This window comes from Aotus nancymaae, unplaced genomic scaffold, assembly GCF_030222135.1.
Source record: "Aotus nancymaae isolate 86718 unplaced genomic scaffold, 86718_ANA_hifiasm-v0.15.2.pri h1tg000072l, whole genome shotgun sequence".
Lineage (NCBI taxonomy): Eukaryota > Metazoa > Chordata > Mammalia > Primates > Aotidae > Aotus > Aotus nancymaae.
Window position 1 is genome coordinate 2,676,187 of NW_026988487.1, and position 70,436 is coordinate 2,746,622.

The window sequence follows — 70,436 nt, forward strand, 5'->3', positions numbered from 1 at the left end:
AGTTGCCAGTGCAGTCATGGCCAAAAATGGCCAGGGAAGAAGATGCCTTGGGGCTCAGCCCAGGAGTCTGGTGTTGGATGGTGTGGAGAGTAGAAGTGAAGCCAAAAAGAAAAAGGTCTGTCTTTCTTCAGAGAGAGCCTCCTAAAGGCAGAGGACATGTCTTATGCATCTACACCCACAGCTCCAAGCAGAGCTCCTTGCATAGAGCAGCTGCTTAATAAATTGATACATGAATGCTTGGCTGCTTGGGTGGCTCTGGGAGGCATGGATAACGCCAGAGCTTGGGGAGGCCACTGAAGGGGGGTTACTGTCCTGTCTCCTCCAGCTTCCTCAGTCTACCCTTCTGTGTTGTCCCACATCTCCTTGAAGCCAGAAGATGTCCCCAAAGGTTGCTACTCTCCACATAGACAGCAGGTATTGAGGAAGGAAACTGGGTCTCCACCTGCAGCCTGCACCTCCCTTTTCCTAGGTGTATGCACTGTCTGACAGGACCATGCACTTTGTGGAATTCCACTCACTCGCACCCACTCCTCACACTGTCGTTCACATTCCCTTCTAGTCTCTCTGCCCATCTCATCTCAGCAGGCAGGGACGTGTCACTACTGGAAGCCTCGTGTTAGCAAATGCGCACACAGCACACACGTACACACCTTTCCCTGTCTCTGAGCCATTGTCTGGCCCTCTGCCCCTGGGCCTGGCCCATCTTTACGAGATCCAGAGATCCAGGCTTTTCCTATCCCGGGATGCTGAATCTGGCCTCTGACGGGAGGGAGCTGGGCTGCTTGCACGTCTGCATTGTTGCCTTCCCTCAGGGGGTTGGGGAAGATCCACCCATATGGCAGAACCTCCAGAGAGACGCGAAACCAGGAGCCTGACCTCATGGTGCCCGCAGCGCCTGGCACAGAGGGTACCAGTTCTGCTGTCCTGGCCACAGCCCAGTTCTCTCTTCTAGAATCCACACCTTCTCTGGCTCCCCTCCAGGCCAGTGAGATCTGCCCCAACTGAGGGAGGACAGGCATGGTCTAGTGAGTGGGAAGTGATGGGGGAGGGAAGGAATCTCTGCTACAAAAACTTGGTCAAATCATTCCCTGCCTCTGTGCCTCAGTTTCCCCTTGAAAAATTCTTCAGAGTTAGAAAGGAGTTCAGCACTGGGAGAGAAACCCATAGTCATGCTGCGTTCTCTTGCAGCCAGGAGACGCCTGCCCCGCCCCGCCTCTTGCTAGTTGGTGATGCTGGCCCAGCAAGGCAGAGTCCTGCAGGATGAAAGCTCAGAGAAGCCAAAACAGGAATAATAATGATAATAATCAGCTGTGGCGTCTCAACCATCCAGGAATGCAAGGCCCCACGCCCTGTATGCCTCATACCCCAGGACACCGCAAGGGCTCCTCTCCCTTCATTTTATTGAAGTGATCCCACACTCTGCCATTCCCAGCCCAACCCATCTGGGTGCCCAAGAACTGCAGTCCAGCCACCGGCTTGTCCACCACCCAGTTTCCATGGGAAGATTCAGCTCCAAGACCCAAGCTGGCAGCAGGGTAAGACACCCAGCTACTTGGAAACTCAGGCTCCAGTGCTTCTGGGAGAAGCAGTGTGCCCACCCCTGGCCTGGAGCACTTTCCCATAGACCCATCTGTGTCTCATCAATGTGAGAGCCAGGCGCCTTGCTTATGTCAATCCAAATCTGGATTCAAGTCCAGTCTGGGCCTTAAACTAACTCATCATAGGATCCTGGACAGGTTAGGTTTTGTTTTTTAACTTTTTTGGGTTAACTACCTCTCCTGCCCAAAAGCTTTTCAAGGCTCCCCATGGCTCAGTGAAGATAAACTCTGGATCTAGTGTTCCAGCACATGGCCATTTGAAAACTGGTTCTAATACACTTTTCCAAATCCACTCTTCCCTTTCACCCTCGGGATGCCAACCGGAAGGAAGTACTCACCGTTGGTCATGCACATGCCACGATTTTCCATTTGGGGATTTTGCTCCTTCTTTGGGAGTGTCATTCCCTCCACCTCTACCTCCACCTGGCAAGACCCTCATAGCCTTCAAGGCCCAGGCCAGAGGCCATCTCCTCCATGACTATGCCTGACCCTCATCCACCTTGGAACCCTGCTTCCTTTTCTTCAGACCCTTTCAAGCCCTGGTACTCACCTTGAGTTGTGTGTCTGTGTGTATCTTAATCATCAACATCCTGATATCTCGTTCATCTCTGTGTCTCCATGGTGCATAGTTCAGCACCTTATACACAGGGCATGGAATCAGTACTTAAGTACTGGACATAACTTGTGGAGAATAATCATCCCCACTCTATTAAATCCCCCCACAATTGTACTTCAAAATATAAAAATAATTATTTAAGGTCAGATGCGGTGGCTTACACCTGTAATCCCAGCACTTTGAGAGGCCGAGGCAGAAGGATTGCTTAAGCCCAAAAGTTTGAGACCAGCTTGGGCAACATAGTGGGACCCTAGCTCTACAAAAAGTAAAATTAGCCAGGCATGGTGGCATATGCCTGCTGTCCCAGCTACTTAGGAGGCTGAGGTGGGAGCATCAACTGAGCCGGGGAGGCAAAGGTTGCGGTGAGCCAAGATCATACCACTGCACTCCAGCCTGGGTAACAGAGCAAGACGCTGTCTCCCCTGGCTCCAAAATGTTTTTTTGGTTTTTTTTTTTTGAGACGGAGTTTCGCTCTTGTTACCCAGGCTGGAGTGCAATGGCGTGATCTCGGCTCACCACAACCTCCGCCTCCCAGGTTCAAGCAATTCTCCTGCCTCAGCCTCCTGAGTAGCTGGGACTACAGGCGTGCGCCACCATGCCCAGCTAATTTTTGTATTTTTAGTAGAGACGGGGTTTCATCATGTTGACCAGGATGGTCTCGATCTCTTGACCTCGTGATCCACCCGCCTTGGCCTCCCGAAGTGCTGCGATTATAGGCATGATCCACCATGCCCGGCCCCAAAATGTTTATTTAATGTAACATTTTATGAGTGTGTATTATTGGCTTGAGAGAGAAAGAGAGTACAAAAGCCAGGAAGGCCCCTTACCCCCACCTCAGCCTCCTCTGTAGGTTGGATGCAGGTACCCAAGTCTCCATGAAGACATCAGCTCCTAGCTTTGGCTCCTGGGCTGACACTTGGAACGCTTTCCTCGACCAGTGGCTGGTCCAGTTCCATCTCGGACTCTGCCTAGCAGGAGGTAGGCTCTTCCTTCTTTGAGAATGATAATCTCACTCTTTTGGGGCTTCATCTTTTCTGTTTCTTAAAATCTTTTATTGATTGATTGATCGATTGAGACAGAGGCTCGCTGTTAGCCCACGATGGAGTGCAGTGGTGTGATCTCGGCTCACTGCAACCTCCACCTCCCAGGTTCAAGCAATTCTCCTGCCTTAGCCTCCTGAGTAGCTGAGATTACAGGCACGTGCCACCATGCCCAGCTAATTTTTGTATTATTAGTAGAGACGGGTTTTCACCATGTTGGCCAAGCTGGGCTTGAACTCCTGACCTTGTGATCCACCTGCCTCCGCCTCCCAAAATGCTGGGATTACAGGCATGAGCCACCACGCCTGGCCCATCTTTTATTTACTTATTTAAATTCCCTGCAAGTGTTGCACATGGGCTTCATCTTTTCTAAGCCCCAGCAGCCTCCAGGCCCCATAGGACTCATGCCAGCAGGACCCCTGGATTCACATGGTGTTAAAAGGTTAGAACCCGTCCACTCCTGGATCCTAATTAGAACTCCCTGGAGCACCATACACCATTGCTGCCTCTTAGTGTTGCAGAAAATAGTAACAAAAACTTCAGCAACACTTTGTGTTTACTTAAGGCTTTTCTCTAGGGAGCTCAGCTATTCTTTCCCTCATCTCCAGAAGGAAGAGAGAACCAAGGTGATGAAGGACAAATGAGTCATTGCAGCCACGCTCTAGAATACAAGCATCCTTTGTTCTTAGAGGTAAGGGCAATACATAGGATTTCAGATGTGGGAACTGATAAGCAGGAGAACAGTTCATTCCCTAGGACCCAAGACCCATGACTTAAGAATTTTTGCCCAAATCAAATTCTGTGTGAGATGACAACTCCCCAACTGAGGTGTTACATCTCATTAGTCACAAAATTTGAGCATGCACCCTTAATATATGTTCAATTATGCACACATTGTATGCACAACCTACTATCATTAGGATCTCAACATACAATATATATTTGGGGTAAGGTTCATTTTTAACAGTGGTAGACATGAAAGTCCACATTTCAAATAGTCACCTTGATAATTACAAATTACAAAAAATATGTATAAATAGAAAGAATACGTTCTAGTGTTGGATAACACAATAGGGCAACTATAGTTAACAATCATTTATTGTATATTTCAAAATAGCTAGAAGAGAATATTTGGAATGTTCTCTACACAAAGAAATGATCAGTGTTTGAGGTGATGGCTATCCCAGTTAACCAGATTAGATCATTACACATTATATGCTTGTGTTACAATATCACTCATACCCCATACATGTGTACGACTCTTAGAGATCCATAAAAATTAAAAACAAAAAAATCTTTTGGCCACCTTCCTGTTAGCCCTGACGAGACTGTCACTGTTTTAGCCTCATAACGGAGCTGGCAGAGTTCCTGTGAGGAGCAGAGCTGGCTTTGCCATTTTCTTGTGTGCCAGTGCTTGCTAAATTAGGATGATCTTTAATCTGCAGAGTTTTTGCTGGAATCTTTTTAAAGCCCTTGTCCATTTGGTAAAGGTTAATTTAGTTCACGTTAGATCATATAATCCATTATGTAATTTAACCAGGCAATGTAAGCGGTGATCCTTTGCGATTTTCTGGCCGTGAACTGGAGTGAGGGAGCCCTCTCAGCCCCTGCAACATGCCTCCCACGCCTCCTGCAGGAGCTGCCACATGCCACACTCTGCCTGTGACTCAGTGTCCATCCACGTGTTAGCATCATGGTCAAGCTTGCTCTACTCAGTGTGATAGGCATCTCCTGCTGGACCTTCTTCTCATGGTGGCACCCACCATTTCTGTCTTCTCCAGTGCCCTCCTGGCAGTCTCAGCCACCTCAAGCCTACCTTTCTGAAACAGGGCACAGTGGCTTGCCCCTGTAATCCCAGCTCTTTGGGAGACTGAGATGGGCAGATAGCTTGAGCCCAGGAGTTTGAGACCAGACTGGGCAACATGGTGAAACCCCATCTCTACTAAACATACAAAAATTAGGTGGGTATGGTGGTGCATGCCTGTACTCCCAGCTTCTCAGGAGGCTGGGGTGGGAGGATCACCTGAGCTTGTGAAATCGAAGCAACAGCCGCTGCATTCCAGCCTGAGTGATGGGAGTGAGACCCCCACTCCCCTCTCTTTATTCTCGACCTCCATTAAGGACATCACTAAATGCACAGATGCCGATCTCCACCCCTTCCTCTTTGTCATCCTTCCAGATTAATCCACTTTCTAAGAGTCCTCCCCTCTGTTCTCTAAGACCCCTCCCTCATTGTCTCTTGCCCTGACTGCTGCTGGGATCACTTAGTGGACCTCCCTGCCATTGCTCTCTTCCCATCTTATTTACCCTCCACGCTTCTGCCAAAGAAATCTTTCTCTTTTTTTTTGTTTTGAGATGGAGTCTTACTCTGTTGCCCAGGTTGAAGTGCAGTGGCACGCTCTTAGCTCACTGCAACCTCCACCTCCTGGGTTCAAGCGATTCTCCTGCCTCAGCCTCCCAAGCAGCTGGGATTGCAGGCACCCGCCACCATACCCGGCTAATTTTTGTATTTTTAGGAGAGATGGGGTTTTGCCATGTTGCTCAGGCTGGTCTCGAACTCCTGACCTCAAGCGATCTACCCACCTCGGCCTCCCAAAGTGCTGGATTACAGGCGTGAGCCACACCACGCCTGGCTGAGAAATCTTTCAAGTGCACAACTATGGTTGGTTTCCCTACTTCCTAGTCTCTTCACCTCCTCCTACCACAGGATAAAGTGCAAACTCTTGGCAGAACATTGCAAGACCGGTCCCTGCTGACCACTCCAAACTGGTCAGCCCCAGTCACACCACTCACTTCCAAGCCCCAGCCAACCACCCAGGAGCTGCCACCTTGTATCCCATGTTCCCTGTTACTCAGAGCATCTTTTCACATCCCTTCTTGGCCGGCGTAACCTCCAAGACCGGCCGGCCTGCCTGGCCTCTTCCAAACACTGAAGGCAGACCAAGTCACTCTGTGTCTCGGCACCCTAGCATTTGTCTGAAACTCTTGTGTTATTCTCAAATGGGGTGGCTTAGTTGTTTGTGTCCTCCATAAGATATCAGTTCCTGAGCACTCGGGCCCGGATTCTATTGATCTCTACAGCCTCCTGTCCCCAGCTCCCTCCTGGCCTGCTGTGGTGTCAGGCTCTCTGTGAAGGGCTGTTCCACTGATAGGTGGTGTTAGGAACATCTTTCCAACCACCACTGCACTTCCCTCTACCCCAACTCCAATAGCTAACACTTAAAACGCAATTACTAGGGCCCAGACACCGTTCTAGCAGTCATGGGGGTATTAGCTCACTTACCCTCATGACAATGTCATGAGGTCACCTATCGTTAGCGCCATTTTACAGATAAGAAACTGAAGCACAGCAAAATTACCTGTTAGTCCCAGGTCATGCAGCTAGTAGGTGACAGAGTCAGGAGTCAAACACAGGCTCCCTAGATCCAGAGCCCTGTGTTAGCCTCTGTGGCACACAGACAACGCTGTGCCACCTCACTCAGCCTTCTTACTGTCCCCACTTCCTCTGACAAGAGTGGCTACTGTTCCCAAGGCCAGCTAAACGCTCTTTCCACCCTGCCCAGTGCTGAGGGTCTGGTGGCTCAGCTGGCGCCTTCCCCTGAGAGAGAATGACAGATATGACAGGCTCCCCTCCTGTCTGTCACTCATGCCCCACCGTCCTCGGAGGAGGCCCTCTGCTCATCCACTCATCTCCTGGCCCAAGACTCTTTGAGGGGATCTGAATCCTGGTGTTAGTGGGTCAGAACCATTTCTCTGGGAGGACCTGCCTGAACTGTGCCCAAGAAGGCAAAGCCCATCCCGACCCCATGCTCTGCCTACCAACCAGGCAGGCACCTGGAGGGTGTCCACACCTGCTTCACCTGATCAGCTTCTGGCCATTCAGAACATCTGCTCCTTCTCTGGGGCTTTTTCTCTATTCCGCCTTGCCTCCCCACACTTCCTTCCTGTTCTTATTTCTCTTTACAAGACTGGGTATTTTTGACCTGAGGTTTCCACTCTTCTTGTCTGGTTGGGGCTGGGCTGGGCAGGGGTGCCAGTGTGCTGGAAGGGCTAGGAGTGTTTTGCCAGCCTCAGAGGCTACAGTTTGCATCCGTCACTCTAGGCCCAGCCTTCGTCCCAACTCTATCCATCTCAGTGGAGCTATGGTGCTCCCCTTCCTCTACTTCTGGAGTACAACCCTAAACTGGCCCTGGGTTGAAGCTCTGGAAACTGCAGGGCATGGAAGGAGCTGAACTTCCCTCCCTCCCCTCCACCCCCAGCACCACCTCCACGCCCACTCCTACTCCAAGGATGCTGCCACCAGGTGAAGATGAGGAAGCACTTTGAGGCCAGGTGCAGTGGCGCATCCTGTAATCCCGGCACTTAGGAGGCTGAGGTGGGAGGATCGCTTGAGCCCAGGAGTTGGAGAATGGCCTGGGCAACACAGTGAGACACTCATCTCTTAAAAAAAAATAAAAATAGCTGGCATGATTGAGCCACTGCATTTCAGTCTGGGTGATAGAGAAGATCCTGTCTCAAAAAAAAAAAAAAAAAAAGGCCTATTGAGGTGGCTCACACCTGTAATCCCAGCACTTTGGGAGGCCAAGGTGGGCAGATCACTTGAGGTCAGGAGTTCCAAACCAGCCTGGCCAACACGGTGAAACCCCATCTCTACTAGAAATACAATTTTTTTTTTTTTGATATGGAGTCTCGATCTGTCACCAGGCTGGAGTACGGTGGCGTGATCTTGGCTCACTGCAATCTCCACCTCCTAGGTTTAAGTGATTTTCCTGCCTCAGCCTCCTGAGTAGCTGGCACTACAGGCATGTGCCACCATGTCCAGCTAAATTTTTTTTGTATTTTTAGTAGAGAGGGGGTTTCACCGTGCTGCCCAGGATGGTCTCAATCTCTTGACCTAGTGATCCACCCGCCTCAGCCTCCCAAAAAAGTGTTGGGATTATAGGCATAAGCCATTACGCCCGGCCTAAAAATACAAAAATTAGCTGGGTGTGGTGGCACGTGCCTGTAATCCCAGCTACTCGGGAGGGAGGCTGAGGCAGGAGAATCTCTTGAACTCGGGAGGCTGAGGTTGCAGTGAGCCGAGATTGTGCCACTGTGCTCCAGCCCGGCAACAGAGTGAGACTCTGTCCCCCCCACCCCAAAAAAAGCAACTGACAGTGACTCACTCGCTCCAGGCTGGCAGGCCTAAGTTTAATGTTCTGTAAAGTAACTGATAGTCATAATGATTGCCTGAGGCACGGTGGTATCCTGATGTACGCTTTGAGTCTCGCTGCAAAAGATTAAACATGTTCCTCAGTGTGTTGATATTTGACTATATTTTTAAAATTCTAATTTCTTTAAAATGGGCACCCCCAGTATAATGTATATAGCGACTCTTTAATTAGGGAACTGATTTTCCATGTGGTCTAGTGGGTTTCGGGACTTGTTGACTAGACAGAATATCTGCAGCTCTCATTGTCAGCCAGCCTCACCCAGCCACACCTCAGCTTCACACTCTGGTAACTGTCCTCACCACTCCCTCCTGTTCAGCTCCCAATGGTCCCAAGTAGCAACGCTTTGCGGCCCCATTGTGAACTGAGGCTGTGGCGCTGTCTGGCACCGCTTTTATAATTAGTCATTCAGTCTTCAAACCTCTGTGGAGCATCCCCCACGAATAGAGAGTCCTGCTGGGTGGGCACTGGGAAGAAGCAGAAGAAAATGTGTCTGTGCTGCCTTCAGGAAGAAAACGCACCACAAACGCCTAGGGAGCTGCTTCCTACAAGCTCAAAGGAACTTGACCTCAGAACCAAAGAAATGAGAGGGCAGGGTTTATCAGAAAAATCTTCCCAAAGGGGAGAATTTGAGCCTAACTTTGATTGTTAGTAAGCCTGTCTGTGCTGGGTAGATGGGTGCACGGAGATGGGGAGGCTATCCTGGCAGTGAGGCCAGAATCTCCCATCACCTCTACCAGGAAGTAGCCTTCTGAATGCTGGACTGCTCTTTTCCCTCTGGGCTAACTGGCTGATAAGGCCTGGGACCAACCCCAGCGAGGAGGAAGTGGACTGGCTTCCTGTTTGTTTATGAATCTCAGAGCAGCACAGTGCAGCCGTAACATCAACCAAGCAAAGCAATCCCAGCCAGAGCCAAGAGCCCCAGGGAGCCCGTCTGCCAACCCAGCAAGCCCTTACCCAGCTGGGAGATGAAAGGACTCCATTCCAGGGCAGCCCATGGTCCGGAGGGCCAGCCTGGTAACAGCCATGCCAGATTGTCAGGAACAGGAGGTAGAAGAGTGACAACTTCCCCAAAGAGGTCAAAGTCACACATTCATAATATGAAGCCACTGGGCAGCTCCAGGAGCCCAAGCATTGCCTTCCCCCTCACCCCAAAGGTTATTTTCTAGGACCCTGGGCACAACTGTGGGGCTTGTGGGAAAATCGTCTGCAGAAATAGCTGGGCGCTTTTCAGAACCAGGCAGCATGCATTACAGTTTTGTTTGCAACAGCAAACGCTGACTGGTGACAACACATCACAGATCCACATGAGGGAAAACAATGTAGCCATTTAAAAGAATAAGGTGGATTAGTCTGCGCTACAGGGCGAGATGTCCAAGATACTTCAATAAATGAAAATAAGGTGCAGAACAGTACATACAGTGCGATCTTTTGTGCAAATAATTACAATAGCAGAGGATAAGTATGTACAGGCTTAGAGATACATGTGCTGCTGCATGCATGACTTTTTTTTTTCTGGAAGGAAATTTAAACAATCTAACATTGTTTTGGAAATATTTTGGGAGAAAAGTGGTGGGAGGGCTTTCTCTTCATTATTCATCTTTCTTACATTGCATAGTGAGGCATATATATTTAGAAAATATTACCTGTGGACAATGAAATTATGGTTCATTCTGTTTTATTTTTTACTTTTTCACACTTTTACATATATATATATATATATATATATATATACATTTTTTTTTTTTTTTTTGCAACAGGGTCTTGCTGTGTCCCCCAGGCTGGAGTGCAGTGGTGTGATCCTGGCTTACTGCTGGGCTCAAGCGATCCTCCTACCTCAGCCTTCCAAGCAGCTGGTACTACAGGTGTGTGCCACCATGGCCGGCTACTTTTTAAATTTTTTGTAGAGATGAAGGCCTCACTTTGTTGCCCAGATTAGTTTGTATTTTTTTTTTTTTTTTTTTGAGACGGAGTTTCGCTCTTGTTACCCAGGCTGGAGTGTAATGGCGCGATCTCGGCTCACCGCAACCTCCGCCTCCTGGATTCAGGCAATTCTCCTGCCTCAGCCTCCTGAGTAGCTGGGATTACAGGCACATGCCACCATGCCCAGCTAATTTTTTGTATTTTTAGTAGAGACGGGGTTTCACCATGTTGTCCAGGATGGTCTCGATCTCTTGACCTTGTGATCCACCCGCCTTGGCCTCCCAAAGTGCTGGGATTACAGGCGTGAGCCACCGCACCCGGCCTAGTTTGTATCTTTTTTTTTTTTTTGAGACAGAGTCTCACTCTACTGCCCAGGCTGCAGTGCAGTGGTGCAATTTAGGCTCACTGCAACCTCCGTCTCCCGAGTTCAAGTGATTCTCATGCCTCAGCCTCCTAAGTAGGTGGGATTACAGGTGCCCACCACTATGCCCAGCTAATTTTTGTATTTTTAGTAGAGATGGGGTTTCACCATGTTGGCCAGGCTGATCTCAAACTTCTGATCTCAGGTGATCCACCCACCTCAGCCTCCCTAAGTGCTGGGATTACAAGCGTGAGCCACTGTGCCAGGCAACGTCTGTATCTTCTTTTTTTTTTTTTTTTTTTAAGGAGCAGAGAGTTGAATAGGCAAGAAAGAAGGGAGAGGAGGGCCGGGTGCGGTGGCTCACGCCTGTAATCCCAACACTTTGGGAGGCCGAGGTGGGTGGATCACAAGGTCAAGAGATCGAGACCATCCTGGTCAACATGGTGAAACCCCGTCTCTACTAAAAATACAAAAAATTAGCTGGGCATGGTGGCGCGTGTCTGTAATCCCAGCCACTCAGGAGGCTGAGGCAGGAGAATTGCCTGAACCCAGGAGGCGGAGGCTGCGGTGAGCCGAGATCGCACCATTGCACTCCAGCCTGGGTAACAAGAGCGAAACTCCGTTTCAAAAAAAAAAAAAAGAAGGGAAAGGAAACAAGGAGGAAGCTCTGCTGTACAGAGACAGAGGGAGGGGGGCTTCAAAGCGGAGAGAAGAGACCTCAAGGTCTGTATCTTTTAAATGAAAAAGTATTAAACCAATAAGTATTCTTTTTAAGACAATTTAAAGAATCAGGCAGTCTGCATTATTTGCAAGATCAGACAGGTCAGAGCTAGGATCACTAATTCTCCAGGAAAATCAATGGGAGATGATGGGAGAAATGCTTTGCTTTAAGACCTGTACACATCAATAACAGTGTCCCTGATTCTACACTTCACTTTGAGGGAGGAGGCAGGACTCAACTCAGGTGGCAGGACTTGACTCCGGAGGTGGAGCTCAGATTACAGGCCTGATTGAAGACTAGCTAAAACAGGGACGGGGCGAAAGCACCCCCATAAGGCATGCCCACTAGCATGCCATGTCAGTTTACTGATGCCATGGCAACACCTGGAAGTTACTGCCCCTTTCCATGGCAATGACCCAATAACCTGGAAGTTACTACCCCTTTTCTAGAAATGTGTGCAGAATCTGCCTATTAACCTGCATATAATTAAGAGTGATGGCTGGGCACAGTAGCTCACAGTTGTAATCCTAGCACTTTGGGAGGCTGAGGTGGGCAATTGCCTGAGCTAGGAGTTCAAGACCAGCCTGGGCAACATGGTGAAATCTCGTCTCTACTAAAACACAAAAAATCAGCCGGTGTGGTGGGGTGCTCCTGTAGTTTCAGCTACTCAGGAGGCTGAGGCAGGAGAATTGCTTCAACCTGGGAGGCAGCGGTTGCAGTGAGCCCAGATTGTGCCATTGCACACCAGCCTGGGTGACCCAGGGAGACTCTTGTCACCAAAAAACATAAAGGCTGGGCGTGGTGGCTCACACCTGTAATCCCAGCACTTTGAGGTGGGCAGATCACGAGGTCAGGAGATCGAGACCACCCTGGCCAACATAGTGAAACCCCGTCTCTACTAAAAATACAAAAATTAGCTGGGTGTGGTGGTGCGTGCCTGTAATCCCAGCTACTCGGGAGGCTGAGGCACGAGAATCACTTGAACCCAGGAGGCAGAGGTTGCAGTGAGCCAAGATCACACCACTGCACTCCAGCCTGAGCGAGACTCCGTCTCAAAATAAAATAAAATAAAAATTAGAAAAAAAATTAAGGGTGAGTATAACTATGACTGCAGGCCTGTCTCTGAGCTGCTACTCTGGACACACTAACTATGGGGAAGTCCTACTCTGCCAGGAGTGGTACCTTTGCTGCTGCTGGACACCGTCACTTCAATCAAAGTTAGTGTCTACCACCACCAGCTCGCCCTTGAATTCTTTCCTGGGCAAAGTCAAGAACCCTCCTGGGTTAAGCCTGCAGGGCTTGCTTATCCTCCACCAACTTCATGGAGTCCTGTGGCAAATGTTTGAGCCTTCTTCCTTCCAACCACTTCCTTTCCCTGTTTCTTCCCCATTTCATAGCCTTGCCATTTCATTTTTGGCCTAAGCCAAAATTTAAACAATAAGGAACAGAAATCTGGAGGAAGAAAAAGAAGAAACAAAAACTCAACATACAGCACTTCAACACCCATGACCCCGATCACCTGCCATTTGGACTAAGTTATATTAATCTCTTTAAAAAATGACCTAAATCAAATTCACCTTTGAATCTCCTAGAGCATGTAGCCCAGGACTGCACACAGTAGGTACTCGATAATCTCTGTTGGATGAGTGAATGTACACAACTGTGTACACAGCACTTGTCCTTTTTCAGGTCTGTTCTTTGATAAAAGCACCTACAAGATAGAAGGTCAAGCCTCCCTAAGCACTTAGCCTATCAGATTTAATGTTGTTTCCCACCTCATGAGTGTTTTGGGAAGTTAGAAAGAAACTCCTGGGCCTCTGAAAGAGAGTAAAGAGAATCTGATATCTCCTCTGTGTCAGTTTTTTTTATTATTATTTTTTTAGACAGAGTCTTGCTCTGTCACCCAGGCTGGACTGCAGCGGCACAATCTCAGCTCACTGCAACCTCCGCCACCTGGGTTCAAGGGATTCTCCTGCCTCAGACTCCCAAATAGCTGGGACTACAGGCATCCGTCACCATGCCTGGCTAATTTTTGTATTTCTAGGAGAGACAGGGTTTCACCAGGTTGGCCAGGCTGTTCTCGAAATCTAGACCTCAAATGATCCACCTGCCTCGGCCTCCCAACGTGCTGGGTTTACAGGTGTGAGCCATCGCCCCGGCCCTGCTCTGTGTCATATTTAATTAATTAACAACTGGGTTAGCTGCCCAAATTGACCGTAGGCTGCTAAAGGCTGTGTATCCAGTGCCCTGAGTGCCTTCTTGGTTTAAGAAGGAGTTAAAGCAGAATGGGGTGGTGGGTCTCCCACCTGGCGGAGAGATAGGTAGCACCGGTTTGGTTGGTGGCTGGGGCAGGACAGTTGGTATATTTACAGCCACAGATGCCCAGGGGGTTCTGTATCAGGAAGTCGTCTGCAGAGGGTCACTTTGACCCGTTTACTTGTCTTCAGTACTGGCGCTAACATCCTCCTCGTCTTTCCCCAGGATATTTTTCTGAACATCTTGTGCTGGTCAACACAGCCTAGCACGGGAGTTGTAGGCAGGTTGCTGCCATCTGGTGGAGAAGACGGGCCACAGCCTTGCCTGGCTCAGACTGAGACTTGAGATGAATTTTTGAGGAAAGCTTCTAGGAGAGCGGATTTCAAACTTCCACAGCCATGGAGCCCTTCCTTCTGTTAAAATTTATTTTATGTATTTATTTTTTAGAGACAAGGTTTCGCCATGTTGGCCAGGTTGGTCTTGAACTCCTGACCTCAAGTGATCTACCTGCCTTGGCCTCCCAAAGTGCTGGGATTACATGCATGAGCCACAGCACCTAGCCATGGAACCCTTTGTTTCTTTTTCTTTTTTTTGAGACGTAGTCTCGCTCTGTCGGCCAGGCTGGAGTGCAGTGGTTCAATCTTGGCTCACTGCAACCTCCACCTCCCAGGTTCAAGCGATTCTCCTGCCTCAGCCTCCCAAGTAGCTGGGACTACAGACACGCGCCACCATGCCCAGCTAACTTTTGTATTTTTAGCAGAGACGGGGTTTCACCATATTGGTCAGGCTGGTCTCGAACTTCTGACGTCAGGTGATTGACCCACCTCAGCCTCCCAAAGTGCTGGGATTACAGGCATGAGCCACTGTGCCTGGCAGAACCCTTCCTTCTAACAACAGCAGTACCTAAAGCCCTCATGTAAAACTGATAAACGCATTGTGCCTTTGGCTGAAAGCATTTGACATCAATCACCTCACATACTCTTCAATGACACTATGATGTGAATATTCATATCTTTAGTTTCTTGAGGAAAAAAATAAGGCTGTTTGAAGTATTTAAGTAACTTACCCAAGGTTTCCCAAGCTATTCAGTGGCAGAGTCAGAATACAAACCCAGATTTTTTTTTTTTTTTTTAACACAGGGTCTCTCTCTGTTGCCCAGGCTGAAGTGCAGTGGTGCAATCACAGCTCACTGCAGCCTCAACCTCCCAGGCTCAAGTGATTCTCCCACCTCAGCCTCCTGAGTAACTGGAACCACAGGCATGTGCCACCATACCTGGCTATTTTTAAAATTTTTTGTAGAGACAGGGTCTCACTATGTTGCCCAGGCTGGTCTTGAACTCTTGGGCTCAAGTGATCCACCCACCTCACCTTCCCGAAGTGCTGAGATGACAGGCATGAGCCACCAAGCCTGGCTTTTTTTTTTTTTTTTTGGCAGAACTTCACGCTATTGCCCAGGCTGGAGTGCAGTGTTGCAATCGTAGCTCACTGAAGACTCGAACTCCGGGGCTTAAGCAATCCTCCCTGCTCAGTCTTCCAAGTAGCTGGGACTACAGGTGTGCATAACCACACCTGGCGTATTTTTATTTTTTCAAATTTTTTGTAGAGATGGGGCTGGTCTCAAATTCGTGGCCTCAAATGTCCCTCCTGCTTTGGCCTCCCAAAGTGTTAGGATTACAGGCATGAGCCATCATACCTGGCCCAAACCCACATCTTTCTAGTTCTAAAACTCGCACTATTTCCACTAAACTGAGTTGCCTCCTAGAGTGAGAAACCTGGGAATTCCAGCCCCGCACAGTTTCATAGTGTCAGCAAGCATTGCTATAGTTTGCTGGCATGAAGGGACTTCCAGAAGAGAAGACACGGTTTCTGTCTCTCCACTCTTCCAGTCTAGCTGGGGATGAAAGTGTGTGCATGAAGGGAATAGAGAGGACACATGTAGGCACCCATCTGTGGGTGCAAAGGAAGGATTTACATGCCAAGGTGCCCCAAATATTAGAGCATTTGAAACCGAGAGACGGGATAGGGACAGGGCTAGATGGAGAATTTGGGGACCTACATCCCACCCCTGGCTTTGCCACTCATACCCTGTGGGACATCGTGCAAACCTCTTCACCCTCTGTGCCCAAAGAAAGAGGTGCTCCTGAGGAGCTGAAAGCCTCCTCTTCAGTTCTGTGCTGTTGTGATTTTGATGGGGGTGGAGTTAGACAAGAGAGGTGTCATAAAGGAAGTAAGTGCCGAAGAGAACCTTGAGCAGGGGAAAGGTAGGTCATGGAAGAGGGAAGCGGCATTGAGCATAAGAGCTTGGCGGAGGCAATGCGGGAAAGAAGCCACTGCCAGCCAGAGACAGAAAGCTCATTCTTGAATGCCTCCTTTTTTTTTTTTTTTGAGACGGAGTTTCGCTCTTGTTACCTAGGCTGGAGTGCAATGGCGTGATCTCGGCTCACCGCAACCTCTGCCTCCTGGGTTCAGGCAATTCTCCTGCCTCAGCCTCCTGAGTAGCTGGGATTACAGGCATGCGCCACCACGCCCAGCTAATTTTTTGTATTTTTAGTAGAGACAGGGTTTCACCATGTTGACCAGGATGGTCTCGATCTCTTGACCTCATGATCCGATACCCGCCTCGGCCTCCCAAAGTGCTGGGATTACAGGCGTGAGCCACTGCGTCTGGCCCCTGGAATGTCTCTTAAAGATTAGTTCTGGCACTGTTCACAATAAAGAGCACCCATAGGTTCTTTTTCAGTCTCTAGTTGTCCAGGACAAACATGGGCTTAGTCGAGACACTCCTCCACCCAGAGACTAAAGCTCCCAGAGGCCCCAGTGGGAGTTATCACTGCCCTGGGCTTTCCTCCTTGGCGGTGGCCTCTTCTTGCTTTGGAAAGACAGTCCCGCAATAAACATTTCCTGAAGAGCAGAGGAATGGAAAAGAAGTGGTTTTCAACCTCAGACCGCCAGGACCTTCCTTCCTAATTCCTCCCTGTTTGCCACCCTCGTTCTCATCTACTGCCATTTCAGAAACATGTGTAAGCCACAGAGAACAGCAGGTGTTATAAATCTGTGTGCCAAGCTGGGCACGGTGGCTCACGCCTGTAATCCCAGCACTTTGGGAGGCTGAGGTGGGTGGATCACCTGAGGTCAGGAGTTCGAGACCAACCTGACCAATATGGTGAAACGCACATCTTTAAAAAAAAAAAAGAAAAAAAAAAATCTGTGTGCCAAGGCCCCAGTGTGACTTTGCTTCTTAGATCACCATGGCCTTGGACACAATCAAAGACTGGTGACAATTACATTGGTATCTTAAAGCCCTGAGCTCCTCCAGGTGCCTGAGACTCCAAATTCCGGGGTTCTTTCCTTTCTTCTCCAAGGCTATCAAATTCCCTAAGTTAGGGGTCAGCAGACTTCTTTTTTTTTTTTTGAGACAGTCTCGCTCTGTTGCCCAGGCTGGAGAGCAGTGGCGTGATCTTGGCTCACTGAACCTCTGCTTCCCGCTTCAGCCTCCTAAGTAGCTGGGATTACAGGTGCCTGCCACCATGCCCAGCTAAGTTTTTATTTTATTTTTAGTAGAGACAGAGTCTCACCATGTTGGCCAGGCTGGTCTCAAACTCCTAACCTCAAATGATCCATCTGCCTCGGCCTCTCAAAGTGCTGAGATTACAGACATAGCCACCATGCCCGGCCAGGGAGTCAGCAAATTTCTTCTGTTAAGGGACAGATAGCAAACATTTTAGGCTGTACTAGCCATATGGTTTCTGTTGCAACTATTCAGCTCTGCGGTTGTCATGCAGAGGCGCATAGCTAAGTTCCAAAAAATTTTTACTTATGGACTGAAGTTTGAATTTCACATTTTCTTATGTTATACAACATTCATTTTTTTTAAATTTGTTTTTTAAATGAGACAAGGCTTCGCCATGTCCAGGCTGGTCTTGAACTCCTGGACTCAAATCATTCATCTGCCTCTGCCTCCCAAAGTGCTAGGATTACAGGCCTGAGCCTGACCCCTATTATTTTTTTAGAGACAGGGTCTCCTCTGTCACCCAGACTGGAGTACAGTGTCTCAATCATAGCTCATTAAAACCTTAAACTCCTAGATTCAAGTGATCCTCCTGCCTCAGCCACCTGAGTAGCTTGGACTACAGGCACACACTCCTACGCCTAGCTAATTTTTTTTATCTTTTTTTTTTTTTTTAAGAGAGAGATAGGGGTCTCCCAGGCTAGTCTCAGACTCTTGGCCTCAAGCAATCCTCCCATCTCAGCCTCCCAAAGTGTTGGGATTACAGGCGTGAGTGACCATGCCTGGCTTTCATGTGTCACAAAATGTTCTTCTTTTGACTTTTTTCTTTTCTTTTTTTTTTTTTTTTGAGACGGAGTTTTGCTCTTGTTACCCAGGCTGGAGTGCAATGGCGTGATCTCGGCTCACCACAACCTCCACCTCCTGGGTTCAAGCAATTCTCCTGCCTCAGCCTCCCGAGTAGCTGGGACTACAGGCATGCGCCACCGTGCCCAGCTAATTTTTTTGTATTTTTTAGTAGAGACGTGGTTTCACCTTGTTGACCAGGATGGTCTCGATCTCTTGACTTCGTGATCCACCCGCCTTGGCCTCCCAAAGTGCTGGGATTATAGGTGTGAGCCACCGCGCCCGGCCCCGCTTTTGACTTTTTTCTAAGCACTTAAAAGTGTAAAAATTCAGGCCAGGTGTGGTGGCTCACACCTGTAATCCCAGTACTTTGGGAGGCCGAGGTGGGCAGATCACGAGGTCAGGAGATAGAAAGCATCCTGGCTAACATGGTGAAACCCCGTCTCAAAAAATTAGCCAGGTGTTGTGGCATGCACCTTTAGTCACAGCTCCTCGGGAGGCTGAGGCCGGGGAATGGCTTGAACCCAGGAGGCGGAGGTTGTAGTGAGCCGAGATCGCGCCACTGCACTCCAGCCTGGGTGACAGAGCAAGACTCCATCTCAAAAAAAAAAAAAGTGTAAAAAAAGGAAGAAAGGTGTAAAAATCATTCTTAGCTCATGAGCTATACAGAAACAAGTAAAAAAGCTGTATTTGTCGGGCAGGTTATAGTTTGCCAACTCCTGACCGAAGGGTTTGTAGCTCTTTCAGCCAAACTTAGATGGTCAAAGCCTTTCACTGATCATAGCTTTTCTGGCTAATCCAAGTGCGATGTCCCAGCCTTCAAGGGTGGCAAGAGCTTTAAGTTCCCTAAAAGTAGCCTTACCCTTTCAGCTTTCTTTTCTCTTCTGAAGTGGCTTGATTAGAGGGTGTTGGAGAGCCACCCCTCCTTCCCATGCCCCTCACTATAAACTGGTCTCCCTAGTTCATTTCCACCCATTCACTCAACTCTGTGCATCTGGGCCTTACTGAGGCACCTTAGTCCCTACTGGCCAGGGTCGGCCTCATCAGTCCTTTTTTGTTAAATTCTCTATCTTGTTATTGCCAGAACTCCTCTCTTAATAACGGAGATTTTATATACAAGGAAAGCTTGGGAGAGGTCAGCCAGAGGTGAATTCCTGGAGCAGGTGGATTTTAAGGTGTGCTTCACAGGGACCAGGACAGGAATTAGAGGAGAGAAGAGAGAGAAGCATGGTGTTCCAGACAGAAGCAGGAGAGAGTGGGCTGTGAGTGGGCGACAGGGAGGGGGAGTCTGCACGTGGACGCCGTAGGAAGCCAGATAGATATTATTCTGAGGAATTGGTCTTGGGGAGGGAGGTGGCCTTGGTGGCTGGGTTAGCCAGTTCGACCCAGAAAACCCTGACTTGGAGCAGCTAGAGGTAACTTGACCTATGGCATGAGAGGAGAACTCAGAGTGTCAGCTTCCAGCTGTTTTTTTTCTTTTTGATTTTTAACTGTCCAGAAGTCATTTATTTATTTGTTTTGCACCTATTGTGCCATGATTTCATAGGGAACAGTTTCCAGCAGCAAAGACATCTTTCCATTGGTTTTCACAAAGTGTGCTTCTCTGGGCAGAGCAGGCTGGCACTTCAGTTAAACCCAGATACTTTTCTCTTTGGTGTCTTTCTCTTTCTGATTGTTTACTTTCACGTGCCTCGGAAGCGATTCCAGCTCTTAGAGTGCTTAATGTGCTCAGTAAATACATTAATTCTTTTGGCAAGAGTCCTGCCCTTGTTTCCAACATGCCAACAGCTTGCTGGGTAACACTGCAGACTCTGAGTTTTGTCATGGAAATGTTTGTGGGGAATTTCTTTTTGAACAGCACCCATTCCCTTGATGTCTACAATATCAGCTTTCTTGTAGATTCGGATGTATGTAGTCAAAGGAACAACTCCATGTTTTCTTTTCTTTTTTCTTTTTTTGTTTGAGACCAAGTCTCACTCTGTGGCCAGGCTGGAGTGCAGTGGTGCAATCTCAGCTCACTGCAAACTCCGTCTCCTGGGTTCAAGTGATTCTCCTGCCTCAGCCTTCTGAGTAGCTGGGATTACAGGCACCAGCTGCCATGCCCAGCTAAAATTTTGTATTTTTAGTAGAGATGGGTTTCGCCATGTTGCCCAGGCTGGTCTTGAACTCCTGACCTCAGGTGATCCATCTGCCTTGGCCTCCCAAAGTGCTGAAATTACAGGGATGAGCCACTGTGCCCGGCCCACTTGCATTTTCAAACAGCACTCCCCACCCTGTGAGAACCACTAGGTAGGTTTGTGAGGTAAGCAGTAAAATATTGTTAGGCTAGAAAGGGGTAGCCAATCCACGGAGAACCTTGAATGTCAGGACAAGACACTGCACTAGACTGAAGGTTCTTCAGTGTGGAGGGGACGAGATCTGCTTTAGAAAAATGAAGTTTGGGCAGGTGTGGCGGCTCATGCCTGTAATCCCAGCACTTTGGGAGGCTGAGGCAGGTAGATTGCTTGAGGTCAGGAGTTCAAGACCAGCCTGGCCAACATGATGAAACCCCGTCTCTACTAAAAATACAAAAATTAGCTGGGTGTGGTTGTGCATGCCTCTAATCCCAGCTACTTGGGAGGCTGAGGCAGGAGAATCGCTTCAACCTGGGAGGCAGAGTCTACAGTGAGCTGAGATTGCACCACTGCATTCCAGCCTTGGTGACAGAGTTTCACTCTGTCAAAAAAAAAAAAAAAAAAGAAAGGAAAGAAAGAGAAAGAAAAAGACAAATGAAGTTTGGATCACTGTACGGAATGAATGGAAGATCCAGGAGAGACAGACAAATCAGTACAGCTTCCTGCAGCCTTCTCACCCAGGTTATTTTCAATCTGGGTAGGCTGCTTTGGCACAATTCTCAGTGGATTGCAGAGGTCAAGGGGAGGTCCTAACTGCACATTCCGGAGCTGATTGCTGGAAAGTGACTGGAAGATTATTTGCTAAGGCAGGATTTTACTAATATTCCACTGTCTTCCCCTTTATTTCAAATAAACCTATTGAGATGAACACAATGCTCCCCCTCCCCATCAGTCCACACTGGCAGAAGTTGTGTAAAACTAGCAGAAGCCAGGAAAATGACAACCCTTTGAGGGTTTTTCTCTCCTTTCCCTGCCCAGGGTGCAGTGCCTTCTTCGCCCTTCACAGCCTGAACAAAGGAACTATTTAGCCTGACCAAAGGATAGGGAGGAAGACACTTCCTGCTCTCCCTTTCCTGGCCAGGACAGGACATGGCTTTTTGATCCACAGCCCCAAGAATCCTGAGCTGATAAAGGCCCATTGTGGCAGCTTCTGGAGAAACCCAGAGGCCATCAGGGGCTAAGAAGCTGGTTAACAGCCCTTGAACATTTGTAAAAAGAATTACTTGGCGGAAGTCAAGGCAAAATGAGGCCCCAGGGCTGCCACTGGGATATGCCTTTGCCATCCCTGGCAGGGAGGCTAATGGCAAAGCCAGCAGGAAACCTGGCCTGCCTGTGGTTGAAAGGGCTGACCCGATGGCACGAGCAACCCCGAAGCGGGTCAGGGCAGCTTTGCAGCTCAGGGCTCCCCTGCAGACACCTGGAGGATGAAACCCAATCTCCCGCCAAATGCAGGAAACACAACTGCTCTTTTAAAAAGGGCCTGGGGAACAGAGAGGAGCCTCCTGCCCTCCCACCCCACAAAAGGGTGTCCAAAGCAATAAACAGCAGGAAAAGGAGGAAGGGCGCAGAGTGGAAGCCAGTCTGGAACTTATTTAGGAATTAGGCTCTTTCTGAAGTCTTTAATGCGCTTTGAGTCCAGGCACCTCATCATTCGAAGGCCTCACTATTCTTACAGCAAAAGAGCAAAAGTGGAATGAGATAATCTTAAAGCCTGAGATAAATGATGCTGGGGAGGTGGCAGGGAGATGGGCTGGATGGGAGGCTCATGGGAGGGAGGTCTGAGGTTCAGCGGAGGGTCAGGAGCCCATCACACACTATTGTCTGCTCCTGGGAGGGCTGCTGGGAGGCCCCGGAGAACTCAATCCCTGGCTCCACCCCAAATCTGCGCATTGGGTCTCCCTCTTCCCCAGCTGACAGGTGGTGGCCCGATCACTCCGGAGGAGGAAATGTGGAATCCAGGTCAGAGACCAGCCTGTGGAGTCTTAAAGACCCCTCTCTGTGGCCAGGTGGTGAGCCTGGGGAATAAATGAAGAGCAGAGGTTAAAGCACAGTCAGTGCTGTGTGCTCACTGCACGTTGTTTCCACTTTGTTCCTGAAAGGATTTGGGGTGGGTGATTGGCACAGTTCATTTCACAACCTGAGGTCGGCTTTCCCTCCTCACCATCCAAATGCACAAACTCAGCTCCTCGCAAATGCCAAGGCATTTCCAGTTTCCCTACCAGTCAAAGCAAAGCAGAATAAGCAGTATAAACCCACTGGCTGGGTGCGGTGGCTCGCTAATCCTAGCACTTTAGGAGGCCAAGGCAAGTGGATCACTTGAACCCAGGAGTTCGAAACCAGCCTGGGAAACATGGTGAAACCTGGTCTCTATAAAAAATACAAAAATTAGCCGGGTATAGTGGCACCTGCCTGTAGTCCCAAATACTTAGGGAGCTAGGGCAGGAGGATCACTTGAGCCCGGGAGGTCATGGTTGCAGTGAGCCACGTTCACACCACTGCACTCCAGCCTGGGCAACAAAGTAGGACCCTGTCTTGGAAAAAAAAAAAAGCCCCCCCCAAAAAAAAAACCACCACCACCACAAAAAACCCACTGCAGAGCGCCCCAAGCCATCTAACTGAGGGCTACTCTACTGGACCTGTAATTTACGACAACCACTTACTTCCCTGGCACCAGGGGAAGGTGTTGCTGGCAGTTGGCGGGAAGGCCCGTAACTCTCCGTGAGTAGCGGCACCAAAACACACAGAATAGTGAACTGCCCTCCACGTACCCTCACCGCCTACAAGCCCACCCCGTGACAAACCTCACCTGCTACCACGGAGACTCCCTTCGGGTTGGGGATGGATCTGGAACACAGCACAAAGTGTTTTCTGAAAACAAAGCATTTTCTGCCTTACTGGAGATTCTGTCTCAGCTGGCAATGTGAACATGTGCACACAAAAACTGCTACAACGCTCTGTTCTGATCCCACGGCTCCCACAAACAAAAAAACCAACCCATGGCTGAGCCAGAAGGTCTGGGTGTCATTTATTGACAGCAATTTACACACATTTGTTTCCTTCCCATGGTTGTTTCCTTCCCAGCACAGGCACAGAGCCCTTGAGAAGGGCAGTCTCTGAATGGGGGAGCCAGGAACGCAGGTCGGACACGTCTTTGGCAGGCATGTTCAGCCCCAGCAGGATGCAATCCTTCAAGTTGGAATTCCACTGGGTATTTGAGAGGGACCAAGGTGGGGGGTAGAGAGGAAGTCTTCGACAGGACTCATCTCGGTCCAGGCCTCCTCTCTCACTATCCAAGTCCATCCAAGTTTCAGGACCCTAGGGGGCAACAATCAGGCCCACCCACCTCGAGAGGGGCAGATTCTTCAATCTGTGCCCAGTTCACACACACCTGCTTCCGCTGGTCGCAGAGTTAAAGAGAATCAGCCTTACGGTAAGAGACAGATCGCTTCCTCTCTGCCCCTCCCCAGCACCTCTCTTCAGCGGCATCTGCTCAGGAACTGCTGGAAAGACGGAGGCCTGCCTTCTCAGTTCAGCCACGAGCCCTCATCCGCAAATCTTGCAGCATCAGTGACAGGATGGAGGCCACCCGTGGATCCAGGCGGACACCTGTGCTCCCCAGTCCATCACACACTGCCCTACCTGCGTGCTGTCAAATGCTGGTGCCCAGGCCGGAGCTCTAGCAGGCCCTGAATTGGGACCTAAAGCCAGTTTGCATAGGCACTTGGCAATTTTTGGTAGGGAGGTGGATAAAAAAGTAGATGGACGTGAGAAGAATGCAAGTGTTTCATTTGATAGACTGATTAGAGATCTGAAGTGATTTTACCTTTATTTCCTTCACTTTAAGCCAATCATGAAATTTCACAGTGATTTCTGGGGTGGGGGGCAGAAGGAAGGCGGTGTTAAGAATCACTGGGGCTGTGGCCCAGTCGGCCCGTGGAGGTGCAGGTAGGGTGGGCCCTCACTGGGGAAGCTGGAGGAGCACGGACTGCCCCGCTGGCAGGTAGGTGATGTTCCGAGAGCGTGACAGCTGGTACGCGATGTCCTCCGCAGCTTCCAGCTTGCGCAGCTCAATCAGGCCGTCCCCTGCGGTGGCCAGTGAGTTGGCAATCAGCTCAGCTGCCTTGGAGTCGCCCTCAGCAGAGATGATAGCCGCCTTTTTCTGCTGCTCAGCCTAAAAGAATGGAGATGGAGAGAGACTAAGATCAACCCTCAGGAAACTGCATATCAGGCTACCACCCAGAAAGGACCTTCACCAGAAAGCTGCCTTCCCAGGCTCCTGAACTAGGGGAGTTTACTTCCTCCTGATGGCGGGCGGGGGGAGCACACTTCCCACCCAGTCCTCCCCTCTCCTTTCATGTTTACTCCTCATCACAGGAGGGCAGAGTTACATTTCTGTTGGCTGCATGAATATTTATTTATTTATTCATTTATTTCTTTTGAGACAGAGTCTCACTCTGTTGCCCAGGCTGGAGTACAATGGCGCAATCTCGGCTCACTGCAACCTCTACCTCCTGGGTTCAAGCCATTCTCCTGCCTCAGCTTCTGGAGTTGCTGAGATTAGAGGCGTGCACCACCATGCCCGGCTAATTTTTGTATTTTTAATAGACGGGGTTTCACCATGTTGGCCAGGATGGTCTTGATCTCTTGACCTTGTGATCCGCCCGCCTTGGCCTCCCAAAGTGCTGGGATTACAGATGTGAGCCACCACGCCCTGCATGAATAGTTGTCTAATTTCAAAGTCCTCATTAATATTAATTGTAATCTAGTTTAACCACCCTACTCTGGGCCAGGAGGATCCAAGAACAAGGAAAACAGAAGAAAAAGAAAGGTGGAATCAATTCTCAAGGCTCATCTTTCCCTCAAGTCCCAAGTCTAAAGGGCTTTATCAAAGCCAGGACTGGGCCAGGTGTGGTGGCTCATGCCTGTAATCCCGGCACTTTGAGAGGCAGAGGCAAGAGGATCACTTGAGCCCAGGAGGTCAAGGCTGAAGTGAGCTATGATTATGCCATTGCACTCCAGCCTGGCCACAGAGGGAGATGCTGTCTCAAACCAACCAACCAACCAACTTCAGGATGGCGAAGAGCAGCATGCACTTGTGACTTCCTAGAGCTGCTTGTGAGCTAGGCTGGCTCCTGGCCAGAACCCAGGCATCCAGAGTGAGATCTCCTGGGCTTGCCCTATCAATATCGCTAGGAAGACAGCTCTCTGCAATGCAGGACCTTCAGGAGTGTGAGGAGAAGCCAGTATTGAGCCTCTCTGAAATTACGTATGATTTTGAAATGGCTGGGCCCCACGTCTGTTTGCTCAACACATTTACTGCATACCTCCCGTCGCCAAGCACTGTGCTAGACTTACTAAAATCTCTGCAGTTTTGGGAGATACAAAGCAACACAAGTCCCTGCCCACACAGAGTCTTCATTCTCCAAAATTAAATCTATCCCTCCTTTCCCCTTTTATTTCTTGCTGAACCCATCTTCCCCCGAATTAGGGACACTGGTGGTGGGAAGAGGGGGACAACAAGAAATAAACATGTCTTTGCAAATACCAGAGAGACCAGGCTGCTAAGCAAATACACTGTGTCCCATCACATTCTTTGATACATCTGGATGGATTTAGCACCAGAAAAAAATCCAGTGACGAAAGCACATCTGGTGCAACGTTTGATCTTTTTTGCTGTCAGCTTTCACTATGTAACTATGGTTAAAAATGACTTCTCAGTGAAGCTGAAAATACTCCAGGAGAAACATTTTTATGTGTAAGAGAGTGTTTTTGATCTCAGAGAAGTGGAAGAAAAATTACCTTTCAGTGATTTAGGAACAGAACTCCACATATCCTGGACTAGCCCCTGAAGACTCTGGAACCAATTGCAAAAGTACAATCCCTTCAAGCCCCTTCCGATGATCCCGGAAGAAGGGATGACAGATGATGAATTTCCAGGCCACCCAGCAGATGGGGAAGCTGAGTGCAGGAGAAAGGGGAAGGAGAGGCTCCTGCCATCTGGTTGAATGCTCACCTTTTCCACCACAAATCTGGCCCTCTCTGCTTCCTGCTGAGCCACCTGTTTGGCTTCCACCGCTTCTGTGAACTCCTTCCCGAAGGTCAGATGTGTCTAAGGGGAGAGAGTGAGCACAAGATGAGGCAGTGTGATTGCTTAGACAGCGCTGCTGGGAGGCCTCCACGGCCGCTGGAACGAAGAGGCCAGCAATGGCTCTAGCAGCTGGAGGCATCCATGAGGCCAGAATGCTCTTCCACCTCCGTATCTGTATCCAAACTGAGTTTACACCCAGAGTCTCTGGCTGCTTAAACTGCTCCTGTACCTTACTCTGTCACTCGCAGTACAGCGACCTCATATAGCAAATGGCACCTGGGGCTTCTGATGGTGCCCACAGGCACCAGAAGGTATCCACTCCAACGACCACCTCCCCAGAGGAGAACTGTGGGTTCTAAGAGCCCCGCCACTGACTAGTGCTCTTCCAAGGGCCTTTGATGCCTGGTTCAAAGCCCAAGGAAGGCCAGATGGAAAACGGGGCCCCTGAGAGTGAGGGAGGTAGCTGATTCCCAGGGATCCAAGAGCCTGATGCTCTCTGCTTATGGGTTAACCAGTCCACTTCTTCCCATAGCAGCTCCACCACTGAACAGGAAGAGGACGAGGGACGGTGGAACGCAAATCATGTTATTCTCAATGTGTGAGTGGTTCTGTTAAAGGGTTTAAAGGAAAGAGAAAGCAGGTAAAGTCATTGGTCGGGTGAGGGTTTAGAATTCTGATGATCCCTAGACCTTTCCTACTCACGTCAGGTCTGACGGGACTGTCTCTAAAGATAGCACAAACAATGGGAACAGACCCCAGCATTCCTAATGCCTAGAGTAGAGCAATTTACTTATTCACCCTAATTTTTATGAAAAAGAATGAGGAGGAGAGGCTTGGTTCTGCCATCAGCTTCTAGTTGTTTCATTTCCTCCACTCTCCCAACCTCTGCTTTTTTGAAAAGCAGCCCCAAAACTTCTCCTAAAGAGTAAATCCTGGTCTCACTATCTTCCAGAATTTTTAACCTCCTAACTCTAACTGCAGCTGTTGTCTGTCGCCTGATCCATTTCTAGTCTCTTATTCAAAGTTTGGGTAAGAAAATCTGATCCTGAGAAATGAAAAATGTAATGTATAAATAAGGAATAAAATTTATTTCTGAAAGGGCCAGCTGAGGGCAGCAAATTCCCCGTGAAACCTAATTTTCTTCTCACACCTCTTAGATAGGGTTTCCTGTGGTCAGCCCACATTTCCCCAGAATGGAGTATGTGGTTGAAGTCTAGTAAAATGCCAACTTTTCCCTTAGGTTTTTACTCAGTGTTTTCTCACAGCCAAGGTGTTCAGGTTAAGTGGGGAGGGCCTGCAGAATGGCTGCAGCCTGGCATCTTGCCAGCAGAGGGAGCCCCAAGGCCCTGGGACTTCCAGCAGCCGGAGCAAGGTGGAGCAGTGCCCCGGGGTTAGCACCGGGTGTTGTGGAGTGGCTGTTTAAACAGCTGCGCAGATGCTGGGGGAAGCGGTGCCTTTCCCTAGCGATGCACAGGAGAACCGAACAGGAAACACTTTACCTCACTGCCCGAACAAATCACTCCAAATGATTTTTCCCAGAGAATCTAGAAACACGACCCCTTCCCCTCACCCTCCTCAACCTGAAACGCTATCCTGCCTGTATCGCTTGCCGTCTGAGTTATGATATTCAATGTCATATAAACGCACAAGCTATGGTGTCTCCAGAGGATAGATTACGCCTCAGAGATGTCCCCTGCCCCCCATTACCAGGCCTGGGGGAATCGAACCTTTCGTTTACACTCTATCACCTTTCATTGAGGTTCCCAGAACTTACTTCACTGAGCTTCAGACCTTAGGTGTTAGGAGATTCCCAGGGGTCAGGCTGGGAGGTCCGTGCTGGGGAGAAAGATGACCCGAGCTGTTCTCTGGTCTCTACTAGGCAGTTTCTGCCTGTGCCAAACAGGGTTAACAAGGCATCACTTTCTGGGTAACACAGTTTGGAGAAGGTAAAACATTTAGTGGTTAGGGACTATCTGGATACAACCAGAGGTCATAAGGAAGATGTGTGTGGCCGGGGGAAGGTAAAAGAACCCTCAACCGAGAAACCTACGGAGCCTGCCTTACCTCAACATGTTTCTGTGTTTTCAAGTCTCACATCTGGGAGAGGGGAAGGGGGACCTAATAGCATCTACCCAGAAATGGAGCCGGGCACCTATACGAGAACTGCTGCCACCTCCCCTCAGTCTCCCGAAGGATCTTACCAAGGACACATCATCCAGGATGAGCCCAAAGGTGGCTGCTCGCTCTGTAAGGTCGTCGCTCACCTGCCTGGAGACCAGCTCTCTCTGGGTGATTAGTTCTCCAGCATCAAAGCGAGCCTGGTTTCAAAGGGAGGAGCAGTAGGGCAGGTGAGGTTAATGAGGAAGCAGAAAAGGAACCAGGAAACTAGCAGCCACATCCCAACCAACTCACTGCCAAGCGCTTCCTGCCACCTGGCAACCTCGTAGGGCACTGCCCTGGGCTGCAGGCTGAGGGCTCAGTTCACTCACCACCACTGACTTGAGGATCTCGGTCGTGATGGACGGCAGCACACGCTCATCATAGTCCTCTCCGATGCTGGTGAAGATGCGAGGCAGCTGGCTAGCAACGGGCCGGAAGAGGATGCGCAGTGTGATGTTGACATTCTGTAAATCTGAAGGCAGGGGACAAACATTGGAGGTAAAAATAAAAACCACTGTGGGAATATAAGTGGGATTTTTTTTTTTTTGAGACGGAGTTTTGCTCTTGTTGCCCAGGCTGGAGTGTAATGGCATAATCTCAGCTCACTGCAACCTCCGCCTCCCAGGTTCAAGTGATTCTCCTGCCTCAGCCTCCCGAGTAGCTGGGATTACAGACGCCCACCACCATGCCCAGCTAATTTTGTATTTTTAGTAGAGATGCGGTGTCATGTTAGGTTGGTCTCGAACTCCTGACCTCAGGTGATCCGCCTGCTTTGGCCTCCCAAAGTGCTGGGATCACAGGTGTGAGCCACCACTGTGCCCAGCTACAATTTTTATTTAATGTATTTTGAGACAGGGTCACATGTTACCCAGGTTGATGTGCAGTGGTGAGATCATGGCTCACTGTAGCTACCTTGACCTCCTGGGCTCAATCGATTCTCCCACCTACACCTTCCAAGTAGCTGGGACTACACAGGACATGCCACCACGCCCAGCTAATCTTTGTTGTTTTTGTAGAGACATGGTTTCACTATGTTTCCCAGGCTGGTCTCAAACTTTTGGGCTCAAGTGATCCACTTGCTTTGGCCTCCCAGAATGCTAGAATTACAGGTGTGAGTCATCATACCTGGCAATTTTTATTTTTTATTTTTAGAGAGAACGTCTTGCTATGTGGCCCAGGCTAGATTCAAGCTCCTGGGCTTAAACATTTCTCCTGCCTCAGCCTCTTGAGTAGCTGACACGCACCACTGTGCCTGGCTGTAAATTTGCTACAATTTATAAGCACATTTGCTGATTATAAGATCCTAGAGGACAAGGAGCAGGTATGCCTGGTTTCCTTGGCAGAAAGCCCAGTAAAGCATCACAAACAGATTATAACTTCTTAGAGGCTTCAGTGATACCAGCTTTTTGGTATACCCTGAACGCTCTCAGATACACGTAATTCAGATTATGTGTCTAATAGGCGCCATGCAATGTTTGCAACCCTGAACATTTTAAAACAACAGACAGGCCAACGCTAAGAATTGCAGGGTGAGGCCTTTCCAAGGTCTGCTGATTGTGCCCAAGTCAGGAGTCAGCCTTGGAGAGGTTGGTTTGGGTCTGGTGGAAATGGTGTTAGACTAGCAGTCCAAAGATCTGGGGCTATTTACTAATGATGTGGCCCCTCTAAGCCTTGGCCAACCTGAGCTTATTTCCTTGTCTATGAGAATAGGGACAATTTCATCTTCTTTCTGGGCCTTGCGGAAATGCTGGGGAAAACTGAAGGAGGAAACAGACATAAAAGCACGCTGTCAACTGTGTAACACATAAAAGGGTTAAAAGACCCATCGATGGTTTGCCTCTCAATTCCTGGGCCGGTTAAAGGACTCAAGGAGAGAATTACACCTTCCCCTGGACAAGTCAGGCCTGCTCGGGGCTAAAGCACTCTCACAGCTTGCTTACAGACATCAACAATGAGGACCAAGCACTCATGAGATAGAGTCCTGAACTGAGCACCAGGAGAGGTGGGAAACGTATTAACACCTACAACTCCCTGATCTCCAGACGCTCCTATCAATAGTTTTAGAAATAGGGACATAATGTATCCTGAAAACCACTGCAGAACAGTACGGAAAGAACTCCCGAAGAGGTGGGAGTTTAGAAGTAGGCTTTTAAGTTAGATTTCATGTTTCTTCATTTCCCCCCACCCACCTTTTATTTCCTCTTTTGTAGCAGGCAAGCCGTTTAGGCTGCTGCTTCTCCCTGGCCAGGACCTACAGATTTCGGAATTTCTCCTTCCCCCTCTTCTCTGGCTGACACGCTTTTCACTCTGCAAGTCCCAGCTCAGATGTTAGTCCCTCCCAGGAGCCTGCCCAGTACCTGGGGGAGCTGGCTGCTCTCTTCTGTGCTTCTCTACACCCTGGTTGACCTTGGCTCGGGTTCTCCCGCCTCTCCACTGTAATTGCTTGTTCACAAGTCTATCTTTCTAGCAGACTGAGCTCCTCAAAAATTCCTTCTCATCTACCTTTGAAGCACCACCACCCTCCAGCCCAGCACCAAGCCTGGCACCATCACAGTAAGTCAACATCTGCTGAAAAGCAGCACTGAGGGTGAGCGTTAAAGTCAACTAACCAAGATCCACGTGCCTCTCTGCTGTGTGTGAGGAAATACTGCTGAACCGCATCTGCGATTCTGTTCTGCCTGTGCACTTCTATGGGTAGGACGAGGGAGAACGGTGATGGCGAATCATCTCAGGATCCTACTGGAAATGCAGTGGAGTGTTACAGACACCGGGAGACTGCTCCTGGGGGTGTGGGCCTCCACCTGAGATGACAGCACGAGCCCCGCACTGCTGGACTGCAGGCCACAGAAGGCAAGGCAAAGGGCGAATCAGCCACAAAGGCAAACATAAGGCTAGAGATTGGTTTCTGTAGTCATTCTGGGGAACTGTAGCTACTTGGCAGGGGGGTTAGGGGATGAGGTCAGCTGAGGGAGCAAAACACGTTTAGATTTCTTAAAAATTAAATCATGATGTAACTGTTTGTTTATTTTTGAGACAGGGTCGCACTCTATGACCCAGGCTAGAGTGCAGTGGCATGAACTTGGCTCACTGCAGCCTTGACCTCCTGTGCTCAAGCAATTTTCCCATCGCAGCCTCCTGAGTAGCTGGGACTATAGGCACATGCCACTATGCCTGGTATTTTTTTTTTTTTTTTTGAGACAGGGTCTTGCTGTTGCCCAGGCTAGAGAGCAGTGGCGTGATCTTGGCTCACTGCAACCTCTGCCTCCTGCATTTAAGCGATTCTCCTGCCTCAGCCTCCCAAGTAGTTGGGATTCTAGGCGCCTGTCACCACACCCAGCTAATTTTTTTATTTTTAATAGAGAGACAGGGTTTCACCGTGTTGGCCAGGCTGGTCTCAAACTCCTGACCTCATGATCCACCTGCCTCGGCCTCCCAAAGTGCTGGGATTATAGGCGTGAGCCACTGCACCCAGCTTTTTTTTTTTTTTTTTTTTTTTGTAGAGGCTGGGTCTCACTATGTTGCCCAGGCTGGTCTCAAACTTCTGGGCTCAAGCTATCTTTTTGCCCTGGCCTCCCAAAGTGCTGGGATTATAGGCCTGCACCTGACCTAGATGACCACACAATTCTTTTTTAATTTTTTTGAGATGGTCTTGCTCTGTTACCCAGCCTGAAGAGGAGTGGCATGATCCAGGCTCACTGCAAACTCCACCTCCTGGGCTCAAGTGATCCTCCCACCTCAGCCTTCCTAGTAGCTGGGAGCAGAGGCACAAGACACCACACCTGGCGTTTTTTGTTTTTGTTTTTTTTTAGATAGTCTTACTTTGACACCCAGGCTAGAGTGCAGTGGTGCAGTCTCGGCTCACTGTAACCTCTGCCTCAGCCTCCCAAGCAGCTGGGATTACAGACACATGCTATCACGCCTGGCTAACTTTTTGTATTTTTAGTAGAGAGGGGGTTTCACCATATTGACCAGGCTGATCTCGAACTCCTGGCCTCAAATGATCTGCCTGTCTCGGCCTCCCAAAGTGCCGGGATTACAGATGCGAGCCACTGCACCCGGCCTAGTTTTTGTATTTTTTATAGAGATGGGGTCTCACTACGTTGACCAGGCTGGTCTCGACTCCTGAGCTCAAGCGATCCTCCCACCTCAGCCTCCCAAAGTGCTGGAATTATCAAGTGTGAGATGCCACGCCCAGCCTCTATGTAACTCTATTTATTTATTTGACTCTCACTCTTTCACCCAGGCTGGAGTGCAGCGGTGTGATCTTGGCTCACTGCAACTTCTGCCTCCTGGATTCAAGTAATTCTCCTGCTTCCACCTTGAGTAACTGGGATTACAGGCGTGCGCTACCACGCCCGGCTAATTTTTGTATTTTTAGCAGAGACAGGGTTTCACCATGAATGCCAGGCTGGTCTCGAACTCCTGATCTCAAGTAATCAACCCGCCCTGACCTCCCAAAGTGCTGGGATTACAGGTGTGAGCCACCGCGCCCGGCCAGCCTCCATGTAACTCTTAAGATACACTTTTGTATATTTCTCTAAATTTGTACTGCTGTGTGTGGACCTTAAGTGAGTTGTTGTTTTTTTTTTTTTTTGAGACGGAGTCTTACTCTTTCACCCAGGCTGGAGTGAAGTGACATGATCTCAGCTCACTGCAACCTTCGCCCCCAAGGTTCAAACAATTCTCCTGCCTCAGCGTCCTGAGTAGCTGGGATTACAGGTGCCCACTACCATGCCCAGCTAATTTTTGTATTTTTAGGAGAGATGGGATTTCACCATGTTGGCCAGGCTGGTCTCGAGCTTCTGACCTCAGGCGATCCCCAGCCTCCCAAAGTGCTAGGATTACAGGCATGAGCCACCGTGCCCGGCCTTAAGTGGATATTTCTAAGAATCCATATCAAGCTCTCCAGGGCAAATAGTCTAGTCATTCCTATGATGTGCAGTCCAAAGCCTTTTGGATCCTGGTATCCCACAGATGCTCCTGGGACACAAAAGAGCAGAGCACCTCTTCCACACTCCCTATTTTACCTGAACCACAGGCAAGACTCACCTTTGCTACCAGTGATGACTGGCACATTACGTGGCCGAGAACGGCAGTCAAAGATAATTGGTTTCTGTACCCATGGGATGAGAAAGTGAGTCCCTTCCCCTACCACAATGTCCTGTACTCCACGGAATCGGTCAAAGATGACAGCTCTGTGCCCAGCATCCACTAGGAAGAAAGGAAAATGACATGTCAGAAAAATCCTCGCATCCTTTAAACAAAAGGATCATGTCTTTGAAAGAGCCCTGGTGCTTTCTGTTCACTTAAGTCTCCCCTCTTCTCTCTGTCTTCCCCATCTCCTGGTCTCTAGACATTTCTAAATAGCTACAAAACTAACAGTCACTTTCTGTTCCACATCTCCCCAAGAATTGGTAATAGGATCTGTTCCCTAGCATCCTTTCTCCTCGAGGGAACTGGCTGTTGATTTTCTGAATGACCATTCTATCCCTGAACACCCACCAACATATTTCCAGGAATCATCTACCAAAACTTCTAAGACTCAGTGAGGTCTTCCCAGTTACCACGTCCATCAGGCTCCAATTTAACATACTGCTCGCAGAAGCAGCACCCTCATTATGGGAATTCTACATTTAGAAGGTCCTCTTTCTTCCTAATAGCAGTTTCTCTATAGTTTTAAGGGGTTATAGAACTATCTTGGTACAGAGAGAAATTTAGTGATAGCAATTACTGTCTAGTTGCAGGTGTGGCCAAAAGGATCATAGTACTGCTAAGATGTGTCAAATAAGCCAAGCGGGCTTTTCTAATCAGCTGCCTCTCTGAACTTTATCATTGGTCCGAATATCTTCACTCTGAAAGTAAAGCTCCTCACACACCAGACGGGTCAATCTACTGCTGCTTTGTGGCATGTGAAAGTGGCAGATTGTCAGAGTTAAGGGAGTCCTATAGATAAAGTCAGGTCAAATCCATTGCTTGACCAATGAGGAAGCTTCCACAATAAAGTGGAAGAAAAGCCAGCTTAACCCCTCTCCTATACTGTTAAAAGCTGGGCAGTGCATCCCAAAGATATTTTCTCTGAAACTACTCAAATTCAGCAGAGCAAAAGCCCCTCTCAGGACAAGGTCACCCAACCCAAACAGATCTACAACCTTTGCTGTTATTCCACATGCAAGCAGAGGAGAACAAATGAGATCTCCATTTCAGATAGCCAGGGAAATCCAGACACTATGCAGCGGCATTTGGGTGGTGCGGCATCACTTCACGTTGACAGGAGCCGCTGGACACATCCAACAAGGAAGTGGGCTGGGAGGCTCTTTTTGAATAAAGGCTCTGAGAGGACCTATGACTGCAAGGTCAGGGGCTTGATAACAATGCAGTCCTATGGTATGGGATGGCAGGAGGTGAGCCCTCATGGCCATAAACACATTCACAGACAGCAGCTACCATCAAGGGTGTCACATGCACTATGCAGACCAACAGAAATCTCCCAGAAAAGTGCAGTCACCGAGTGCCCCTCCATGCCTCACCATTATATAAGGCCGAGTTCACCACGCCTCCTGCAACAGCTAAGGCCAGGCCAAACTTGCCAATGGACTCAAACACTTTGGCAGCCATGTTTTCTTCTGCTGGACCCTCTCACACCTAAGGGGATAAAAACAAAATCAAACTTGATGCCAAATCCTCAGAGAAAGCCCTCTCTGACACAAACAGTCACTTTTCAACCTAGCTATTTCCCCATTCCTGAAAGTGCTAAATCATCCATTGAAGGATACCTAATAAATAATGTTCTCGAGCTTGGAAAGTGTACTATCAATTCTTCTGCTTTTTTCCTTTTCAGTTTCTTTTCTTTTTTTTTGAGACAGGGTCTTGCTCTGTCACCCAGGCTGGAGTGCAGTGACGCCATCTCAGCTCACTGAAGCCTCAACCTCCCTGACTCAATCAATCTTCTCACCTCAGCCCCCCAAGGAGCTGGGACCACAGAAGTGTGCCACCATGCCTGGCTAATTCTGTTCATTTTTTGCAGAGATGGGGTCTTGCTATGTTGCCCCAGCTGGTCTCAAACTCCTGGGCTCAAGTGATCTTCCTGCCTCGGCCTCCTAAGTGTAGGGATTACAAGCGTGAGCCACCATGCCTGGCTGATTTCTTTTTTTCTTTCTCAATCATTTAAAGTAAGGTGTCTGGGACACTTGGTTCAATAATGAAAACAAGGCAAGGGCTTGAAATCCATAGAGAACTTAGCACCATACTAAACCACCCTCTCATTTCCTGGACAAGTGGGCCCCCAAAAAGGGGCTCTGTGGTTGGATTGGTGCAATTATGGTTTGAAAAAATAACTAAAAAAATGTGCTACATGTTGATGTCAACAAAAAAAGTAACAGTAACAGCTAACACTTACACCAGGTCGTCTAATAAAAGCAATTTATTTACTTCTCACAATTACCTTATGAAGAATATAATTACAGAGGAAATAGAGGTACACAGAGAGGTTACATGAGAAGCCAAGATCGCATAGTTATTAAGTGGTCGAACCAGAATTAGAACCCAGAGGTCTAATGCTAGCAAACACAGCTTAACTCCTCATGATACTGCTTCTCAACATCGTGTATTAAGAACGACCTGCTTCTTATGAAAGCAGGAGCTGGATGACATCCTGAGGCCAATATAATTGAAGAAACCATTTGGGAAACAGGTTCTAACCAGCTGTACAGTGACAGTGAGCTCTGGAAGAACTGGGAGGGTGAGGCTGAGGCGGGATGAGCCTGAGCACAGTTGACCTAACTAGAAATCACTCCAGCATCTAACTTTCTAATGCTCCGCCCCGCCGTCGTTGCCCGCTCCAGTTTCAAATCCTCCCTCCCTATTTCCCAGACCTCAACTCCTGAGACTACCTTGATCTCGCCCCATTCATTAAAATTTTCATTCTCCGAGGCTGGGACACCCGGCCCTTTCCATTTCTAATAGCTTCTGGATTATTCCTCACCCTGCCCCCATGCACACCTCCCTTACTCTGAGCAATCCCTGGCTCGTCCCGGGCTCAGCTCCTTCTCACTTCCCTCACAAGGAGGACTCACGCACGCACTCTCCTCGCCCAAAGTGCACATCACGGAGCAGAGGAGGACTGCAGAGATGCCCACAGACGGGCCTTTACCGACCCTTCCCTCCTCACCTGCTTCCACTCTGACCTCCACATGAATTCCCCAACCACGCATACTGCGCGTGCGCCGCACAGCTCCTCTTCTGCCCCGCCCTCTTTCCAAGATCCACGCTTTCTATTGGTTAGGAAGGGCGCTGTGAGTTCTGGGAAGGGTGGCTTGGCACCTTACCCCGGCTCGGCGGCTCTTCGCAGCTGAACGACAACTCCCAAAAGGCTATGCAGCGGCTGGCCCGCGGAGGAAAGCGTTTTCTCTTTGGTAATCACCGCGAGTATGTTGCCGCAAAGCCTTTAGGGGGCTGTAGTTTCCTGGAGATAAATACACGTGCCTGTCCTGCACGGAGGTTAAAACTGCCGGAAGGTGAGCCTTAGGGCTCCGGGTAAGAGGAGGTGGGCGTCCAGCTGGTGCCAACAGTTAGCAGGCTCAAGTTTATAGCTGATGAAAGAAGACAGGTGAAACTCTGGAGGAAGTCGTAGTGAAAAAACGAAGGGCCATCTTCCTTCCGAAGCCCTGTCTGGAAGCGTCCTCAGAGTTACGAGACATGGATTACCAGACCCAGAGAGAACCATCTGAGCTGGAAAACTGAGGCCAACAGAGAGGAACGAATTCGTTTGGGGTCATGCACCGAGTGAGAAAAGGGGCTCTGCTTGGACTCCAGATCCCCTGGACGTGATTTTAAAGAAACGTTTTATTTGGAAAAGTTGTAAGAATGGTGCAAAAGAACGCACGTTTATCTTTGGCTCAGGTTTATCTATTAACAATTTGCTTCATTTGCTGTATCATTTGTTTTTTTTTTTTTTTTTTTGAGACGGAGTTTCGCTCTTGTTACCCAGGCTGGAGTGCAATGGCGCGATCTCGGCTCACCGCAACCTCTGCCTCCTGGGTTCAGGCAATTCTCCTGCCTCAGCCTCCTGAGTAGCTGGGATTACAGGCACGTGCCACCATGCCCAGCTAATTTTTTGTATTTTTAGTAGAGACGGGGTTTCATCATGTTGACCAGGATGGTCTCGATCTCTTAACCTCGTGATCCACCCGCCTCGGCCTCCCGTATCATTTGTTTCTTACCTCTCCCTTCCACCTCTCTGCTGCCACCCTGCTGCCCCACCGCAGTGTGCGTGTGTAGTTTTTTTCAATTTTATTTATTTATTTATTTATTTGAGATAGAGTTTTGCTCTCGTTGCCCAGGCTGGAGTGCAGTCGCACAATCTCAGCTCACTGCAACCTCCGCCTCCCGAGTTCAAGCGATTCTCCTGCCTCTGCCTCCCAAGTAGCTGGAATTACAGGCATGCACCACCATGCCTGGCTAATTTTTGGTAATTTGAGAGGGCTCACATGATCCTTCCACCTCAGCCTCCCTGCATCTGGCTGCACAGTGATTCTTAAACTTAAAAAATTATCTTAGGCCAGGTTGCAGTGGCTCATGCCTGTAATCCCAGCACTTTGGGAGGCCGAAGCGGGTGGATCGTTTTAGGTCAGGAGTTCCAGACCAGCCTGGCCAACATAGTGAAATCCTGTCTCTACTAAAAATACAAAAATTAGACTGGCATGGTGCCTTGCGCCTGTAATTCCAGCTATTCTGAAGGCTGATGCAAGAGAATCACTTGAACCTGGGAGGTGGAGGTTGCAGTGAGCTAAGACTGTACCACTGCACTCTAGCCTGGGTGACATAGCAAGACTCCGTTTCAAAAAAACCAAAAAACTGCCAGGTATGGTGGCTTGTACGTGTGCTCCCAGCTACTGGGGAGGCTGAGGTGGGAGGATCGCTTGACCCAGCAGGGGGAAGTTGCAGTGAGCTGAGGTTGCACCACCACACTCCAGCCTGGGCAACAAGCAAGACTCCGTCTAAAAATATGTATATATTGACTGGGTGTGGTGGCTCACGCCTGTCATCTCAGCACTTTGGGAGGCCAAGGCCAGCGGATCACCTGAGGTCGGGAGTTTGAGACCAGCCTGACTAACATGGAGAAACCCCATCTCTATTAAAACAAATACAAAATTATCTGGGCGTGGTGGCGCATGCCTGTAATCCCAGTTACTCGGGAGGCTGAGGCAGGAGAATCACTTGAACTCGGGAGGCGGTGGTTGCAGTGAGCTGAGATGGTGCCATTGCACTCCAGCCTGGGCAACAAGAGTGAAACTCTGTCTCAAAAAATATATATATATATGGCTGGGCACGGTGGCTCACGCCTGTAATCCAAGCACTTTGGAGGCCAAGGCGAGTGGATCACCTGAGGTCGGGAGTTCAAGACCAGCCTGACCAACATGGTGAAACCCCGTCTTTATTTATTTATTTATTTTTATTTTTTTTGAGATGGAGTTTCACTCTTGTTACCCAGGCTGGAGTGCAATGGCGAAATCTCGGCTCACCGCAACCTCTGCCTCCTGGGTTCAGGCAATTCTCCTGCCTCAGCCTCCCGAGCAGCTGGGATCACAGGCACGCACCACCATGCCAAGCTAATTTTTTGTATTTTTAGTAAAGACGGGGTTTCACCATGTTGACCAGGATGGTCTCGATCTCTTGACCTCGTGATCCACCTGCCTCCGCCTCCCAAAGTGCTGGGATTACAGGCGTGAGCCACCGTGCCCGGCCGAAGTGAGTATTTTTATAGGCAGCATATAGTGGCATCATTTAAAAAAATCCATTCAGCCAGACTATATCTTTTAAGTGGGGAATTTAGTCTGCTTACATTCAAGGTTATCACTGATATGTGAGGACTTATTCCTGTCATTTTTGTTGTTTTCTGGTTGTTTTGTATATCTGTTGTTTCTTTCTCTCTCTCTTATTGTATATCACTGCAGTTTGGTGGTTTTCTGTAGTGCTAATGTTTGAGTCCTTTCTCTTTCTCATTCAGGTATCTACTCTACTAGTGAGTTTTATACTTGCATGTGTTTTGATGATGGTAGATATTGTCTTTTTGCTTCTAGATGTAGGATTCCATTAAGAATTTATTGTAGGACCTGTCTAGAGGTAATTAATTCTCCCAGTTTTTGCTTGTCTGGGAAAGACTTTATTTCTCCTTTATTTTTGAAGGATAGGTTTGTTGGGTATAGTATTATTCTTGACTGGAAGTTCTCCCCTCCCCCACTTTCAGCGCTTTAAATATATCATTCCATTCTCTTCTGGTTTGCTAAGTTTCTGCTGAGAAATCTGCTGTTAGTCTGGTGGGGATTTCCTTTTATGTGAGTTGATGCTTTTCTCTTGCTAAATATATATGTTTGAGATGGGGTCTTGCTCTGTTGCCCGTGCTGGAGTGCAGTGGTTTGATCATGGCTCAGTGCAGCCTTGACTACTTGGGCTCAAGAGATTCTTCCACCTCAGCTTCCTGAGTAGCTGGAGCCATAGGTACACGCCACCATGAGTGGCTAAATTTTACATTATTTATAGAGATGAAGTATCACTATGTTGCCCAAGCTGGTCATAAACTCCTGAGCTCAAGGGATCCCCCTTCCTTGGCCTCCCAAAATGCTGGAATCATAGGTGGGACTTACCATGCCTGGCCTGCTCTTGCTGTTTGTAGAATTCTCTGTTTTTGACTGAATATATTTCAGAAACGTTAAGCTTCTTGTATCTGGATGTCTATATCCGTCGCAAGACTTGGGGGACTTTTTCAGCTATTATTTTGTCAAATAGGTTTTCTACAACTTTGCCTATCTCTTTGCCTTCTGGAACTCCCTAGTTTTAATATTTGGTTGCCTTATGGTGTCCCATGTATTTCTTCTTTGTCTTCTTCTTCCTTTTTTTTTTTTTTTTAGTTTTGGTCTGACTGGGTTATTTCAAAATACCACCAGAAAGCTACTAGAACTGATAAACAAATTCGGTGAAGTTGCAGTATACAAAATCAACCTTAAAAACTCAGTAGCATTTCTAGATGTCAATAACAAACAATCTGAAAAAGAAATCAATAAAGCAATTTCACAATAGCCACAAAGAAATTTATTTATTTTTATTTTTGAGACAGGGTCTTGCTCTGTCACCCAGGCTGGAGTGCAGTGCATAATCTTGGCTCACCTCAGCTTCAACCTCCAGGGTTCAAGCGATCCTCTTGCCTAAGCCTCCTGAGTAGCTGGGACCGCAGGTGCACAACACTGTGCCCAGCTAATTTTTGTAGATACAAGGTTTTACCATGTTGCCCAGGCTGGCCTTGAATTCCTGAGCCAAGCAATCACCCCTCCTAGGCCTCTCAAAGTTCTGGGATTACAGGTATGAGCCACTGCTCCCAGCCAAAAATTAAATACCTAGGAATTAACTTAACCAAAGAAGTGAAAGATCTCTACAATGAAAACTATAAAACATTGGTGAAAGAAACTGAAGAGGACACAAAAAATGTAAAGATATTCCATGTTCATGGATTGGAAGAATCAATATTGTTAAAATGCCCATACTACACAAAGCAGTCTACAGATTCAATGTAATGCCTATTCAAATATCAATGGCATTCTTCACAGAAATAGAAGGAAAAAAATCCTAAAGTTTATATGGAACCACAGAAGACTCTGAATATTCAAAGCTATCCTGAGCAAAAAGAACAAAACTGGAGGAATCACATTACCTGGCTTCAAATTATACTACAGAGCTATAGTAACCAAAACAGCATGGTACTGGGTGGGGTGGACCTGTTCCAAGGCCCCTGGATGGTATGCGTGAGTGGCTGGCAGCAGCAACAAACATGAAAGATACTTAAACTTTTGGATCTTAGGATGCCTTCAAATTTTTAAAAGTTGCTAAGTCCTGCAAAGAACCTTAAAATATGAATTATATATATTTCAAACTAAAACAAAATAATTAAATGTTACCCACTTAAGAACGACAGGCCAGGCACAGCAGTGCACATCTGTAATCCCAGCACTTTGGGAGGCCAAAGCAGAAGGATCACTTGAGCCCAGGAGTTTGTGACCAGCTTAGGCAACATAGAAAGATGCTGTCTCTACAAAAAATAAATTTTCCAGTATGGTGTCACACCTGTCCCAGCTACTTGGGAGGCTGAGGTGGGAGGATTGCTTGAGTGTGGGGGTATCGAGGCTGCAGTGAGCTGTGATTGTGCCACTGCACTCCAGCCTGGGCAACAGAGCAAGACTATCTAAAAGAAAAAAGAATAACAGTAAGAAACCCATTACGTGTTTACATATTATTGTGAAAAATAACGATAGTTTCCCAAACAAAACTATTTAGTGAGAAGAGTGACATTGTCTGACATTTTTGTCTATCTCGGATTCTTCATTCAATTTGTTTTGCTATCATAAGTGATACAGCCTCTGAAAAACTCTACTGCAGTCAGGAAAGAATGAAAATGTAAAAAATAAATAATGGCTTAGTATTATCACAAAAATAATTTTGCCTTCAAGTACCCCCTGAAAGGGTCTCAAGGACCAGCAGGGTTATGTGGATTATACGTGGAGAAGCTCCTTAGAGTAAAACTCACCGCTGGGTAACATTGACACACTCATGCACATACGCTTCCAATCAGCTTTTCAGTGCTTGTATTAGTTGGGATATTAGTTAAAGTCTAAGCTGCTGTTCCAAGGAGACCCCAGAATACAGTGGACTAAAGAAGATGTAAGTTAATTTCTTTTTGCTCCACAGGTCATTCATAGACCCAGGTTTCTTTCATTGGTTTTTCATCCCCTAAAAGATTATCTTCATCTAAGCAAGGGACAACTGTTCTAGATTGCAGGAAAGAGAAAGCAGAGGAAACTCGGGGCAGCAATTTTGTTTTAAGCAAATGAGGCAGCAGCAGCAAATACACTTTCCACTCCATTTCATTGTTGAAAACTTGGTTGCAGGACCTGGTGTAGTCACAAAGAAGGATTGAAAAACGTAGTCTCTAGCCAGGCAGCCAAATATACGAGAAGAAAGGATTTGAGAACTAAACCAGCCGCCTGCCTTATTATAAATAATCAGACGCACATGATTCAAGTCCATTTGAGAAAAGCCATAACATGAAAGAGAAAACCAAAACAAGCAAAAATAAACAAAACAAAACAAAAACACAAAAAACTTGTCTGAATCAGAGACAAAGAGCAGAGGAAATCGAAAGAAATACACCCTACTCTTGATAGCTTCAGGTAACAGGAAAGATACTACCATACATGAGACTAGAACAAGATGCTATTAAGACGAAAAGGAACTGAGAAAGAAGACAAAAAGGAAGAGATGAAAGACGGAACGTTTTCTCCTAAAATCAAGAATAAAGTAAAGAAGCCCACTCTTACTCCTCTCTAAGCCCCGGTCGAGAAGGCTGTAGAAGAGGCTGCCAGGAAGTGGGCCGGTGTTGTGGGCAGAGGTGAAGACAGAGGAGAATTTGCCAATCATGGACTAGAAGCACCAGAGGGCCCCGTGGATGAGCGAGGAGGACTGCGGGGTGCGGGGCAGGGAGGGATTGGGGACTGAGTCCGGTTGGAGACGTGCAGAGCCGTGTGAGGCCTGAGAGGCAGTGTGGTGCTAGGTGAACACCCAGGCTTGGACTTCTCATGGTGATGGAGGTAAAGAAGGAAGGGAGGCGGGACAGACTGGTCGGCTGGTCTCTGGGATGAGTGTGGGCTCAAGTCTCTTCCTGTCCTGACGCTGCCTTCCCTTGGTAACCTGGCCTTCCTCCACAATGGCTCTCAGAGGCCCGCTAATGGGGATGCCCAGGGTCTGTGTCCTGCTCATTCTCTTCCTCTCACCTGTTTTCTTTATTGCGGTGAAATTTGGAAGTGCTGTGCCTTCCCCACAGACAGGGTGACTGCCTTAGCACTAGGTCACTTGTATCTCAGCTTGTTTGTCCACTCCCCAAACTCCTGGAGGCCAGGACCATGTCAATTTATCTTTGGGGCCCTTGTGTTTCGGACTGTGCTGTGGATTACAGGCATGGGCCACCACGCCTGGCTAATTTTGTATTTTTAGTAGAGATGAGGTTTCTCCACGTTGGTCAGGCTGGTCTCAAACTCCCGACCTCAGGTGATCCGCCCGCCTCGGCCTCCCAAACTGCTGGGATTACAGGCATGAGCCACCGTGCCTGGCCTCATTTTCCAAGTATTTCTTGAGTGCCTACTGTGTATCGGACACTGTGTTAGACCCTGGGAATACTAAGTGTATATGAGTGTGCTTGTTCTTCCTGGTGGAACCCCAAATCTCCAGATGCATTTGCTGTCCTGCACTCTGAGCAGAGAGGACAGTCCCTGGGGCTTACATCAGCCTGGCTCACTGGGCAGCTGCCTCCAGGTGTGTGTAGCCAATGGGAGGCCCTGGCAGGGAATAGCCTGGGAGGGAAATTGGAGTGTTTCCTTCTTGTTCCCCTTGCTTTGGGCTGTGTTTCTGGCAGCGATGACTGCAGCCTCTTTAGGACCACCCCTCCCTCCCTCCTTCATGGCTTCAGCTCTCCAGGGACTTTGGTAACACTGTTCCACTCCCCCCACTGCCATCCAACACACAGAATGGGGAGGCACTGTCCTGGTCATCTCAGGGCCCTGAGCTGTGGCTAAGTCCACAGAGGCCTCCTGGGCAGTGACCTGGGTAGACCAGCTGTTTGCAATCAGCTCCTCCCTTCCTTCGTGCTGCTCCCCGCCTGGCACAGCACAGCTGCCAGCACTCAGAGAAGTGACTAGAGAGGATCTCCTGGCCTTCAGAGCCCAGGGCCTGACACACAGAGCACAGAATTCATTGGAAAGAAGAAAGAAAGGGAAGGAGGGCTGGAGAAGGAAGGGAGGGAGGCTGGACCTTGTATCTGCGTCCGTCCTGTGAATCCCTTCTTCCCGGGTCACTAAGCCTGAGGTGATAACCAAGCAGGCTTCTGAAAGGTCACAGATCATGCAAAGGGAGACTCTGTTGTAGGGAAAGGCCACCGAACCCGGGAATCAGGAGGCCTGGGTTAGATCCCGGCCTTGGCATTCTCGCCAGTTCTGTAATCTTGAGCAACACATTTGGCCTTAGTTTCCTGCTCTGCAAAACGAGCACAGCTCTCATGCTCCAAAGTGGTGCACAAAAGCACCTCAAAGTTGCCAAGCACAGTGGCACACATCTGTAGTCCCAGCTACTGCAGATGCTGAAGCAGGAGGATTGCTTGAACTCGGGAGTTCGAGGCCAGCCTGAGCAGCATAGTGAGACCCTCGTCTCAAGAAAATAAATAAATAAATAAAAGCACACTTCAAGGCTATGTAAATGCTAGGTGCTGTTACAATCACATCCAAGCTCATCCCCAGGGCAGGATGTCCTCCTCACACAGGACTCTTCCTGCATCCTCAGAAATGTAGTCACAGCCAGGAGTGATAAGACATTTCATCCTAATTGGATGCCACACAATTAACTCTTTTTTTTTTTTTTTTTTTTTTTTTTGAGACGGAGTTTCGCTCTTGTTACCCAGGCTGGAGTGCAATGGCGCGATCTTGGCTCACCGCAACCTCCGCCTCCTGGGTTCAGGCAATTCTCCTGCCTCAGCCTCCTGAGTAGCTGGGATTACAGGCACGCGCCACCGTGCCCAGCTAATTTTTTTGTATTAATAGAGACGGGGTTTCACAATGTTGACCAGAATGGTCTCGATCTCTCGACCTTGTGATCCACCCGCCTCGGCCTCCCAAAGTGCTGGGATTACAGGCTTGAGCCACCGCGCCTGGCCTTTTTTTTTTTTTTTTTTTTTTGAGACAGAGTCTTGTTCTGTCGCCCAGGCTGGAGTGCAGTGGCGTGATCTCAGCTCACTGCAACCTCTGCCTCCCAGGTTCAAGCAATTCTCATGCCTCAGCCTCCTGAGTAGCTGGGATTATAGGCACCCACCACCACGCCTGGCTAATCTTTTTAAAATTTTATTTTTAGTAGAGATGGGGTTTCACTATATTGGCCAGGCTGGTGTCAAACTCCTGACCTCAGGTGATCTGCCCACCTGAGCCCCCCAAGGTGCTGGGATTATAGGCATGAGCCACCACGCCCAGCCTTTCTTTCCATTTTATTCGCCATTTTTTTTCAAGGTGACTTACAACTAACTCAACATGAAAATCACACCCCTTCCCCTCCCCTAGGATCTTCCAATAGGCAAAAATTTTCAGCTCCTAAAAGCCCATGTGGAAAAAGAAAACAGATGGGCTCTGGAAAGTGCTGACAAAACCCTGGGAACGGCTCTGAGTCCCCTGTGTCCTCTACAGGTCAGGTGGAGGGGTCAGGGCAGGAGACCTGCAGGCCTGCAGGGACCTGGACCAGAAGGGATAAGTGTGGAGCACCCAGTACATGAGAGGCCGCGTGTCAGACTCTAAGGAAACAGAGGTGAAGCCAGCACTCGGCCCCAAGGGGCTCTCAGGCTGACCAGAAGCATTTGGATGGGACAGGGCAGGCTGTGGATGGCTCGAGCCTCCTGCCCCCTCACCAGACGCTGTGGAAACACCCCAGATGTGGTCTGGGAAGGAGTCTTGCTGGGGTCAAGTCTCAGCTCCGGCCAGAGCAAATGTCTCCTAATGGGGAGGTGGAGTTTCTGTTGGGGGATAAACAACTGGGACTGGGCCCAATTCAATGACTGGTCAGAAGGTACTGAGGTCCTATGCTCCAGGGACTTGCCTTCCAAGCCGACCTGGGACAAAAAGTAATGCTCCCTACGTCCGCTAGGAGGAGCCAGTGTCCTTGAGTGGACTGCAGGGTGGCCCCCCTCTAGGGACAGGGAGCATTTAGCAGGTGGGAAGAGAGAGCGGTCAGCGTGTCGCCCACCCTCCCCCCCGAACACTTCCCCTTTTGGGCACTGGCTGTCTACTTCTCTGCCACACATGGTGGTGGTGGGCAGTGGGACTCCAGTTCTATGGCCATAGACAGATTGTGCATAAGTCAAAAGCAAATCTATACTTCACCTCGCCAACCCAGAGGGTGGGCAAATTAGGGGGGCAGTTTGGGTAAAGTCATTCTACCCATCTGAGCCTCCGTTTCTCAACTGTACAATGTAAGCTTAGTTTAGCCGGATATTTTTGTTTGTTTGTTTTTGTTTTGAGACGGAGTCTTGCTGTGTTACCCAAGCTGGGTCTCGGCTCACTGCAACCTCCACCTCCCAGGTTCAAGCGATGCTTGTGCCTCAGCCTCCAGAGTAGCTGGGATTACAAGTGTCCGCCACCACGCCTGGCTAATTTTTGTACTTTTAGTAGAGACAGGGTTTCACCATGTTGGCCAAGCTGGTCTTGAACTACTGACCTAGTGATCCGCCTGCCTTGGCCTCCCAAAGCGCTGGGATTACAGGCGTGAGCCACCACACTTGGCCTAGCCAGATGTTTTCTAAGGCATCACTACAGGGATTTTGAAGTCCAGTGATTCCTGGTGCTGCCCCTTCCCCTCTACCCTTGGCCTTTCCTGCTTTCTGCAAGTGCACACCACCAGCCGGTCCCATTACAGAGCTTCCTTTCCCTACATTGACCCCCAGTGCAGACATTCCTCTGGCAGGTGTGAGAGGCAGAGTCCCTGGGAAACTAGGAGACCTGTGCCAAGATCCGCACTCTTGGCATCACCTGGGCCTCTCTCTCCAGCGCACGTTTTATTTCCAAGCACAGACTGTGTTTCCAACTCAATCAGATCTCTCCACCCGCACGTCCCTCAGGCACCTGCACCCCAACGTGCCCAAGGCTTAGCTCTCCACCCCCACTCCAGGCTGCTGTCCATTTCAGGGGCGGCCCAGCACTCTCCCAATCCCCCAGGCCTGAAGTCTGGGTGTAAACATCACATCTTCTCTTCTCCCACCTTCTCTTTCCATATTCATGTGGCCAAAAAGTCCAGACAGGCTTACCTTGAATGTGCCCACCTCGCCTTTCTCCCGCTGCCCCTGCCCTGGTTCAGGCCTTCATCATTTCTTTCCGGAACCGGCTGGTCTCTCTGACTCCAGTCTGTCCTCTCTCCAATCTATCATCTATCTATGCTGCTGCCAGAGAGCTCTTTCTAAAGCACAAATCTGATTATGCACATCTCTGCTTTAAAATCTTGGCTGTAGCCTCGTGGCCTAAAGATAAATCCCAAGTCCTAATGAGGCTTCCAAGTCCATTCATGGTCTGACCCTTGCTTCCCAGTCCAGGCTCATTTCCCAGCACGCTCCTGGGCCCATCCATGCCACGTTTCTCCCCACCCTCTGATCCGCCTGTGTTCTCTCAGGGTTCTTGCCTTTGCAAACACGGTCCCCTCAGCCAAGAACTACGACCCTGATTTTTCCTTGGCGAACTTGGACTTCTCCTTGAAGACTCAGCTCAAGGTTGTTCAGCCATTCCCAACTGTCCCAGGCAAGGTTTCCATCGCCCTTCTTATATTTCTTTAGAATCTATCTGCCTCCTGCACTAGACTGTAAGTCCCTATTTAGCTCTGTATCTCCACATCTAGCCAATGCTTGATGCGTGGTAGGGATTTCATACATGTGTTGAATGAATGAACGAAGAGATGCATGCATGAGTGGTCTGGGAAATTGCATGCTTCCTGTTTTCTCTGCTGGAGCCCACTGAACAAGGGAGCGGGAAAATGGTAGATGAGATGGGGGACATGGGTGGAGGCCAGACCAAGTAGGGTTTTGTGAACCAAAAATATAGAGTTGAGATGATTTTTCTCTCACTGGATCTCAGGTACACAGATTTAATCAATCCACCACACTCCTCAGAATGATGTATTATCATCTTCATTGTTGTCATTGGCATCTATTTGTTGGTCCCTCTCTCATATACAGTGAGGGTCCATAAACATTTCTCTTATGTGAATCCTTCCATCCTCCCTAGTTTTACTTACAGGAGAATTTGCGATTCATTCTCAAAGCAATGAGAAGTCTTTGGAGGCTTTTAAACAAGGGAGTGACGTGATCTGATTCTCATTTTATAAAGATTGCTGTGTCTGCTCCATGGAAAATGCATTGTAGAAGGCAAAAGTGGAGCTGAGAGGGCAGCTAGAGGCTGCTGAAGTGCAGGAATGGGGAATGGGGTTCGGTGGAGGGCAGTGGTGGAGAGAGAGGAGTGGGCAGGTGGGCGTAGGTGCTGGAGGAAGAGAAGACCCGACTGTATGAGACGTGGGAATCAAGAGAGGAAAAGCCCTCGGCAGTGAAGGTTTCAGCTGTTCCGTACAGGAGTTTAGGGGCAGCCTTTGGGTGGAAAGGGAGCCGGGGAACTTGCTTAGGAGCTGGGTCTACATAGCAAGCATATCCTTCTTACTTAGACTGTATTTTGGTGGGGGCGGGGGGCGGCAATAAAGACTGTATTTATTTGGGACAAGTGATGGGATGCTTAGATAACAGAGTGGGGAGGGTTTGTCCTTCCAAGGCAATCCTTTTTTTTTTTTTCTGAGATAGAGTCTCACTCTGTCACCCAGGCAGGAGTGCAGCGGTACATTCTCGGCCTCCTGGGTTCGTTTCTCCTGCCTCAGCCTCCCAAGTAACTGGGATTACAGGCTCTCACCACCATACCCAGCTAATTTTGTATTTTTAGTAGAGACAAGTTTCACCATGTTGGTCAGGCTGGTCTCAAACTCCTGACCTCGTGATCCACCTGTCTCAGCCTCCCAAAGTGCTGGGATTACAGGTGTAAGCCACCACGCCTTGCCCAAGCCAACCCTTAACACCACCACAGGCCACAAGGCCTTTGCAGAGGAGGCCCTCTTCCCAAATCTGTGCAAACCAGCTCCTCTTTCCATCAAGGTCTCAGCTCAAAGATCATGTGAGATAAGCTCAAAGACGTCTCTGACATCCTGGCAAGAGAGATGACTCTACCTCCTGCCCCTCACCATCACCCTCTGCCAGTCTCTTTCACTTTCTTTATAGCACTTAATCTAAGCTTTGACTCGGTTCTCTGGTGCAGCGCCTTCTAGAGTTTTCGGTGCACTTCTGAGGCCCCTGTCCACCTCTCCTGTTTCGGGGATCTTGGTGGGTTTTGATGGAGACAGAACCAAGAACCCAGCACCAAGGTCCAGGCCTTTGTGAGGTGCTGTTGCAGGAGCTGCCAGTCAAGTGAAGGGAGGGAGGGAAGAAAATGAACCTCTAAGACCTCAAGCTGGAGGAAGTCTCAGCCCCAGAAGGTGGTAACTGGTTCCCCTGCCCCTCTTCCTACCCCCTCCCACGGCTTGGCCAGCTGCTGGAGGGACGCTGCAGGGGAAGGAGGCAGGGTGATTAAGAGCTCTGGTTGTCAGGACTGGGGCCAGGGGGCACACCCCCTGGGTGACATTTTCTCGCTTTGTGTCCTCAGAACAAAAACGAGTCTTATTTGAGGAGCTGGACGGGGGAGGGGGCCGAGGGGCTGAAGCGGCAGAGTGGAATCGTGGCTCCAGGGAACAGCGATTACTCATCAAAGGCCAGGGCAGCCCGCGTCTTTGTGTGCCCTCCGCAGCCCGCCCGTGCCTGGCCACAGGCCCCCAGCCCTAGACATCCCCCCATGGCCCCTGAAGAGTAGGGCTGGGGTGGGGGAGGGCTGGGATCGTGTGTGGGCGCAGAGTCGGTGCAGGCTCGATGGAGGCAGGGGTGACCAGGGGAGGCTTCCTGGAGGAGGGGAGTGTGGGGATGCGCTGGACACATGGGAGGCGCAAGGCGAACGGCTGCGGCTAAGGGGAGAAAAAAAGTGGGTCTCCGGAGACCAGGGGATGAGTGCGGGGCGACGGGGAGAGGGCAGAACTTCTAAGGTGTCAACTCAGCCCCCGGATGGAGTGTCCTGGAGGGCTTGGGGGAAGGGGCCGCTTCCTGCTACAATGGCTATTTTGGGGCCTGAATCAAATCAAATCCGCCGCAGCCCCCAGAGCCCCCAGCAGCTGCGCAGAACAGCTGTCCGGCCGAGGGCGCTGAGCGGCTGGAACGGCGCTTCCTGCCCCCCACTGATCTCTGGCCGCCCAGGGGTGTGGGTTGCAGGGGAAGGGGGAAGAGGATGTGAAAGGGCTTTGGGCTCAAGTCAGAAACCTGGGCTAAAATGGAGTGCCTTCCTCTCCTGTGCTGTGTTACCGCGGGGCTGAGACTGGCGTCTCTGTGCCAGTTCTGGGGCCATCCTGAAGCTCTTCCCTGCACCTTCACTCTCCATTCAGTTCCCACCAGGTATCTCCCCAGGCCCAGACAACCCCTACCTGAGCAGTCCTCTGGATCCTCCCCCTAGGAAACCCTTCTCCTTTTCTCTCGATGGGAGGAGCCCTTTCCTCATCTGCCTCCTCCCACCCTCAAAGGTTGTTCCCGGACTGGTTCCCTGGGGGCAGGGCATCTCTCCCATCAGATGTGGATTTGATTCTTCCTCTAGCTGAACTCCCAGCCATCCACTTGGTATTTACCCACAAGGCACCTGAGTGTTAACATGGAAGACAAGTAAGCTCCCTGGCAGGTGCCTGTTCAATCTCCTGATTGTGCCGATAGGGCCTCGTGCACAGCTAAAAACCCATAGGTTGGCATGTCAGAGTTGGGGAGAGCACTGAATTGCCTCCTCCAGGAAGCCTTCCTGGGACAGGCAAAAAGGAGAGGGTCTCTTTCTCTTTGGTCCACCCTGGGTCAAGGCCAGCCAATGTCCACAAGTGTGACCAAGGCTGGGACATGCCCTGGGGCAGCCCTGTCCCTCAGGTCACTAGTCCATGACGGGGTCCCTCGTGCCCATCTTATGCAGAAAGAACCCCATTGTCCAGGGGGCATAGCTGAGGGGTGAGTTCAGAGCCCAGAGATGTCTACCACAGGCCTGGCCATAGGCCTTCTGACCACAGCAGGAGGGAGCCAGGGAACTGTGTGGTCTGTGTGGGCGAGGGGCAGGCACACACTGGTGCACACAGGGCCATAAGCCCAGGCACTGCCCTCCTCATCCAGGCGCAGACGCCCCCGTGCTCCCCCCATTACAGCTCCTCCTCTTCTTCCGCATTCCTTCTGGCAGATGCTCCATTCTTTTCTTCCCCAAGCAAGCCAGGGAGATCTCCACCTTCCGGGGTGGGGGGGGCACCGGACATAGCAAGAATGGGGGAAGCAGGGATGTGCCACCTGTCCCTGGGGGCAGACGCAGGCCCTGGAGCCCCACCCACACTGGGATGAGAACCCAGGTGCTTTGATCTCCTGTGCCCCGCGCCTGTGGTGGAAGCTGCAAAGATTAACGGAGATGCACACACCGGTTTTGGCTAGGCCTGCAATTCCTAAGCTTGTTTCCAGATCTGAGCGCTCATCTTCCTCCAGAGACCTCTTTGCTAATGGGCCTCCCTCTTCTTTCCTCACTGAATCCCTCCCCTCATCGAATCCCCTCTCCTCTCCCATCCCTGTCTCTGTGAGTCATCCTGTCTCTGCGTCTCTGCGAGAGCGGTGTCCTTTCCTTCTAATTTCCATGGGCCCCAGAAGGTCTGGTATACAACACAGACCCCGTGGCTAGTGGCTGAGACAGGCTGCACTGATTTGCTTGTGTGCAACCCCCCCAAAGACTACACAGGGCACCTGTCATCACCACCAGCACCCCCGTGCAGACCCAGCCTGGCAAGGCTCATCTGGATTCAGGAAGTCCTGCCATTTCAGCAGATTGAGGCTCCTGGCCCAGCAGGGCCCCCAGGCTCCAAGTAGACCAGGGACTGGTGAGAAGTGAATGGGAGGTGGAGACTAGTAACCAGACTCTGAGTTGAACTTGATTTTGGCCCTGAATCTGTCTGAGGTGGAGTCCTGTGATCTAGCCTTCTTTTCTTCTTTCTTTTTTTTTTTTTTTGAGAGGGAGTCTTGCTCTGTCACGCAGGTTGGAATGCAGTGGTGCAATCTCAGTTCACTGCAACCTCCACCCCCAGGGTTCTAGCAATTCTCCTACCTCAGCCTCCCAAGTAGCTGGGATTATAGATGCCACCACCACGCTCCGCTAATTTTTTTGTATTTGTAGTAGAGACAGAGTTTTACTATGTTGGCCAGGCTGGTCTTGAACTCTTGACCTCAGGTAATCCACCCGCCTTGGCCTCCCAAAGTGCTAGGATTACAAGCATGAGCCACCAGTCCCAGTGGATCTGGCCTTCTTGTAGGATCATTCACACATATCAGTGTTTCCCTCACAAGCATCCCAAAACGGGAGGAGGTCCATTCCCCTTTTCACCCTCCCCCAGCCCAGGGACAGCTCACCCAGAATGGCCTGGCTCTGATGATCAGGAACTCCTTGGATCTATCCAGTCTCAATTCTGCCTTCGACCCCACCCTAAGTGAAAGCAGGGACTGTGGGGTCCACGTGGGATTCAGGGAGGGTGGGAGAGTGAGACCCAAAGAGAGCCAGAGATAAAGACAGAAAGCCAGAGAGGTGAGGAATGGAGAGACAGAGGGGGTGAGAGGGAGGGAGGGAGAGAGAAAAGCGAAGGGAAGAGGGGAAGGTGGGGGAGGGGAGGGAGAGAGAGGAGACACAGTGAAGAAGTGCTGAGCCAAGATGAGAGGAAGGAAGCTATTGGCCCCCCTCCCTCCCTCCCTCCCTCCCTGCAGCCAGCCAGGCAAAGCTCCAGACACAAATGCATCCCAATGGGCGTCTGGCAGGGAGGCTCCAACTGCTCCGAGGCTCTGAGGTTCCGCTGAGCTCACCTGGCCAAGTGCGTCAAAACTCCCGGCAGCATCCCCCCAGCACCACCTAGAAGCACTCTAAGCCCCACTCTGAAGACAATTCTGGGAATCAACAAGAAGGCAAAACCTACCCAAGTCCCCCAAGAGGGTCTCCTGTCCCTCCCTAGCCCCTGCATTGCTGGAAACCCTCTACCCTAGAACGGAGCTACACTAACTGCCAGGAGGCCAGACCTGTTGGCAGAAACAGAGATGACCCCTCTCTCACCTTCTGCTTTGCCACTCCGGTGACTATTTGCTGACTGTCTCTTGCTGCTAATCGCCGGGCCCCGTCTAATTGGTAATTAGCCTTGTGAGCCCAGCCTGTGCTTGGCTAATTGCTGTTTGTCTCACCCTCATCTCCGGCAGCAGAGTGGTGCCAACACAGCCGCCTGGGCTCTATCCGGGCTGCTGGCATCTGTGCCAGGCTCCATAGAGGTTTCTACAGCCCCACCCTGTTCTCTTCCAGGGAGTTTGTGGGGTACAGCGTCCTTCAGCAGTAATGTCAGCCCTGAGGGTGGTCTCTGACAGTCCTTCTGGGTGGTCGCAGACTGGATCCCTGTTTTCATGCATAGTCCATGCCCAGTTATAGAAAAAGACAGCCATGAGTGAGCTACAGTCTCTGCTGAGGAGTGGAGTCTGGGAGGACTCCAGGGAGGAGGTGTCTGCACCGGACCTTGAAGGACATCTAGGATTTAACCATCAGAGAAAGGAGAAAGGACTTTTCAGGCAAAGGGAACTGGAGGTGGTTGGCCCCGTGTGACTGAAGGGTCTGGAAAGGAGGCTGGAAAGGTAGGCAGGGCTGGGTTTCATTCTCCAGGCAGTGGGAACCCTGGAAGGTTTTTGAGCTGAGGAAAGGTATGATCTACTCTGCTCTGGGGGGATCATTATGGAGGCCATGGGAGGATGAGGATTGGTGATGGGAGAAATCAGGCCAGGGTGAGCCCTCAGGAGGCTGATGCTTTTGGGTTGGAGGCAGAGAGGAGGGCAAGGGTGAGAGACTTGTTGTAGAAGAACCCACAGGATTTCTTGATGGATTGGAAGCAGGAGACATCCCTGGGGACGGTGTGCCAAGGCTGTGGTGATAGACTTCCTCAGGACAACAAGGATCCTCCCCACCCCACTAGCCCTGTTGGGAGACCGGCAGGTGGCATCTCACCTGTTTCCCATGACTCATAGAGTAGCTTGGGACCCCTTTCTGAGAACTAACTCTCCTGGTCTCTTTAGGAGGCTCTTAAGGAGATGATGTCACTGATGTCACTTAAGGAGATGAATTGACACTGGCTGGGCCCTTACCATGGGCTGGTCACCAAGCACCAGCTTCTCAGAACTTCCTAGGAGGAAGCCACTGTTATTATCTTCAGTTTTCACATGGGGAAGCCGAGACTAGGAGAGATTAAGCCACCTGCCCAAGGCCACACAGCTAGTAAATGGCAGAGGTCAGATGCGCTCAAGTCACTTCTCAGCCGGAACCTTAAACATGACTTTGCAGTACCTCTCAACCTCCTGTGACAACCATGCTCAGCTAGGGTTTGTTTTATTGGTTGATTGATTTCAATCAAAACAGTACCAACCAGCTTGTCCCTTCTACCTGGAATCCCCTTCCTTTTCAACTCTGTCCAAATCCAACATATCCTTTTAAGCCCAAGGCAAAGCCTACCTCTGACAGGAAGACATCCTGGATTTGATAAGCCCTCTCTACATGCTGAAGGCAGCCTCTTGGGCATACTTGATTTCGAGCCTTGTAGCAGCACTTTCTCTAATCTTTGCCCTCTCCCAGAGCCTCCTGCAGCGGGAAGACCACCCTGCAGGAGGCCACACGTGTTGTCCACATTGCCCTAGACTGCTCCGGGATGGGTCTTGTCCTCACTGAACAGCGAGTGTCCTGAATCCCTCGGTCGTCTTTGGGTCACGCCCACTGCCACCTCACCTGGCACTGCACACAGGGTAAGTGCCTGCCCCGAGGCTATGTTCTGAGAGATGCTTATCTGTCCTAATGGAGGATGCTCCTGTCATTCACCACACTGGTCTCAAGTGGCTCCTGAGCCCAAAACTCAGGTTCACCCATTACATCAGGGAGCTTTGGCTCTGTCTAGGATTGCCAGAAGCCTGAGCTGCTAACTCAAAGCTCGGCCCAGAGCAGGAGTTTCCCAAAGTGCTGGAGGCCTCCTGGAATGCTACTTTGAAATGGACCACACGTGGTTAGATGAGCAAGTCCTGGTGCTTTTCTCAAAACCGTCAGTGACATCTTGTGTTTCCCTTTCAGAGCCTTTATTTCCTCCCGCAGTGCTGACCTTGCGCCCCAGAATAAAAACGCACTAGCGCTTCCCACCCAGCCTGGAGCAGGCTTTGGCGGAAGCTGGTGGAGCTGCAGTAAAGGGGTGGGTGGGCAGTGAGGGGTGGGTGGGCATTGTCCTTTGCCTCCAAGCAGGCCCCAGACTAAAGCAATCTAGGAACCAGGGGTTGGAGACCCCACTAAGGAAGGAACCTGGGAGAAGATTTAGCACAGGATTTTCAGCTGTGATTGGGAGACCTGTGGGATACTTACAGCTGCCTCAGGGGTTACTGAAGGGGGAAAGATGGGCATTATTATTATTCTGAGACAGGGTCTTGCTGTGTTGCCCAGGCTGCGGTGCAGTGGTGCAAACATGGCTCACTGCAACCTCAACCTCCTGGCCTTAAGTGATCTTCCCGCCTCAGCTTCCCTGAGTAGCTGAGACCACAGTGCACACCACCACACCTAGTTCTTTTTAAACATTTTTGTAGAGATGGGGTCTTGCCATGTTGCCCAGGCTGGTCTTGAATTCCTGGGCTCAAGCCATCCTCCCACCTCGGTGTCCCACAGTGCTGGGATTACAGCCATGAGCCGCCGCTCTCGGCCAAAGTGGCATTATTTCTCTTTGGGTTCCCCGTGAGCATTCTGCCATTCCTGGTTTGCATAGACATTGGAGACATGGGCCCTGCAATGAATCTTCCTGGATTCCACCCGGAAGCTCTGTCTCTTGCCACCTGTGTAGCTGTGGGCAACTTACCCAACGACCTTGTGTCTCATTTTCCCATCTGCAACATCCGGAGGATGATAATTATCATGCTGTTTCAAGGTGGGTCGTGATGGTTTTGAAATCCATGGTACCATGCCTGGTCTTCAGTGGGACTTTACAAAAATAGCCTATATTATTTTAATCATACGGTTTTTGTTTTTTGCTGTTTTTGAGATGGAGTCTCTCTCTGTCACCCAGGCTGGAGTGCAATGGTGCGATCTTGGCTCACCGCAACCTCTACCTCCAGGGTTCAAGTGATTCTCCTGCCTCAGCCTCCTGAGTATCTGGGATTACAGGCACATACCACCACACCCAGTTAGTTTTGTATTTTTAGTAGAGATGGGGTTTCTCCATGTTGGTCAGGCTGGTCTCAAACTCCTGACCTCAGGTGATCCACCTGCCTTGGCCTCCCAAAGTGCTGGGATTACAGGCGTGAGCCACTGCACCCGGCCAATCATATGTTTTCTTCCCCCCTTCTCTGGCCTATCTACCAGGCTCATGAACAACTTGACCCAACACAGGCAGAAGCAGAGGATCCCCGTAACTGTCCCACTTCCTGGGAACCCTTCTGTGTGGCCAGCCAGGGCTTGGTGCAGAGAGACAGAGAAGAGCCAGGTGTCCCAGGGCCCAATCCTTCTTGGAGGCGTCTCAGCCTTCCCACCTCTGAGAACATTCAGGCCTTTGAGATGTGTGGCCCCTGCCTGCCCCAGTCCCCCCGGCCCGACAATGGGGGCTTCAGAGGAGCTGGGATGGCAGGACACAGCCCCTTCTGTGAAGCGGAGCTGACCGCCACGCTGGTGAGTCTGAGAAGACATTCCTCATGGGGCAGAGAAGGAGGAAGGGAGGAGGCTGTGCACTAGCCCCTTGGCCCAGCCCTGACCCGAGGAGCCACTGCCACTGGGGCTTGGACAAAGGTCCCCTCTTCCTGCTTTCTGTCCTTTCGGTGCCCACATGGGGGATGGTGCCAACAAGGGTCTGTCCCAGGGCCAAGAAGGAAGGCATGAGGCTTAGATGGCGTGAGGGGTCTCCTCCAGGTTTTAACACAGCAGCCACAGTGCTGCTGGGTGAGTGGAGAGGCGGGCAGGCGGCCAGCCAGGGGAGAGCGTCTGTTGGAGCGTGTGGTGGTTGCAGGCTCAGGGACCCTTGCCTCCTTCCCTGCGCCCTCAGTCCTCAGCCCTCTGAGCCATCTCTTGAACAATATCTCCAGCAATCTCAAAATTCTCCTCTTCCCTTCAGGAGGTCTTCCAGGATTTATAGGGAGAAGCACGGCTGAGTAAAGGAATTCCAGCACCACGTGACAACCATCTTCCTCATCAAGATTGGTGTCCTGGGATGTGGCTATCCCGGCCCTTCCGGCAGAATGAAGAGAAAAGTCTGAACCAGGCAGTCCACCTTCCCCCCAGTAGCACTCTTATCAGGCCATGGAGAAGAATAAGCTAACGCTAACTGAGCTTTTGCTAGGAGCCACACCTTTACGTGCATTATCTCATTGAATCCTTGTGCTAAGAGGTAAGTACCATTACTATTCCCAGTATAGGAAACAGAAGCTTAGAGTGGGGAAGTCACTCGCTCAATGGCTGGAAGAAGGGAAGTAACCCACCTCAAGGTTGTTCAGGTAGTTAGTGGTAGGACCAGGATTCGAACCCAAGCAGTCTAAACCCCAAGATTCACTTCACCAAAAGCAAAAACCAGGGAATAGAATCCTGATCCCCGCAACAGGTCAACTGAGCCAGGACCAAGTTGTTGCCTGATTCCTACAAAGGGTTCTTGCTGATGAAGGGAACAAGGAAGAAAGAGGAGACTGGCAACAGGGAAGAAGGATGTATTGATGAAGACGTGACGAGGAGATTCCTGTCTAGCAGTCGTTAAGCTGTTCATTCATTAATACCTCATCCATCTCAGCAGCTCTGTTGAGTGACTATCGAGTGTAACGAACATGAGCTCTGGAGCCTGACAGACTGAGTTCAGATCCCAGTTCTGCCATGATTTCCTGTGTGACCTTAGGCACGTTGCTGAACTCCTCTGAGCCTCAGACTTCTTATCAATAAAAGGAGGATAATAAATTATCTATCTTGTAGATAGATAATTACAATACATAGGAAGTGGTTTGCACGGTGCCTAGTACAGAACGAACACTCAATGAGTGTTAGCTATTGTTATTGCTATTACTTCTATTCCTGTCCAGGTGCTGGGCGAAGGTACTAGAGTTACACAGATGAATGGGACGGCCTCTCTGATTGAAGAGATTGGTGGAAGAGATAGAGATAGACAGACACAATGAAATAGTTTCTGGGAGTGGGGACTGTACAAACAGTCATGGGAACACTTTGCCTGAAGGACTAAGGAGGGCTTCCCGGAGAAGGTGAACTTATCTGAGACTTGAAGGATAAATAGGAGCCTATCAAACAGATAGGAAAAGAAGAGATAAGGCCGGCCTGGTGCAGTGGCTCACGCCTGTAATCCCAGCACTTTGGGAGGCTGAGGCGGGCGGATCACAAGGTCAGGAGTTTGAGACCAGCCTGACCAACATAGTGAAACCCCGTCTCTACTAAATATACAAAAATTAGCCGGCATGGTGGCAGGTGACTGTAGTCCCAGCTACTTGGGAGGCTGAGGCAGAAGAATTGCTTCAATCCGGGAGTCGGAGATTGCAGTGAACCAAGATTGGCCAAGATTGCTCCACTGCACTCCAGCCTGGGCAACACAGTGAGACTGTCTCAAAAAAACAAACAAAGGGGCCAGGCACGGTGACTCGCACCTGTAATCCCAGCACTTTGGGAGGCTGAGGCGGGCAGATCATGAGGTCAGGAGTTCGAGACCAGCCTGGCCAACTTGGTAAGACCCCGTCTCTACTAAAGATACAAAACATTAGTTGGGTGTGGTGGCACACACTTGAAATCCCAGCTACTTTGGAGGCTGAGGCAGGAGAATCACTTGAACCCAGGAGGCGGGAGGTTGCATTGAGCCAAGATTGCGCCATTGCACTCCAGCGTGGGTGAGGGTGACTGGGCAAGACTCCATCTCAAAAAAAAAAGAAAGAAAGAAAGAAAGAAAAGATAAAGCCATTTCAGCTAAGGGAACAAGGAATGCAAACTGCTGTAGTGTGAAGGAGGCATCCTTAAGGGAGCAGTGTGGGTTCTGGCAGCCAGGAGGTGCTGGGTCTGGCTCTAGTGTTGGGTGTTGGGTGGGGACAGCAGCAGGAGTTAGGCTCTGTACCTGGGCGGGGCCTCCACACTATTCCAAGGACTCTGCATTTTGTCTTCCAGACAGGAAAGGTTTTGGGTAAAGGCAAAGTGTGGATTACATATAAGACGCTCTCAGCTAACCAGAACTTGAGAATTTAGATTGGCTCCATCTGGGCCTGGGAGAAGTGGACCCAGCCATCCCCCACCGGATAGAAATCCCAAGAAACCAGAATCTTGTCCTCAGAAGAAAGTGGGGACAGGCAGGGTGAGCACCAGAGCCCTTCACTGTTCCACTGACCAAAACCTTTGGAGACACAGATCCGGAGTCCTTCCTGTGATGGCGGGAGGCTGTAGAGCAGTGATTCTCAAACGTCAGCCTGCACTGGAATCCCCTGGGGACCTAGTTAAAAGGCACATTCTGATTCAGCAAGGCTGGGGTGGGGCCTAGGCATGTGCATTTCCAACAAGCCAGGCCCTCCCCTCCCCTCCCCGCTGTGCAATGCCGACTGATCCAGGAACCACACTTTGAGTGGTAAGGATCCAGAACCATGGTCTGCCATCCTGGCAGTGCATTCAAGTCACCTGGGGGAAGTTTTCAAAAGACAAAGAAGGATGCTAGGGCCTCGCCCCAGACCAATTAAATCAGAATCTTTAGGGGTGGGGCCTAGGCATCCACAGCTTTGAAAGCTCCCAAGTGACTCTGCTGCACGGGGAGGATGTGAGAGGAAACTGCTGTGGAACGCGCCTGTTCAGGCTGGGGCAGGGGGCTCAGAACGCCCTTCCCAGCGGATGATCTAGAAATAGAATGTGGTGCACACAGAGTCCCAGCCCATGCCCTGTGAACGGCATTCCTGGTAACCCCAGAAGGGCAACCAAGGGGTATCCATATCAGGAAGGGAAAGGGGCAGGAAGGGCAGCCTCCTCTCAACTCTGTCCCCACCAGCCTCTTGGAAGTGGCTTTGTCCAGTGTCTGAGGCACTAGGCTAAATATAGCCCGGGCTGGGGGCTGAATTCAGGCTATTGAAGCCTCTTGATTGCCCCCGCCCCAGCCTCAGATTGCAGAGAGAGGCTGGGGAAGAGGAGGCTGGGAAAGAAGGGAGAAGGGGTGAGGAGGTGGGGAGGAGGCAGGAGGTAGTTTGCTTGGCCAGTTGGAATGGGAAATCTGAACAAGCTCATCTTTTAAAATGAGGGTCCAATGTGGGGGGAAAAGGGAGAGCTATTCCTTACCTAGTGCTGAACTATGTCCTCTTGAAACGTATGTTAAAGCCCTAACCCGCAGTGGGACTGTATTTGGAGACAGGGCCTTTAAGGAGGTAATTAAAGTTACACGAGGTCGTTAGGGCGGGACCCTGATGCCACAGGATTAGTGCCTTTATAAGAGGAAAAGACACTAGCGTGTGCTCTCCCAGCACCCCAGGTCCTCTTGCCCCCATGTCCCCCTTCTCCCTGCGTCCTTCTGCCTCTATGCATGCACCAAGGAAGGGCCTCATGGACACTGTGGTCTCAGGGGATATAGCAAGAAGGCAGCCAGGAAGGGAGCCCTCTCCAGACACCGAGCGGGCCGGAACCTTGGTCTCGGACTTCCAACTTCCAGAACTGTAAGAAAACCTGTTTCTGTTTTTTTGAGATGAAATATCACTCTGTTGCCCAGGCTGGAGTGTAGTGGCGCGATCTCGGCTCACTGCAACCTCCACTTCCTGGGTTCAAGAGATTCTCCTGCCTCAGCCTCCCGAGTAGCTGGGATTACAGGCATGTGCCACCACGCCTGGTGGTTTTTTTGTATTTTTAGTAGAGATGGGGTTTCTCTACGTTGCCCAAGCTGGTCTCGAACTCCTGACCTCAGGTGATCTGCCTGCCTTGGCCTCCCAAAGTGCTGGGATTACAGGCGTGAGCCCCCACGCCCGGCCCAATTTCTGTGGTTTAAGCCACCCAGTCAGTGGTGTTTTGGTATGGCAGCCTGAGCCAAGACATCTTGTAAGCAGAATCTGCCCATCCCTTATCCTTTTATCCATTTCTCCCAGAGCCAACGCCCCTTCCAGAAACTTCTTCAAAGGGGAGATCCTGCGATGGTTTGTTTTATGTGTCAACTTGTCTGGGTCACAGAGTGCCCAGATATTTGGTTAAACATTATTCTTGCTATATCTGTGAGGGTGTTTCTGGGTGACATTGACATCTGTGTCAGGTCTGTAGACTGACTAGAGCAGACTGCCCTGCCCAGTGTCATGGGCCCCATGCAGTCCATCAGAGGCCCGGATGAAGCAAACAGACAAGGAAGAAGTCACTCTTACCTGAATGCTTGAACTAGGACATTGGTCCTCCTGTCCTCGATTGGAACCTACGCCACCAGGGCTCCTGGTTCAGGCCTTTGGTCTTGGACTGGAACTATACCACCAACCTTCTTGGGCCTCCAGTTTGTAGACAGCAGATCATGGGAATTCTCAGCCTTCATAATCGCATGAGCCAATTTCTTAGAATAAATGTCTTTATTTTGTGTGTGTGTGTGTCTATATCTATTTCCTTCCTTCCTTCCTTCCCTCCTTTGCTTCTTCCCTCCTTCTCTCACTCTTCCCTCCTTTTCCTTCCCTCCCTCCTTCCCTCCCTCCCTCTTTCCTTCCGTCCTTCCTCTCTCTTGTGCTTGCTTCTTTTCTTCCTTCCTTCCTTCTTTCCTTCCATCCTTTCTCTCTCTCTTTCTCTCTGTCTTCTGTTGGTTCTGCTTCTCTCTCTCTCTTTTTTTTTTTTTATAAAGATGGGGTTTCACCATGATGGCCAGGCTGGTCTTGAACTCCTGACCTCAGGCGAACCACCCACCTCGGCCTCCCAAAGTGCTAGGATTACAGGCGTGAGCCACTGCGCCCAGCCGGTTCTGCTTCTCTGAGGAACACGTGCTAATGCGCCTTCCCTTCCCTCAGTGTCGCTCGTCCTAGTCTCCCACCAAGTGCACATGAGGAAGTTCTTGCAACCTCATAACTATCCCTTCAGCTGCAACTAGACATGTGCATGAGAAGAATAGTGTCCGAACCCCCAACCCTCAACACAACATCTCTTAAGAGAGGCATGGGTGGGGGCAGGGGGACACAGCAGAGACTAGGCCAGCCTCACCCTTGGCCTCTTGCACACCCACCCCTCTCATACAACATTACTCAGGCAGACCGGTACCCCAGGAGGACGCACAGCCTTGCCTATAGACACCCAGCATCCCTGGCACACAGCGCACTGTGGCATCAAACCCACCCCCAGGAAGGCAGGCTCTGTGGATGGTCCCCACCCGGCCTGCTGAGTGTTTAAGTGGTGAGTTTTCGCAGCAGCAAGGCCAGAGGCACATTAAGGATTAACTTCCTGGCTGCAGCCAGCATGGCTCAGCCTTCCTGTTAGAGGATTCTGTGGGCAGCCTCCACTCAGAGACACAGCTCTGCAAAACCACAGGCCCCCTCGCAGACCTGGGCCCCCACCCACCCAGCAAGCCCCCTCTGGCGCCCAGGCAGGAGCTGTTCCTGCACCTCCTGCTGAGGCCCTTCCAGAGGTCTCCCAGCACAGGCCAGAGACTTGAGGGGTCTGAGGCTGCGGGGAGGTGTGGCAGAGCTGTCTCAGTCTGCTCTCTCAGTTCCCACCAGCACTGATGGTTAACAAGTCTGAAGGCCTAATCGGTTTGGGGAGCGGGGCGGCAGACCCGACCCTATGCCATCCTCAGTCCAGATTTGGTGGTTTGAAGGAAAAGGCTCATGACTGCCAGAGCCCGCACCTGGGGAAGACAGTCCGTACTCCTCAGAGGCCCTGAGCTGATGCAGGAGGCACAGCCCCTGCCCTCAGACCCCGATCTGATGGGGAGGTGTGGATGACCCGGAGATGGGTGAAATGACGTTGGCTGGGCTGGGACAGGTGCGGCGGGGGCTGGGGCGGGAGATGCAGGGAGAAGACGGTGTGGGTCAGGGCCAGAGCTGGCATCACTGCAGGTTTCTCTGAGTTACCAGGAGAACCCCAAGGCAGGAGCTGTGTCTTCCACCTCTCGTAAAGCAGGGGCCCCTTGTCTTCCTCGCTCCATGTCCGACCGACCGCAGGGCCAGGGCCCCGGGAACTAATGGGCCGCTCCTCCCCTAGTTGACCCGAACTGACAGAGATGTTTCCAGGCCGCCTCAGGGCCCAGACCAGTCCAGCCTGTCTCCAAGCAGCAGCCCCTCTGACTGGGCTCTAGGTGTTGCCTCCGTCACCTCACTTCTGCCCTGCTCACGTTTGCCTCACAGCCTCCAGGAAACCAGAAAATCAGCCTGAGGTGGGGGTGAGAGGTGGGTAGTCAGTGTGCCGAGGGGCGGGGAGCCATTAGGGAGCCGCGCTGCTGCAGGACTAGGAGGGTTCTAATCGATGGGCTCATGTTATATTTATCAGCCACAGTACTTAGGTGCTGCCCTAAGCAGGACTAATGGCCTCCCCATTGGAGACGCCATTACAGGAAGTGTGGCGGGGGGAGGGGCGCGGAGAGGAGATGGGGACCTGGCAGGGTCTACTTCTCCTGGCAACTCAGCCTACCCCCAGCCCCTGACACAGGGGCCTCAGTCCTGCCGGCTGTGGGGAACGGATGAGGCTGGCACGGAGGGTGCCCCATATTCTTCCCCACGGTCTGACTGGGAGAAGTCGCCCAGAGACCTTAGCCAGAAAGTCACCCAGTCACCCCTGCCCTTCCTGCTTCCCCTGACTGAAGCCACGCCCTCTCCCCCCTCCACTGTCCGATGACAGCCACATGGGCCAACCAAGTGGTTCATCTTTTCCTGGGGTGGAGCCAGTAGCTGTTGCCATGGTGATCTTTCAGGGTGGTGGGTGGAGGGGGGTCTGGATTCTTCCTGTAAGAGCCTTAATTGCTCATTTATTTAGGGCAATTAGTCCCTGGCGACCCTCCCTTCCTTGACCCTGGCAATGGCTATTCTCAGCTCACAAAACATTCCACCAAGATGGGGTATGGGGCCTGGTCCAGAATGAATGGGCGGGAGGGGAGGAGGCAGGGTGTTGGGACAGAAGCTCTGAAAGTCTGAGAACGCACATTTAGAGGCTGACCTGGTCACACCGCTCCGTGTCCTGTCACTGGCCCTTGCTCCCAGCATCCTCTTGGCCTCTCTGGCCGCCCACTCAACCCTGGGGGTGGATCCGCCCCTCCACACTCCCAAGCTTGGTGGCCTCGGGACAGCTGCACTCCCCACCAATGGCACTACTGTCTTCCCTTGCCAGTTTCTAGTCGTGGCTGGCTCCTGCCGTAGCTCTGTCCCTCCGCGTAGGCAGCTGCTCCAAGAGCCGCAGCCCTCAGGGTAGCCCCTCCCGTCCTGCCAGGTCCCACCTTGTCCCAGCAGGCGGCCACAGCGTTCCCTCATCCTGAGCCCCGCTCTGCACTCCAGCACCCTGCTGCCCCCAGCATCTTAGTCCAGACTACTAGATCCGTGCCTCTGGGAGGCTCTCACTGCACAGTGGGAGGGAAACCGAGGCTCAGGGAGAGGAAACCAGGCTGGGTTCCTCCGTGAGCCGGAGGCAGAGCCGGGTCTAGAACTCAGAGCCGCTGCTTCCCGGGCTAGTGCTCGGCACCACAGTGACATTTCCTTTTTTAGGCCACCTCTGCCAATGGCCCGTCTCTGTGGTCTCTGTCTTCGGCCCATCCTGATGAAGGAGCCTCCTGGAGGCCCGTCCGTTGCAGCTCCTCAGCGATGCTCCGGCTCCGACTCTGGCCCTGCGGCTCCTCCAGGCCACAGACACCTTTCCTCGCCTTCTCTCTCCCCCACTGTCCTGCCCTCTGGGCCCTGAAGTCTCCCTCCCTCAGGGGCCCTTAACCTCCCTGGGTAGGGGCCCCTGGGCAGTGGGAGCAGGGAGATCCCATTCAAAGCCCTTCCTCTGGCCAGACCTGGGGAACTCCCAGTTCATCTGCATCTTCCCCCTCGCCCAAGGGCCTCTGGGTCTAAAGCTGATACAAGCAGCGGGCCTCGGGGCTCAGACCCCTTGGGTTTCGTTTGCTTTTTTCTCCCTTTCGGGTGTAGAATTTTTTTGTTGTTTTTTGAGACAAGGACTCGCTCTGTCGCCCAGGCTGGAGTGCAGTGGTGCTGGCCTTGCTCCCAGCATCCGCTTGGCTCCCTGGCCAGTGACCGAGGCTCACTGCAGCCTTGGTCTCTCAGGCTCAAGCGATCCTCCCACCTCGGCCTCCCAAAGTGCTGGGATTACAGGCATGTGCCACTGTGCCTGGCCTGGAACCATTTTTGTAGGGCAAGCCACATGAGTGCCTGGAGCTCCTTGTGAGGAAGGATCACCCACGAAACCGGCGACTTGGCCAGCTCCCTGTCCTTCTCCTCTAGACCCGGCTCCGGCCCTCTCCACCTCCACCAGTGCCTGCCACACCAGCCCCCTTCCCTTCCAGTGTTCCTTCCTGTGGCCCTGGAAAAGCCCTACATGGGGACAGTGAGGGGGTGGGGGGCAGTGCTCAGGGGTTTGGGGACAGAGGATCAGGGGAGGCTGCCTGGACTCAGCCTTGGTGTCTCCTTGGCTCTGGGACAAAGAGAGCCATGTCGGGAGTGACCTCACCCTTCGGGCATCCTCTGTGGGACAAAACGCCGATTGTTCCCCAGACTGGAAGCAGGAGGCGGAGGATGACACTCCAGTCCATGGACCCTCTTTGGAGCCCCTGCACTCTTGCCCAAGGCAGCTCAGCATGGGGTGGGCAGGCCAGCGCAGTGAGCCAGGCCTGACCCAGTTTGGATGGCAAGAGAAAGGCTTGAAATACCTGTGAAGAAGTCCCTCGTACAGTCTAACCTCAGTGTGGGGATGTGAAGGCTCACTGCTCCGAAGCGAGAGGTGGAGATGCTTTGCTTTCTGCTCTTCCGTTTTTCCAGCTTTGGCCTCTGTTTGGGGGAAGCTTTTCTTTGATTTCCTGAGACAGCAGTAGTTTTCAATTTTTCTTTTCGAAAGTCTTGAGACCCTTCAAATAAAATCTTCCTGGAAGTCTGATCAGTAAAGCAGATGGAAGTGTAGCTACTTTGGCTGAGGTGGTAGGGATGGTGGGGTTGGGGGCAGAGACCTCCTCAAGCCCTTTCCCCATCCCTCATCTTGCCCCATTTGAGCTCTCAGTTTAGATTTTCTTCTGGGGGTAACTAAGCTTCAACTCTCTTCGCCCTCTGCTCCATCCTCCTATATCACCTTGCCCATCGTGGGTCTATACTCCTACCCCTCCCTGAAAATGAACTTCACCTCCCACTACACACGCATCCTTTTCTCATCCATGTCTCTCTGTACTTTCATAATCCTCCTCCTCCAGGAAGTCCTCCCTGACCTCTACTTTATGTCACTCCCCCTGGCCTCAGTTCATAGCTCCCTAAGCTGACTTCTGTCAGGGCCGTCCTTATGTGGGACTTCCTTAAGGCTCTCCTTTCTCTTAGAAGCTCCTTGAGGAGAGGGAATCCCCGCTTCCTGGCTCACAGCAGAGCCTTTGGAAGGGAAGACATGAATGGCCCGGAGGGAAGCACTCAGTCTGGGGTTGGGTGAGGCCTTGGGTGTGCTTGGTCGGGCGAACACTCTAGACCGTCTAAGTTGTGCCCACCCCCACACACCCAGACAGCCCAGCACAGACACTTACCTCCCCCTCAAGAGCCACCACCCTCTCTCAACTGCAAGCCCCCATATGGGGTGGAATGGGGCATGGTGGGGAGGTGGGAGAGAGGACTGCCCTCCAGATGTTGTTGGAAATCCAACACGTCCCCTCCACCCTCCCTCTCCCACTTCCCGCTCCATTTCCCCTAAATATTTACTGATTTTTATTTACATTCTTTGCCCGAGGTGCCCGGCCCCTGTCAGGTCCCATTTGCATGTCCTCATTCCCTGCTGCCAGCTCCCCTCCTCATCCCTCAAATCCGGAGCCAGGAGTTGTGTGTGGTTGGGTGTTGGGGGTGGTGAAACCTGCGGGCTGGTAGCTCTGGGGAGAGCTGGGCAGGGGAGTGCGGGGAGGGATAGGTCAGCAACAGGGGCAGCTTGCCTGCAAACTCCCTCCTGCCCCCAATCTGGGATCGCTTTAGCCAGCCCGCTTTGTTTCACAGGGACTTCTGGAAGGGACTGATGGATACCAGATGCTAGGAGCACTGTCACCCAGGGAGGACTCTGAAGGTGGGGAGGAGGGAGAGCTGGGACAGATGTAACAGGGGGTGACACGATTCTGTTCCTGGTATGTTCAGTGGCTACTTGGGAGCTGCCCACCCACTCTGGGCCTCCTTTCCCCCAGCGACCAAGGAGCCTGGAAACATGATTTTCCACTCCATTCCCAGGCTCCCGCCCCACTTTCCCCTCATCCATCTTAGTTATTGAACCAATGTTTATTGAACACCTACTATGTGCCAGGCACTGTCTCTTGTGGTGGCACATCAGCAAAACAACAAACCACTATTCTTGCCCTGCGGAGCTTGCTCTCTTGTGGGAGAGGTAAATACATCATGGAGGATGTTAGAAAGTTGTAAGTTCCATGAAGAGCGGAAAAAAGCCAGGCAGAGGAAGTCAGGAGGGCCAAGAATGTGGCTGGGGAAGGGGTGCAGTTTTACATATCAGCGTCAGAAGGTGAGACTTGAGCAGAGCTTTGAGGAGGGAGAGAATGAGAGTGCAGCTGGGTAGGGAAGGCGGTTCCAGGCAGAGGGAACCGCCTAAGGAGCACTCGATGTGCTGTGGAATGGGGAGGAGGCCAGCATGGCCTCAGCGGTGAGAGCAGCGGTGGGGGGCGTAGGAGAGGAGAGCAGGGAGGAAGGTCTGTGGTTTTTCTGAGTGGGATGAGAGCCTCTGGAGGGTTCTGAGCAGAGAGGGACACAACCAGACCTGTTAATGCCACAGGGTGATTCCTGCCTCTCTTGCAACACCCCCTGCACTCTGGTCACACTGCCTTTCCTTATCTTGCTGTCTCCTGCTTCTCAGCTACCCTGGAATGTGATCCTCTCTCCCTGTGATTCTCTGCCTGGACTATCTCCCTCCCAGGTAGCCTGTGACTTCTATAAAGTTCATCTCCTCCAGGAAGCCCTCCAGGATTGCTCAGAGGAGGCTGACTGGCTCTGCCCGGACAGTAGATGTCCTTTTCTTTCTCTCTTCCTTCCCCTGGGAGGGATGCTAAAAAGGGAGGTGGTGATGCCTCCCTGGGGCCATTCAAGGGCTAAGGGAGGGGGAGTGACTTTCTAGAGGTGCCTCCCCAAATAGCCAATATCCTGCCTCCCATGAGGCTTTCTCCTGAGTTTTTCATGGACACTTCAGTCTTCCCTTTCCTTCCTTTTCATCCTTCTCCTTCTCACCAGAGGCACCTTCCCCCCACCCCGTAGGCATGTAAGCAAGGGACTGAAGCCTCCCACTTCAGGGATGCGCCTAGGGACGACCATTTCAAAAGTAAAGAGGCAGCAAGCACTGGGCTCCCAAAACCCAAAGAACACAGCGACAGCACAGCAGCGGTGGGACTGCGGTGGGACTCACTGCTGTAACTGGCACCCTCCTCCACACCCAGTCGCTGGGCGGCGGAGGGGGCGCTGCTTGCTACAGAGCAAACTCTGTTTTCAAATGGTGACCGATTGCTGGCCCAAGCACAGAGCTGGTGGCATCCTCTTCCAGTAGCGCACAAACTGTGGCTTCCCCAGCTAGCCTCGGGGCCTTAACCATCCTCCCACCCTGGGTAGCTGCAGGCTCTGAGCTCTTGGTCCTGGCTTGGTAAATAACCATTTTCCCACCCCAGGGGACTGAGGGCTCTGAGCGCCTGGTCCTGGCTGGCTTGGTTAAGGCTTTGCTCACTCATTTGGCCCTTACTCAAACAACTAGTTATTGAGCACCTACTATGTGCCAGGCACCAGGCTAGGCTAAGAATACAGAGAAAACAAAGAAGATTTGGCTCTTGCTCTCATGGAGCCTGCAGTTTAGTGGGGAGCAGACATCAATCAAATAGCCACCCAAATGCAGTCAAGATGACAGCTGTAAGTCAGGGCGAAGAACATGATGCCCTAAGAGTATGTACGGGAGATCTGACCAGCCAGGGAAGCTGGGGGCTTCCCCAGCGAGGTGATGTCTGAGCTGAAACCTGAGGGGATGGAAGAACAGCCCAGGCAGAGGAAACCATATGTGCAAAGGTCCTGTGGCCGGAGGGAGCACGTACAAAGTGCTGGGAGAAGTCAGACAAGGCCGGAGTGCAGAGAGTGGAGTGCAAGGTGAACAGAGACTGATGACTCGCGGCCTTCTAGGTCACGTTTAAACCCTTGATCCAAGAACAGAGGCAGCCTCTTTGCACTTTGGAGTTGTGTTGGGTGTGGAGGGGGTGACATGATCATCTCAAGTTGGCTGCGGATCAGGGGTAATGAGAGCGGAGGTGGGAATCCAGTTAGGAGGCGGTGGCAGTGGTCCAGGAGAGAGCTGATGCTGGCTTGAACTAGCAGTTGGCAGGGGATTCGATAAGGGTGGTGTCAAGAATGACGGCTGGATTCCTGCCTGCAGCGTTTCTCACCTGTAAAGAGGAAAGAAACAGCTCGGCTTTCTTCTGGCAATAAATGAATTAATGAGACAAAGCTCCTCAGGCAGGCATCGGTATGAGCTGTGAGAGCAGGGTGGCTTGCTCTCCCCAGGCAGGTAGTTGCACCTTGGTTCTGCTCCATATCCTTCAGGCTACCCATGCCCCTAAAGAATCTGAAGTAAAATCGTGTACTGGAAACCGCAGTGAGTGTGATTTAGGTGAGACTGCTGCCAAGAAGGCTGGAGGAATGCTGCTGGTGGAACCAGGGGCAAGGGATGAAAGAGGAGACAGGATCCAGGTGGAGGGCCACGTGCCTGGAGCACAGGAGAAAGGCTGTAAACACCTCACTGAACAGTTTAGGATCCGGTGGAGCTGGCGGTGGCCTGGGAATTAGGAGAGTCCAGATGGAGGAGCTTCAAAGGAGATTCTGTACTCTACCTGCAAAGATGATGCTCTTCAAAAACCTCCACCTCTTACAGTTCACCTCCTGGAGCCCCTGTTTGATGGAGGAAATAGAACATGCCCGGAACACAGGGAGATGGAGGGGCCAGGATGCAGGGTGTAGGCACAGGAGCTGGCCAGACACACAGGGAACATGCCTGTGGGAGTGGAGATGACCTAAGGGGTCTTCCTAGAG

The 70,436-nt window shown here is 50.7% G+C and overlaps 1 protein-coding gene across 2 annotated transcripts; it reads right to left on the reverse strand.

The window, feature by feature from the left end:
- Positions 1–24,050: 24,050 nt before the first annotated feature.
- Positions 24,051–36,746, reverse strand: PHB1 (prohibitin 1). 2 transcript variants are annotated; one of them, XM_064367505.1, is made up of 7 exons: positions 36,666–36,746; positions 35,026–35,140; positions 33,548–33,709; positions 28,828–28,970; positions 28,540–28,656; positions 26,264–26,359; positions 24,051–24,421 (listed from the first exon to the last, which is right to left on the reverse strand). In XM_064367505.1, the coding sequence occupies exons 2-7, from the start codon at positions 35,111–35,113 to the stop codon at positions 24,209–24,211; spliced, it is 819 nt and encodes a 272-aa protein (XP_064223575.1). In that variant the 5' UTR covers positions 35,114–35,140; positions 36,666–36,746; the 3' UTR covers positions 24,051–24,208. The 2 variants fall into 2 exon arrangements, with proteins under 2 accessions (XP_064223575.1, XP_064223576.1); XM_064367506.1 differs by lacking the exon at positions 36,666–36,746 and adding an exon at positions 36,506–36,659.
- Between the last annotated feature and the right edge of the window lie 33,690 nt (positions 36,747–70,436).

What these genes read in the sequence shown, in the direction of transcription:
- PHB1 (XM_064367505.1), bottom strand. Translation starts at nt 35,113, where the DNA reads ATGGCTGCCAAAGTGTTTGAGTCCATTGGCAAGTTTGGCCTGGCCTTA. An exon ending in AGATCCTCAAGTCAGTGGTG is followed by an intron (nt 28,657 to 28,827) that starts GTGAGTGAACTG and finishes CTTTGAAACCAG; the next exon opens with GCTCGCTTTGATGCTGGAGA. An exon ending in TCCTGGATGATGTGTCCTTG is followed by an intron (nt 26,360 to 28,539) that starts GTAAGATCCTTC and finishes CTCTCCCCTTAG; the next exon opens with ACACATCTGACCTTCGGGAA.